The sequence below is a fragment of the Callithrix jacchus genome, chromosome 14 (assembly GCF_049354715.1).
Source record: "Callithrix jacchus isolate 240 chromosome 14, calJac240_pri, whole genome shotgun sequence".
Classification (NCBI taxonomy): Eukaryota; Metazoa; Chordata; class Mammalia; order Primates; family Cebidae; genus Callithrix; species Callithrix jacchus.
Genome location: NC_133515.1, coordinates 6,446,420 through 6,515,841, shown reverse-complemented (window position 1 = coordinate 6,515,841; position 69,422 = coordinate 6,446,420). Strand labels below are relative to the sequence as shown.

The 69,422-nt window shown below is 51.5% G+C and overlaps 3 protein-coding genes across 9 annotated transcripts; 1 reads left to right on the top strand and 2 right to left on the bottom strand.

Annotated features, from left to right (window-relative positions):
• Window positions 1-12,807: 12,807 nt before the first annotated feature.
• ARID5A (AT-rich interaction domain 5A) lies at window positions 12,808-28,916 on the bottom strand. Of its 6 annotated transcripts, none has more exons than XM_078348678.1 (8): window positions 28,835-28,916; window positions 17,920-18,035; window positions 16,923-17,135; window positions 15,955-16,099; window positions 15,602-15,663; window positions 15,147-15,244; window positions 14,709-14,868; window positions 12,808-14,332 (listed from the first exon to the last, which is right to left on the bottom strand). In XM_078348678.1, the coding sequence occupies exons 4-8, from the start codon at window positions 16,007-16,009 to the stop codon at window positions 13,124-13,126; spliced, it is 1,584 nt and encodes a 527-aa protein (XP_078204804.1). In that variant the 5' UTR covers window positions 16,010-16,099; window positions 16,923-17,135; window positions 17,920-18,035; window positions 28,835-28,916; the 3' UTR covers window positions 12,808-13,123. The 6 variants fall into 6 exon arrangements, with proteins under 6 accessions (XP_078204804.1, XP_078204805.1, XP_008978318.1 ...); XM_078348679.1 differs by having other exon boundaries at window positions 15,611-15,663; XM_008980070.5 differs by lacking the exon at window positions 16,923-17,135 and having other exon boundaries at window positions 15,611-15,663.
• Window positions 18,042-28,916, bottom strand: LOC100415411 (uncharacterized). The gene is given in 4 exon segments (XM_017964063.4): window positions 18,042-27,779; window positions 27,781-28,108; window positions 28,111-28,232; window positions 28,234-28,916. Coding segments are annotated over 4 exon segments (600 nt in total). The 5' UTR covers window positions 28,314-28,916; the 3' UTR covers window positions 18,042-27,709.
• A 32,919-nt stretch (window positions 28,917-61,835) lies between these two features.
• Window positions 61,836-69,033, top strand: NEURL3 (neuralized E3 ubiquitin protein ligase 3). Of its 2 annotated transcripts, XM_054244505.2 has the most exons (5): window positions 61,836-61,936; window positions 65,882-66,367; window positions 66,961-67,005; window positions 67,357-67,428; window positions 68,248-69,033. In XM_054244505.2, the coding sequence occupies exons 1-5, from the start codon at window positions 61,909-61,911 to the stop codon at window positions 68,448-68,450; spliced, it is 834 nt and encodes a 277-aa protein (XP_054100480.1). In that variant the 5' UTR covers window positions 61,836-61,908; the 3' UTR covers window positions 68,451-69,033. The 2 variants fall into 2 exon arrangements, with proteins under 2 accessions (XP_054100480.1, XP_002757428.1); XM_002757382.7 differs by lacking the exon at window positions 66,961-67,005.
• The last annotated feature ends 389 nt before the right edge of the window (window positions 69,034-69,422 follow it).

The following is a 69,422-nucleotide window of genomic DNA, read 5'->3' as shown; positions in this document are numbered from 1 at the left end:
GGCTGAGGCAGGAGAATTTCTTGAACCCAGGAGGTGGAGGTTTCAGTGAGCCGAGATTGCATCACTGCACTCCAGCCTGGGTGACAGAGTGAGACTCCGTCTCAAAAAACAAAACAAAACCCAAAAGAATATTAGTTATAGAAAATATAATAGCCAAAACAAGGTAGTGACAGGATAAAGAATAGAAGGGAGGTGGCTAAAGAATTAGTGAGTTGGAAGATTAGAATTAGGAATTCTCTCAGAAGGCATCAGAAAAGCCAAGAAATATAGAGGATAGAAGTAACACTAGAACACAATGAAGAATCATGAAGGGAAAGTTGGCTACTCAGGAAGATTGCTTAAGGCCAGGCGTTCATGCCTGTAGTGTGCATTGATCAGGCCTGTGAATAGCTACTGCACTCCAGCCTGGGCAACATAGTGAGATCCTGTCTCTAAAATTTTTTTTTCAATTTTTAAAAGTTATGAAAATGAAATAAGTAATTTTTTATGTAATGGAGGATAAATTTCTAAGAATTAAGAGAAAATTGAAAGGCCTCAGTTTGAGAGCATTCACATGGAGTCTCAACTGGGAGCAATAAGGAAAACCCACATCCAGACACATTATAATCAAAGAAAATCTTTTTTATTTTTAAATTTTATTTCAGTAGTTGTTGGGGAAGAGGTGGCTTTGGGTTACATGGATAAGTTCTTTAGCAGTGATTTTGGAAATTTTTTGGTGTACCTGCCACCTGAGCAGTATACACTGTACCCAATGTGTAGTATTTTAATCACCCCTCTCCCACACTTACCCCAAAGTCCTCAAAGTTGATTATATCATTTTTTTTTTTATATTGCCCAGGCTGGAGTGCAGTGGTACAGTTTCAGCTTACTGCAACCTCCACCTCCAAGGTTCAAGCCATTCTCGTGCCTCAGCCTCCCAAGTGGCTGGGATTACAGGTGCCCGCCACCATGCCTGGCTAATTTTTGTATTTTTGGTAGACATGATTTCACCATGTTGGCCATGCTGGTCATGGACTCCTGACCTCATGTGATCCACCACCTCGGCCTCCCAAAGTGCTGGGATTACAGGCATGAGTCACTGCACCCAGCCTGATTATATCATTCTTGCCTTTGTGTCCTCATAGCTTAGCTTATTAAGTGAGAACATAGGATATTTGGTTTTCCATTCCTAAATTACTTCACTTAAAATAATGGCCTTCAATTCCATCCAGGTTGGTGCAAATGCAATTATTTTGTTCCTTTTTATGGCTGAGTAGTATTTCATGGTATGTACACACATATGTGTGTGTGTGTTTGTGTGTGTGTGTATACACACACACACACACCCCACTTTATCTACTCATTGGTTGATGGACATTTAGGCTGGTTCCATATTTTTGCAGTTGTAAATTGTGTTGCTGTAAACATGTATACCCAAGTGACTTTTTCATATAATGACTCTTTTCCTTTGGATAGATAACCAGTAGTGGGATTGCTGGATCGAATGGTAGTTCTACTTCTAGTTCTTAAAGGAATCTCCATTCTGTTCTCCATGGTGGTTGTACTAGTTTACACCAGCAGTGTAAAAGTGTTCGCTTTTCACCACATCCATGCCAGCATCTATTATTTTTTAATTTTTAATTATGGCCATTCTTGCAGGAATAAGGTGGTTTTACACTATAGTTTTGATTTGCATTTCTCTGATAATTAGTGGTGTTGAATATTTTTTCATATTTTTTTTTTTGAGACAGAGTTTCGCTCTTGTTACCCAGGCTGGAGTGCAATGGCGCAATCTCGGCTAACCACAACCTCCGCCTACTGCGTTCAGGCAATTCTCCTGCCTCAGCCTCCTGAGTAGATGGGATTACAGGCACGCTCCATCATGCCCAGCTAATTTTTTGTATTTTTAGTAGAGGCAGGGTTTCACCATGTTGACCAGGATGGTCTTGATCTCTTGACCTCGTGATCCACCTGCCTCGGCCTCCCAAAGTGCTGGAATTACAGGCGTGAGCCACCACGCCCTGCTTTTTCATATGTTTATTATCCATTTGCATACCTTTTGAGAATCGGTTGGTCATGTCCTTTGCCCCTTTTGTGGTGGGATTACTTACTTTTTTCTTGCTGATTTAAGTTTCTTATAGATTCTGTTTATTAGTCCTTTGTCAGATGCATAATTTGCGAATATTTTTCCCATTCTGTGGGTTGTCTATTTACTCTGATTATTTCATTAGCTGTGCAGAGGCTTTTTCATTTGATTAGGTCCCATCTATTTATTTTTGTTCTTGTTGCATTTGCTTTTGGGTTCTTGGTCATGAACCCTTTACCTAAGCCAACAAAAGACAAAATCTTAAAGGCTCCCATAGAGAAAATGCAGATCCACCACAGCGTTTGAGCCAGAGTCAGTCTAATGTGAGACATCACAACATGAATCTTTGCTTCAAGAAGTCATTAATGTTTTTAATGCATTGGAGGACAGAACATAGAATTTAAATGTTAGGACATGATAAGAATGTCCTCAGGCATACACAGCTTCAGAAGATCTGTCCTACAAAGACTCATTGGTGCACTCCCATGTTTATTACAGCTCTATTCACAGCAGTCAAGATATGGAATCAATCTAAGTGATTGGAATAATATGGAATCATCAGCAGATGAATTGATAAATAAAATGGGATATATATACACAATGAAATACTACTTAGTGAAAAACCAAAATTCTGTAGTTTGCAGTGACATGGATGAACATGGAGGACATGTTAAGTGAAGTAGGTCTGGACAGAAAAATACTGTGTGCTCTCACCCATGTATAGGAGCTAAAAATGCTGATCTTATAGAAGTAGGGAGTATAAATGGGAGGAATAACTTCTAGTGTTCTATAACTATAGGGTGACTGTAATGAACAGTTTATTATAGATTTTCAGATTCTTGGAAAAACATTTTGAATGTTACCAACATAAAGAATAGGAAGTGTTTGAGGTAATGGATATGCTAATTAAACTGATTTGATCATACACATTGTATACACGTCTTGAAATATTGTACTGTACTGCATAAATACATATGTATTTATATGCCAGTTAAAAATAATAAAAGCAAGCAGAGTGCAGTGGCTCATGCCTGTAATCCAAGCAGTTTGGGATACTGAGGTGGGAGGATCTCTTGAGTCCAGGAATTCAAGGCTGCTGGGCACCATGAGTGCACTCCAGCCTGTGCAAGACCCCATCTCTAAAAATAAAAGTGAAAAAAGAATAGACACATCATGCTGGGCAAGGTGGCTCATGCCTGTAATCCCAGCACCTTGGGCGGTTGAGGCAGTCGGATCACGAGGTCAAGAGATCGAGACCATCCTGGCCAACATGGTGAAACCCCGTCTCTACTAAAAATACAAAAAAATTAGCCGGGCGTGGTGGCACATGCCTATGGCCCCAGCTACTCGGGAGGCTGAGGCAGAAGAATCGCGTGAACCCAGGAGGCGGAGGTTGCAGTGAGTTGAGATTGCGCCACTGCGCTCCAGCCTGGTGACAGAGCAAGACTCTGTCTCAAAAAAAAAAAAAAAAAAAAAGAAAGAAAAGAAAGAAGAATTTCTGTCAAACCATGTCCCCAAGTTTTCTGGTTTGGGAATTATGGGGATGTGGTAAGAAGGGGAATGGGGGAAACAACAATTTTTCTTTTTTGAGATGGAGTCTCACTGTGTCACCCAGGCTGCAGTGCAGTGGCGCAATCTTGGCTCACTGCAACCTCCACCTCCTGGGTTCAGGCAATTCTCCTGCCTCAGCCTCCTGAGTAGCTGGGATTACAGGCATGCCCCACCACTCCCAGCTAATTTTTGTAGTTTAAACAGAGATGGGGTTTCACTGTGTTGGCCAGACTGGCCTCGAACTTCTGACCTCAGGTGATCTGCCTGTCTCTGCCCCGCAAAGTGCTGGGATTACAGGCATGAGCCACAGTGCCCTGCTGAAACAATCTTTTATTTGATGCTACAGCTACATTCTGACACAGGTGCGGGCCACATGCATGCACACGAAAACACAGCACACACACACTTGCACGCACCAGCAGTTCACTCCTCAACTCCTCAGAGAAGCAGAATAGAGAAACTGAAAACAAACTGAAAAGGGCAAATCCTGCCAACAAACTGAAACTGGAGGAAAGTGAAGGCTCTAGCCATGCATGGCTGGACCATCCAAAGTCCCTCTCTGATTTCTCCTTCTGTCCCACTGTCCTCGACCCATCGTCCCTGCAACTTAGCGTCATGAAGCGTTGGGCTCTTGGGGTTCAGATCTTGCCTCTGTTCTTGCCAGTGACCTTGGACAGCTCAATTTTTCTTAGCCTCATCCTGTGGAACCCAGGGATGAGAACAGAAAGTTCTCATAGAGGGTTGTGAGAAGAAATAACTCCTGGGACTTGCACAGCACCAAGCCTGGAACAAAGTTAGTACCGAATAAATATTAAGCTGCCAACATTATTGTCCTGCCTGCCTGTGTTCTTGTTGCGTCCTGGAAAGCGGTGTTGATTGTGATGCACGTTCACCCTGAACAGGTATGTCATCCCTTGAATAGCACTGCGCTTGTTTCCCAGGTGCTGTAACAAAGTCCCTCAAACCAGGGCTTTAAAACAATAGAGGCAGGAGCATAGCTCATGCCTGGAATCCCAGCATTTGGGGAGGGCAAGGTGGGTGGATTGCTTAAGCTCAGAAGTTTGAGACCTGCCTGGGCAACGTAGTAAGACCTCCATCTCTAAAAAAAAATACACAACATTAGCCAGGTATAGTGGCACGTGCCTGTGGTCCCAGCTACTTGGGAGGCTGAGGTGGGAGGATCACCTGAGCCCATGAGGTTGAGGCTGCAGTGAGCCAAGATCACATCACTGCACTCCAGCCTGGGCAGCAGAGCGAGACCCTGTCTCAAAATTAAATAAACAAAACAGCAGATATTTCTTCCTTCCCAGTTCTGGGGGCCAGGGTGTTGACAGAGCTATGCTCCTGTGAGGGAATCCTTCCTTGCCTCTTCCTGGCTGCGGCTGGTTTGCTGGCAATCTCAGGCATTCCTTGCAGCTGCATTGCTCCGGTCCTGTCTTCACGTGGCACTCTCCCTGTGTCCATGTCTTCACATGGCTGTCTCCTTACAAGGATGCTGGTCATGGTGGATGAGGATACATCCTACTCCACCGTGACCTCATTTTAACTACACCCATAACAAACCTATTCCAAAATAAGGTCACATTCTGAAGTGCTGGGGGTTAGGACTTCAGCTTACTTCGGGGAGCACTGGGAGGGAGTGGCAAATGTCAACCCAAACTCAACATTTTGATTGGATGGCTGCTTCTCAGCAGAGGAGATATTCAAGCATTTTCACCATTGGTCTGGTGCTGCCAACCGACAGCTAGGAAGGAGGTGGATCCTGGAAATGAGGATTTAGAGAAAAGCCCCCCAATGAGGGTGGAGGAAAACGAGCCTTTGTCCTTGCTCTGAGTAGTGAGTTCCAAGGTGTGGAGCCTCCTGGAGCTGCAAGTGGTGTCTGGAGGTCTAGACCCTGATGTGGACCCACGTCAGGAACTGGGCGTGGCATGTGCTGTGTGGGTGGGGTTGAGGCAGCTTCAAGAAGCAGTTGTAGGTTGTGTCCTTATTGTGAGTCCCTTCCACCGCTTTCCACAAACTTTAATAAAACCTTATTAAATATCCCTGCTTGGTCTCGTGTGTGTGCAGGGTGGGGAAGGGGAGGGATGGGGTGTGGCAGTATTTCTGAAAGAATAATCAGGGGCAGGTTCTCTTCCTTCTCCAAAGTCAGATGGGAATGTGGCCAAGGTTATTGGTGGGAAGAGCTGCTCCTTCCCAGGACCACAGACATCTGGGCAGATGGAGTAGGAAAGAGCCTGGGGCTGTCTCCTGAGCACACAGGAACCCTATGGGAACCACTGGGATGTGCAGGAATACCAGGGTGTTTCTGAATGTCTCTAGTGGGCACATGTACCAAAATAAATTTATGTAAAAAGAAAAAAAAGGAAGGGACCCCTGTTGTATGGGACTAAGTATAACTTGGGGTTGATGGGGAACGGGGATCGCAAATTGCCCTCAGGGAGTTGACAGGGGAGGCAGGGATGCAGGAAGTCATGGGTCCACAGTGGCGGGTGGAAAAGCACTGGGTGCTGTGGGGGCACACGGGATGGGTACCTAAGCCAGGAAGGCTTCCTGGGGGAAGAAACTTCTGAGAGGCTGGAATGAAAAGTGGGAGCAGTGACATGTTTTTCAGGTGGAAGGAGTGGCATGTCTTTCTAGAGCTGAGGGACAGCCAGGCAGGCCAAGGAGCTGGAGTGGGGCCTCATTGATCAGCCCAGACAGAAACTGCAGGGCTTTGGGTCCTGTGGGTGGCACGGGGTGGGATGGACGTGAGCCAGGATCCTGGGGAAGGAAGGAGATTCCATGAGGAGCCTTCCTGACTGAGGCATTGGGTTTTAACTTGAGGGCAGTGGAAGGTCATGGACCAGGTTTATGCAGAGAGATGAGCTGATCCGAGCTGGATTTTAAAATGATTTTATTTTTTTGTGATGGAGCCTCACCTTGTTGCCCAGGCTGGAGTGCAGTGGCGTGATCTGGGCTCATGCAACCTCTGTCTCCTGGGTTCAAGCCATTTTCCTGCCTCAGCCTCCCGAGTAGCTGGAATTACAGGCGCCTGCCACGACGCCTGGCTAATTTTTGTATTTTTAGTAGAGACAGAGTTTTACCATGTTGGCCAGGCTAGTCTCGAACTCCTGACCTCAGGCAATCTGCTCATCTCAGCCTCCCAAAGTGCTGGGATTACAGGCATAAGTAACCGTGCCTGGCCTTGAAATGATTTGAAAATTTTATATCTACTGATTTATCCCATACCCAAGGCCAAAGGGCCCAGCTAAAAGCAGTGCAGTTACTCCACAAGTGACACCAGAAATGTTCCACTTTTACTCTATCCTGTTGATGTGGATCCTAGATCATCCCTCTCCAGCTGCTGTGGAAAGACCTTTCTGGTTTTTGGACAGCCTACTTGGATTTCTCCCAAGGGGCAGCCTCCCTGAATGACTACCTAGGCATCAAACTCTGTAGCTCAAGGGCAAGGGGTCTCCAACCCAGACTTTCAGGATTTGACTGCCCAGCCCAAGACCTGCTCCTCCACAACCCTCTCTCATGTGGGAGAGAAACTAGGCAGCTCAGCACAGGAGCTGTGGCTAAGATGCGGCAGTGAGGTCGGACTTAACATCAGACAGCCCATCATTAGGCACGGTTAGATCATCATGCATGTAGACAGAGATGGCAGCTAAGTGGCAGGTGAGCCTCCACACCACTGCCTGTGGCCTTGGCAGACATTACTAATCAATTGCATCACTGTCACACTGAGTCAACCCCAAAGACAGACAGCCACCATCAGTCAAAGTTGATACCTGGGGGGAACTGACTTGCCATTCCTGACCCAGACACAGACAGGATCCAAAGTTTAGTGTGACTGTGAGTCAGAAGCCAGGCAGGAGGTCAGGAATGTTAAAAAGCGGTGAGGTAAAGGGCAGGGTGCAGGCCGTCAGGCTGGCAGAGCAGAACTGCTGGTGGGGAAGGAGGTGATGATTCACATTCATCAGAACTTTAGTTTACAGAGCACTTTCACTAAATGCCCACCACTTTTGAGGTAGGAGTGATCACAGATGAGGGAATGGAAGCCCAGAGAAAGATATGCACCTGGCATCACCCAGCATGGCAGCTTCTGTCTTCGTCTACCTGGAAGAACGCTTCCTCTGAGGTAACAGCCTCAGAGGTTACTGGGTAAGCAGAGGCCTCAGATCAGATTCTCCCCTCACAGTGTATCCTGGAGCAGGACCCCAGGGAGGGAAGGCAGTTGGAGATGAATCTGTAGTGCCTGCTGTTAGGTGATTGACCCCTGGCTGGGGGCAGGGGGAGCCTTGATGTGTATGACATGCTGATTTCTTTTCGAGACGGAGTAACGTTCTGAGGCCCAGGCTGGAGTGCAGTGGTGCAGCCTCGGCTCACTGCAACCTCCACCTCCTGGGTTCAAGCGATTCTCCTCCCTTAGCCTCCTGAGTAGCTGGAATTACAGGTTTGTGCCACCACACCCAGCTACTTTTTGTATTCTTAGTAGAGATGGGATTTCACCATGTTGGCCAGGCTGGTCTTGAACTCTTGACCTCAGGTGATCCACCCACCTCAGCCTGCCAAAGTGCTGGGATTACAGGTGTGAGCCACCACCACGCCTGGCCAACATGTGCTAATATCTGGGGGTCGTAGATACTTCTGCCTCGGCTAGTTCAAACTCCCAGCAGGTGTCAATAGAGAGCTGGGAAATGATGCCTGCAGCATGCTCTCTGGGACAGGAGGAGTGGGCTCCAGCTCACCCATGGCAGTGCCAGTTAGAAGGGGTGCAGGGCTGCTGCCCCCACCCCCTGTGGTCTGGGGGTTCTGCTCTTCTTGCAGTTCTCACTCAGGCTCCCTCCTGCCTGGATTGGGGTTTGTTTCTGTTGCTTGCCAGTACGGGGCCTGAGAACTGTTAGAGACACACTGAACCCATGGAGAAGTCAGGCCTCAGGGCCTGTGTTCTGGCTTCAGCTTTTTGAGCTTCCCTCTGTATTCACTGACCCTTTGAGGGCTGAGTGACAAGGCCCACCAGGTGGTGGGAATCCTGGGTGTGAAGCCAAGAAACTCCAAGGTGGGAAGGAGCCTCAAAAGCTGCCACCTGGGCCGGGCACAGTGGCTCACGCCTGTAATCCCAGCACTTTGGGAGGCCGAGGCGGGTGGATCACGAGGTCAAGAGATCGAGACCATTCTGGTCAACATAGTGAAACCCCGTCTCTACTAAAAATACAAAAAATTAGCTGGGCATGGTGGCGCGTGCCTGTAGTCCTAGCTCCTCAGGAGGCTGAGGCAGGAGAATTGCCTGAACCCAGGAGGCGGAGGTTGCGGTGAGCTGAGATCGCGCCATTGCACTCCAGCCTGGGTAACAAGAGCGAAACTCCGTCTCAAAAAAAAAAAAAAAAAAAAAGCTGCCACCTATTGTCTGAGCAGCAACAGGACTCTGGCTCCAACAGGGGTGCTCAAGCAAGTGGCAAAGGGCTGGGTCTCTTAGGTTTGTGGATATAGGGGCTGGGGCAACTGTGGTGAACAGGCAGGTCACCCTGTCCAAAGGGCAGCAGCAACTACTCAGATCCAGGAAGTGCTCCCATGTGGCTAGAAATTCCGGTTTTTAAAGAGAAGCCTGATATCCACATTTTTTATGTGAAATCTAATTTTTAAATTCTGGCAATTATTTAAAAACATTTAGCTGGCTGCTATGGCGTGCATCTGTAGTTCCAACTGTTCGGGAGGCTGAGGCGGGAGGACTGCTTGAGTCCAGGAGTTTGGGTGCTGTAATGCATGCTGGTCTTGCCTGTGAATAGCCACAGCACCACTCCAGCCTGGGTAACAATGCAAGACCTGCATCTCTTAAAAAACAAAAAAACAAAAATCCATCAACATTTAAAGACGTCTCAGGCCACTGTCAGCAGCCTCCGGTCTTTTTTTTTTTGAGACGGAGTTTCACTCTTGTTACCCAGGCTGGAGTGCCATGGCGCGATCTCGGCTCACCGCAACCTCCGCCTCCTGGGTTCAGGCAATTCTCCTGCCTCAGCCTTCCGAGTAGCTGGGATCACAGGCCCGCACCACCATGCCCAGCTGATTTTTTTTTTTTGTATTTTTAGTAGAGACGGGGTTTCACCATATTGACCAGGAGGACGGTCTCGATCTCTTGACCTCGTGATCCACCCGCCTCGGCCTCCCAAAGTGCTGGGATTACAGGCTTGAGCCACCGCGCCTGGCCTTTTTTTAAAACTTGAGACAGAGTTTCACTCTTGTGGCCCAGGCTGGAGTGCAGTGGTACGATCTCAGCTCACTGCAACCTCCACCTCCCTGCAACCTTCACCTCCCGGGTTCAAGTGATTCTTCTGCCTCAGCCTCCCAGGTAGCTGGAACTACAGGGCACCTGCCACCACGCCCGGCTAATTTTTGTATTTTTAGTAGAGATGGGTTTTTGCCATGTTAGCCAGGCTGGCCTCGAACTCCTGACCTCAGGTGATCCACCAGCCTTGGTTTCCCAAAGTCCTGGGATTACAGGCATGAGACATCGCACAGTGCCCATGCGCTAGTCTTGAGCATAAACCTTTGCTGAGCAGTGGAGGTCTCCCACTTCCATGCCTGGGTACTCCCTCTACTCCCTCCCCTGTCAGCCCATGTGCCCACCCTGAGTCCACTCCCTCAGCTCCCTCCAGTGCAGGCCGCTTTTCCACTCTGCACCGAGGTAGGGGATGCTGTCAGCCCCTGTTCCTGCCCCTGTATTGTGGCCTTGCTGTGGACTCCAGCCCCTCCTCCCCACTCCTTGCCTAACCCTGGCCCAAAGGAGGTGACTCCAAGGCTTCTCATGCCCCAGCCTCTTTGTTCCTTGGCCTCTTCTCTTTCAAGGAGTGCACCCAGGTACAGCAGGGATGTCAGCCAGCCCTCTTATCCCCAGACTACCTCCTTGACTCCTGCAGTTCTTGGAGTCCCTCTGCAGTCTGTCAGTCCCACCACCATACCCAGCTTCGACTCCAGGTCACCTCTCCACTGCCCTCACTCCCTGCCCTCGCCTCAGCTGCCTGTCCCACTCTGCTGCGCCAGACTCTCCTGGCTGAGCACCTCCTCGGTGGAACCCAGCTCTCCCTTACTCCGAATCTGCACCCATCTCGCGGCCTGGTTCTGCCGAAACCCAAAACCCGTTCCACCAACCTCGGGTGGACCCGGTGCTTCCCAGAGGCCCCCGGGCACTGCGCTGGCGTGGCCGTGCTTGTCTGAGATCACTCATTCTCAACCCCTCCCCGCCTCCCTACCTCAGATCTCCAGCCCTGGTCCCTGTCCTCAGTCTCTGCTCACTAGCCGGACCCCACCATTCAGGCCAGTTGTGAGCGGGGACGCTACCCTCTGGAACCGTGAGGGGAGAGTGAGAGTCGGGTAAAGCTAGTACCGGGCTGTGGGACACTGTGCCCAGAGGGTCTCCTGGAAGCATGACTACATCCTGCTCTAGCATCTGTGCCAAAGCAGGGCCCCCTGCGTCCTGCCCAGGGCGCCCACCGGCCCAAGACAGACGTCTCACGCGAGGTGCATTCTCCAGATCGGCCTCCAGAGGGCGCTGTGATCACGGCTCTGAGCCATCTGCACCCAAGTTCCTGCCTCCCGGCCGCCTGCCCATCTTTGTGCCTGGGCCAGGCCAATGTTGCTTTGCAGATGAAGGCGACCCTGTCCCATCCTGGGCAGGACCCTGCACACAACAGGGTCACCTCCCCTTGATCCAGGGGATCTAACCTCAATAACCTGTGGCCCAACACCCAGGGCCTGGAGGGTGGGCAGAATCAGCCCCCTCCCCATTCTTTTTTTTGAGACAGAGTTTCGCTCTTGTTGCCCACGGTAGAGTGCAACGGTGTTATCTTGGCTCACTGCAACCTCTGCCTCCTGGGTTCAAGCAATTCTCCTGCCTCAGCCTCCCAAATAGCTGGGATTACAGGCAGTCACCACTATGCCTGGCTAATTTTTATATATTTAGTAGAGATGGGTTTCACCATGTTGTCCAGGCTGGTCTCGAACTCCTAACCTCAGGTGATCTGCCCATCTTGGCCTCCCAAAGTGTAGAATTACAGGCATGAGCCAGCGCAGCCAGTCCCTCCCCATTCTTTATCAGCCACTGAGCCTCTGCAAATTGGAGAGTGAGCTACACATGAGTATATGTGGTGGTCAGGAGCTCAGGGCTGGTCACTGCAGGTGCTCAGGCTGGCATCTTGGCATCTCTCAGAAGGAAGGTGGCAGAAGGCTGACAGATGTCCCTGCAGAGCCTGAGTGCTCTCAGCAGGGACCACCACCCTCTGCCCTCCACCCATCACAGGCCTCGCTTGGAGGGCAACTGAACTCCCCTCCACAGGCTGCTCCTGAAAGAGGCAGCTGGGGGCAGGGGCTGGATAGGGTGCCCTTTTGGCCTGACCGACTACGCCCTCCTGTTGGGCATGCTGCATGTTCCCTGGCTGGGTTCTATCATCATGGAGGTGGCCTTGGAAAAGGAAGACCCTTCCCATTCCTGGCCTCAGCCTCCCTACCTGCAAACTATGTGGGCCCCTCCCATGGCCTGAGATCAAGAGAATTCCAGCAGCCCCAGTCCCAGAGGGCGGGGCAAGTTCCAGCAGTGAGGGTTGGAGCCGCCTGCTGACCTCCTCACACCTGCAGCCTGACATCGGTCCTCTGCTTGGCCAGCAACAACCCCAGCTTTTCCAGGCCGCACCAGGGCACTGCCCTGGGGCCTCTGGGAAGCACAGGTTTTTCCAGGACTACACGTGAAGCTGTTTGGCACAGGCTGCTTGTGGAGGGAAGGGAACAGTGCCTCTGAAAGGAGCCTGCCCTCCCTCCTCCTGAGCACCACCAAAGCAGACCGATTCGGGCTTCCTGCTCAAACCCAAAGACCTCCAGGAGCAATGGTAACAGCCTGAGGTCCTGCTCGGAGCACAGGACTCCCTGTGCAGACTTGCCAGGGGAATCTGGGCAAGTCACCAACCCTCCCAGGGCCTCCAATCCCTATCTCCACAATGAGGAAGGCAACAAGCATTCCCTGAGGTTCAGCTAGGAAAGCAGACTGAAGGCACAGGATGGGTGTCAGAGGCTGACTAAATGTGGGCAGAGGCTGGGGTTTGCTTTGGGCCTGCTCTTGTCCAGGTCCACCTCCTTGGCCCCAATGGCAGCCCCACCCACAAGCTCACCCCTGCACCTGCCGTTGCAAAGGTCCACACCACACACACCTCAGGACTATGTCAATTCACATTGGTGTCTTTTATTGGACTTTCTGTGGGCAACCTGGGTGCTTTGAGCTCCACTCTGGGGCAATGGGAGCTGCCCACCCTCTCCCAGAGCCTTACAACAACTGGGTCTGCTCCTGGGCTCAGGCTGTTGCCTTGAGACAAACCCAGTTTTCCCACTGCCTCCTTCTTTGCTTGTGCCAGGCTGCCCAGCCACAGTCATGGACTAGGTGTCCTGGGTAGTGGGCACCAGTCCAGAGCGCCCTTGCAGCAGCACCTACCCATCACAGGCCCTAGCCAACTCCACAGCACATGCGACACATGGGCTGGCCTACAGCTTGGTGTGGAAGAAATGGGGTGCTGCATAGGTTGTGACTGGTGGTGCGTGCCAGGCAGATGAGGCTGGGCAAAGTCTGTGGCGGAGGGCACTGTCGAAGGACGTGGGCGGGAAGTGCATTAGGCCAGTGGCCATGGGTGAAGGGCCTGCAGTGGCCAGGAATTGGGCTGGGAAGGCTGGGATGACCAGGGGGCTAAAGGGGAGTGCAGCCTGGCCCTTCAAGGGGTCCAGGGTGCCAGCGAAGTTCAGCGGGCAGTGCAGCATAGTACCCTTGTAGGCCTCTGGGGGCATAGGCCCCAGGGCTGGGCCCAGCAGGCAGGAGACCAGGCCAGATCCTGCAAGTTTGGCTCCACACTTCTTGGCATCCGCCTCCTTAAGAAAGGGAGACACAGCCCGCAGTCTCTTCCCACTGTGGGCAGCACCCTCTTCCTCCAGGCTGCGCTTGCTGCCAAGGCCTGGGCTACCGAGGAAGGTGGATGGGGGCGCGGGGCTCTTGGCCGGGACCTTGGCCATGGGAGATACCCAGCAGGCTTTTGGCTTGGGGTAGAGGCTGCCTTTTCTGGAGCCACCTTTGTGGAATGCAGAAGGGTGGTTGGCGTCCCCACCCCACACCAGCTGGGGCTCTTTCACTGACAGCCCCTCTTTGCCAGAAGGCCCCAATAGCACCCCATCTTTAAGTCTGGAGAAGAAGTCCCTGGGGTGCTGGCTGACAGGCTTCAGCACTTCAGTGGGGTGGGTGTGGAAGCAGCCTGTGAAGATGGGGGCTGCCGGGCAAGGTCTCGCCTGTACCTCCTCCCCGAGGCTACCACCTGGGGCCTGCAGTCCCTCCTGAGGGGTCAGCTGGTGCCTGGAGTTCTCAGCCAGCCCTTTGGGGCTCTGAGGACTCTCTGGGGGGTGAACAGCTGGGGATGCCTGGGGGTCTGCCCCATGGCGACAGCCCTCCTCCTGGCACTGCAAGGCCTCCACCTTGCTCACCTGGGCCAGGAGCTTCTTTTTGGCCAGTGGTGACATGATGCCATGTGTCCCCTTGCAGTAGAAGCTGGATAGGAGCCGTTTGTAGGCCTCAGGGCAGCCGCTGGCACCCACAAAGGACATAGAAGATGCAGAGGCCGGGCTCTGCTGTTCTGTGCTGTTTCTGGGGGACTCCTGGCTAGGAAGAGGTGCTGGGTTATCGACATCTGCTTTGGTGTTTCCTGGCATCATCTGCAATGAGAGAAAGCCATGCCTCAGGGCTGCATGACCTGTGCATCCCGACCTGGGGAGCAGGAGGAGGCACTTTCAGTCCTGCCTATATCCCCTGCTAGCCTCTACAGTGCCTCTGTGCAGAATTTTCCAAAGGTGCCCTGTCCTGTGAGTGGACACAGCCTCGAGTCAGGACACAGGGCCTGGTGGGTGGGCGGAGGCTGGAGTTCAGAGGCCACTTGCACAACCGTCTGTGGAGAACCTGGAACCCTGCAAGTCCTGACCTGGGTGCAGTTTCTGTGTGTTCTGAGCAGACAGCCCTGTGGCTGCAGGGAGTTGTGGGGTGGGGACTGCAAGAGGCAGGGGACAGGGTGGCTCCAGCCAGCTGTAGGCCTACCTGGTCCACGTGCCGCTCCTCCTTGGCCTTCTTCAGCCTCTCAGTGGCCCCATCATCCCCCCTGTTCTCCTTGGCCATCTTGTATTGTTTCCTGGGCTTGGAGGTGGGCAGCGGCTTGTCATCCTCCCCCTTCAGGTGCCGCACGTATGGCAGGACCAGCCTGGGGAGGAGCCAAGCATGTCCCCCAGGAGGCCGGCTCCCATTCCCTCCACGGGCCTCTGCGACTTCCTCTAAGCGACAAGGAAGGCCCTCTCCTGGCCCCAAAGCTTCAGCTCCCTAGGTGATTGCGCCCAGCCAGCTTGGCCTCCTGCAGTGCTAAAAGCTAAGGACGGCGCACACACCTCCTGTTCCGGGCAGAGTCCACCTGGCACTCCCAGCACGCTCGGCCAAGGCCCCGGAGGGCAGGTGGCCTCTAGCACCCGGCCCACCCCACTATACCTCTCGTAGTGGCGGCGTGTGCACGTGGCTGCGCTGGTGCTACCCGGGCTGCCCCCCAGCTCGTCATACACGTTCTTCCAGAGGCGGCGCCCGGTCACCTGCAAGGGCACCTAGTGAGGGTGCAGCTGGTGGGCGCCCCCTGGCAGCGGGATCCTTGCCGCTCTGGCCCCCTTCGCAGGGACCCGGCAAGGACTGCAGTTTGGCAGCTGCCCTGCAGCTCCAGCAGCGGCTGGCCCATTCTCCCTCCCAGGGCCAAAGACTGCTGGCCCAAGCAGTTTTCCCAACACAGGTTAGGCAGGACAGATGGGGAAGGCTGGAAAAGCTGCTTTGAGCAGCAGAGTACCAGCGGGGGAGGTGGGGAGGCAGGGGCAGGACAGGGGATCCTGGCTCTTCCTCTGTCCAGAGGCTGCAGGCTCACCCCAAGAAGATGGAGTTTGGTAAGGATTGGGAGGTACCTGCCTTACCAGCTCATAGGCCCCCAGTTTCTCCACTGCCTTGTAGATCTTCCACAGGTTAACTGGGGGAGAGAGGGGCAGGCCAGCAGTCAGTCTCTCTGGGAAGTGGGGGCAGCCTGCCACCCCTTCCTAGCACCCTGTCAGACGGGCACAGACCAGCACACACCAGCCAGGGCCACTGCAACGAACAGGCAGGCTATGCCCTGTGCACTGCTGGCCCAGTGGCAGCCTGGAGGGAAGCCTCCTTTCTATCTGCAACCTGGGTCACCCAGAATGGGAGTGCCTGCCCGATGCCCTGCCTGGGTGGGGTCCCCTGCTGGGCCCCCCTCCCTGCCTGCACCCCAGGAACGCACTCTGCTTGAAGCCAAGATGGGGCACCCTCTCGATGGGTGTGTGTCGCTCCTTCATGAACTTGTAGAGGCTGACCAGGAAGGCCTGCTCCTCCTCCCGCTCCTGCTCCTGCTCCTCCTCCCGCTCCCCGCCTGCCTCGGGGGAGTCCTGGGGAGAGAACAGGAGGCATTGGGATGGGCCCCAGTTGGTGGCTGGCTGCTGAGGATGTGCAGAAACCACTGGTTGCAGGAGGAATAAAGTACCTGCCCCAACCCCAGTTTCCCAGAGAGCACCCAGCCACTATTCTGGGACAGAGTGACTGTTCCTGGGTTCGGCAGGCACAGGTGTCAGTTTTCAGTGCCCCAGGACAGGGGCTGGAGTCCAGGACCTCCCCAGAGCAGCTGGCTCCAGAGGCCAAGGGAGCAGTCCCCAGCCTTCTCCATGCCAGGGTCACTTCTCTGTCTTGCTCTTGATTTATCATATATGTGTCAGCTCCTCTGTCAGACTAGGAGCTCCTGGAGGGCAGGGCTCAGTGTCCCTGGGGCCCTCCTGAGGGAAAAGCTGAAGGAACAGAGGTGCTTGGTGCTTTCTGGCACTGTGGGGTCACTCTGTCAGGCCCACATTCCCAGAGCCTCTACATGGCCCCAGCCTGCCATGCTGAGCACAGGGAGGTGAAGCTCTGGGCCTCTACTGCACACTGTCAGGGACACAGGACTTTTGTTGTGGGTCCCAGAGGGGCAATCTCTGCTGATGCCATTCATCCAGCAAGTGGCTCAGAATAGAGGGGTACAGTGGGTTGGGGCTGAAAGCCCAGGACCCATACCCTGGCACAAGGTAGTCTCCTACTTAGAGAACAGACAGCTTCCAGAACACAAACCATCTGGACTAGAACAGTGCAGAGAGCCATGTGTTCTAAAAATATTTTATCCAGCTGGGCACGTGGCTCACATCTGTAATCCCAGAACTTTGGGAGGCTAGATGGGCACATCACCTGAGGTCAGGAGTTCGAGACAAGCTTGGCCAACATGGAGAAACCCCATCTGTACTAAAAATATAAAAATTAGCCAGGCCTGGTGGTGCCTGCCTATAATCCCAGCTACTCGGGAGGCTGAGGCAGAAGAATCGCTTGAATCCAGAAGGCAGAGGTTGCAGTGAGCCAAGATCGTGCCACTGCACTCCAGCCTGGGTAACAGCGAGACTCTGTCTAAAAAAAAAAAAAAAAAAAAATTAAATAAATAGATTCAAGTTTATTTCAGTGTTATTACTATTTTTTTAGTTGTAAATAGCTTCTATAATAGTTCAGTGTTTTTAAGGTATTAAAGACCTCTAAGAAGAAACAACATACAAACTCATGTCACCTATGAAATCGTAGCATGCTGGGGCCCGGGGATGATCTGTGCAGACCTCAGAAGGAAGGCTCACTCTCAACTGCTCAAGTGAATCTGCTCCTCCAGGCCTCTATTCTGAATTCCAGGCAAGCTGCTAAAGACGACTACCATTTGCAACCACTTTTCTGCATGAATCGGGATACTTTTCCAGACTGTGCCACCAAAGTAAATGGTGGCATGAAATGAACGGAAGCTGAGCTCGACTGTGCGCCGAAAAAGCCACCTGCAACACCCCCTTCAGATTCTGTACTCATTGAAACAGCCTTGGTTGTTGGTCTCGTGGAGTGACTTTATATGCCCACGTTATGCATCGAGATGAACAGATGTGAATGTGGTTTTACAATATGGGCTGGAACTTTTGTCTGTTTTATGGATGGATCAGGGTGGTGGGTCATCTTCATTTGAAAAAAGGGTTCTGCTACAAAAACCAAGATTGAAACTCTCTGCCACAGATGACAAGTGAGTCCCCTGGCTGCCAGGCAGGGCTGGGACAGGAACATGTCTCAATTCCTGAGAGCTTGGGGAGTGTCCAGGTTTACCCGGAGGCTAAGCACAGGTGAAGGTGGCAGGGAAGAGTGCTCAGGGAGTCAGCCAACTCACCTCCAGCAGGATGGGGTTCTGGCTCCTGTTCTGCTCACCAGCAGGTTTGGGAGATGCAGGTGGGTCTAGGGCATCACCCTCTGTGGACTGCTTCCTGTTCCCTTTGACAGGGGCTGCTGCAAGGAGAGAGGGAAGAGGGAAGGAAGGAGGAAGAGGTGGGGAGAGAGCACATGAGATGCAGGCAGGGAGGAACAGCAATCTCCCCAAGTCCAATCAGAGTTGCCAGAGGGTGCTGGTGGTGCAGGGGCTAACACCTGTGATCCCAGCACTCTGGGGGGCCCAAGCAGGCCATTGCCTGAGGTCAGGAGTTCGAGACCTGCCTGGCTAACATAGAGACCCTGTCTCTATTTAAAAAAAAAAAAAAAAAAAGAATTGGCCGGGGGTGGGAAGGGGCATGTCCCTAGCTGCACACAGGCTATCCTGCACACATGGGCACGCACACGCACACACACACACACACACACACACACACACACCCCTCGCCACTCCCCAACCCACTGCATCCGCTCCACACCCCTTTTCTTTCCTCTGCTCCAGCTATCTCCCCACATCTTTGAAGGAAACGCAAAACCACCTTGAGGTCAAGTCAGAGGAGGCTGGGGTTGGGCTGTGGTGCTTGGGGAAATCCTGTCTCCAAAAACCATGCTCAGACACAGAGTTCCGAAGCAACTCAGCCTCACTGGAGAGCTAAAGGATCCCATGGATGTGGCCTCAAGGCACCACAGGGGGTCCCTGGGTAGTAGTTCCTCCAGGCATACTAGGGAACATCTGACCTTTCCCTGAGAATCTGCAGAGTTCTAACTGCTCTAATTAGGCCACATGTTCCCCTCACCTGCAGGAGTCCTGGTGGCCCCTCAGGTCTCTGCTGACAAGTGTCTTTCTCTAGGTGGCCTCCTCCGGCCCCTGGCCACAGACATCTCCTCCATTGCCCTCGGCTACTCACAGTTATCCTGGCATCCTGGCTTAACTGCCTGTGGCTCCCAGGGCTCCTTGATAGCTCAGTGAGGCTTCCCATGCCCCACACGGCAGGTGCCAAGCTGGAATGAGCAAGGCTCACACCAACCCTGAGTAGTGGGCAGGAGAAGCCATGGCCTCTATTTTACTAAGAGCCACCATGTGCTGATGGTTTCAAAAATGCAACACCTCCACCACTGCAAAAAACACAAGCATTGGAAACTGCCTCAGGCCACATGGCAGGCTGGCAGCAGATACCAGACCAGGAACCCATGTCTGACAACCTTTTCTTTCTGTCCTTTTGTTAATTGAGTATGAACTGTCCTGTACTCTTGGTTCACTTCAGCCCAGAAAATCCTTATTGTTGGGAATCTGTGAGATTTCCCTTCCATCCCAGAGAGAAAAAGAATCTCCTTGGGAACAAGAAACCCATACTAGCATGAACCAGGGGCCAGTAGTACTCAGAGGCACGGGGTAGAAGACTTGGCCACTGAGTGGTCCCACTTCGATAGGTGTTCATGTCTTGCCTCCATGTTGATGGTTGCTGACTGATCAGGGTGATGGTGTCTGGGGCTGGGGTGACTGTGGCAATTTCTTAAAAATAAGATGACAGTGAAATCTGCCATATTCATTAACTCTTCCCCCCTTCACCATTTTTTTTTTTTTTGAGACTGAGTCTCGGTCTTTTGCCCAGACTGGAGTGCAGTGTTGTGACCTTGGCTCAGGGCAACCTCTGCCTCCCTGGTTCAAGCGATTCTTCTGCCTCAGCTTCCAAAATAGGTGGGACTACAGGCATATGCCACCACACAGGTAATTTTTGTATTTTTAGTTGAGACGGGGTTTCACCATATTGGCCAGGCTGGTCTCGAACTCCTGACCTCATGATCCACCCAACTCGGCCTCCCAAAGTGCTGGGATTACAGGCATGAGCCACTGCACCCGGCAACTCTTCCTTTCATGAAGGATTTCTCTGTGGCATGTGATGCTGCTTGACAGCATTTTATCCATAGCAAAACTTCTTTCAAAACTGACGTCCATCCTCTAAAACCCTGCTGCTGCTTTATCAATTAAGTTTATGTAACATTCTAAACCCTTTGTTGTCATTTTGACAATGTTCACAGCATCTTTGCCAGGAGTAGATTCCACCTCAAGAAGCCACTTTAGGATGAGCACGGTGGCTCATGCCTGTAATCCCAGCCAGCACTTTGGGAGGCCAAGGTGGGTAGATAACCTGAGGTTAGGAGTTTGAGACCAGACAGGCCAACATGGCAAAACCCTGTCTCTACTAAAAACACAATAATTGGCCGGGTATGGTGGCAGGTGCCAGTAGTCCCAGCTACTTGGGAGGCTGAGGCAGGAGAATCCCTTGAACCCAGGAGGTGGAGGCTGTAGTGAGCTGAGATTGCACCACTGCACTCTAGCCTGGGTGATGAAGCAAGACTCTGTATAAAAAAAAAAAAAAAAGCCACTTTCTTTGCCCATCCATAAAAGCAACTCTTCATCCATACAAGTTTGATCATGAGATTGCGGAAATTCAGTCTCATCCTCAAGCTGTACTTCTAACTCTAGTTCTCTTGCTTGTTCTACCACATCTGCAGTGAGTTCTCCACTCAAGTCTTGAACCCCCTGAAGTCATCCATGAAGACTGGAATCACCTTCTTCCAAATGCTTGGATATTTTGACCTCCCACAAATCACAAATGTTCCTTAAATGCTCTCCAGAGGTTTTCAATGTACTTTGCCCAGATCCATCAGAGGAATCACTATTTATGGCAGCTATAGCCTTACAAAATGTATTTCTTCAATAGTAAGACTTGAAACTTGAAATTACTTCTTGATCCTTGGCTGCAGAATGGATGCTGTGCTTGCAGGCATGAAAACATGTATCTCCTTGCACATTTCATCACAGCTCTTGGGTGACCAGTCGCCTTGTCAATGAGCAGCAATATTTTGAAAGGAATGTTTTTTCTGAGTGGTAGGTTTCAACAGTAAGCTTAAAATACTTAGTAAACCATGCCATAAACAAATGTGCTATCATCTGGGCTTTGTTATTACATCTTTATCACAGGCTGAGTAGATTTAGCATAATTCTTCAAGGCTCTAGGGTTTTTGGAATGATAAATGAGTAACTTAAAGCCACCAGCTGCATTAGCCCCTAACAAGAGAGTCAGCCAATCTTTTGAAGCCAAGCGTTGACTTCTCCTTAGCTATGAAAGTCCTAGATGACATCTTCTGATACAAAGCTATTTCATCTACATGGAAAATCTGTGGTTAGCATGGCCACCTTCATCAACGATCTTAGCTGGATCTTCTGGATAAATTGCTGCAGCTTCTACATCAGCACTGGTTGCTTCACCTTGCACTTTTATGTGATGGGAGATAGCATCTTTCCTTAAATCTCATGAATCAATCTCTGCTAGCTTCCAACTTTTCTTCTGCACCTCTCTCAGCCTTCACAGAATTGGAGATTTGGAGCCTTGGTCAGGATTAGGCTTTGGCTTTAGAGAATGTTACGGCTTATATCCAGACCTCTCAAACTTTCTCCATTATCAGCAATAAGGCTGTTTCACTTTCTTACCGTGTGTGTTCACTGGAATAGCACTTCTGATTTCCTTCAATAACTTTTCCTTGGCATTCACAACTTGGCAAACTGGTGTAAGAGGCCTAGCTTTCAGCTTATCTGGGCTTTTGACCCGCCTTCCTCACTAAGCTTAATCGTTTCCAGTTTTTTATTTAAAGATAAAGACCTGTAACTCTTCCTTTCATTTTAACACCTAGAGGCCATTGTAGGATTGTTAATTGACCCAGTTTCAATACTGTTGTGCCTTAGGCAATGGGGAGGCCACAGAAGAGAAAGAGGAATAGAGATGGGGAATGGCTGGTCGCTGAAGCAGGTGGAACAAACTACATTTAGCAATTTCGTTCACTTTATGGGTGGAGTTCATGGTACCCCAAAACAATGACAACAGTCATGAAAGATCACTGATCACCATAACAGATATAATAATAATGAAAAAGTGGCCGGGCGCAGTGGCTCAAGCCTGTAATCCCAGCACTTTGGGAGGCCGAGGCGGGAGGATCACGAGGTCAAAAGATCGAGACCATCTTGGTCAACCTGGTGAAACCCCGTCTCTACTAAAAATACAAAAAATTAGCTGGTCATGGTGGCACGTGCCTGTAATCCCAGATACTCAGGAGGCTGAGGCAGGAGAATTGCCTGAACCCAGGAGGCAGAGGTTGCGGTGAGCTGAGATTGCGCCATTGCACTCCAGCCTGGGTAACAAGAGTGAAACTCCGTCTCAAAAAAAAAAAAAAAAAAAAATAATAATAATAATAATGAAAAAGTGTGAAATGTTGTAAGAGTCACCAAAATGTGACATTGAGACACAAAGTGAGCACATGCTGTTGAAAAAAATGGCATCGATAGACTCGTTTGATGCAGGGTTGCCACAAATCTTCAATGAGTAAAAAAAGGAGTATCTGTGAAGTACAATAAAGCAAAGCACAAAAGAGCAAGGTGTGCTTGTACATTTTCTCCCTCAGTCCTAGAGGAATTCCATTTTAAAGAGGGGATATCTGAAGCCATAATGGTTTTGGTTAAGTCACTTGCCTCTCTGGGGCACCAGGATTCAAATCAAGGTCTGATTCTGGCCCAGTGGCCGCTGTGGTTACCAACATTGGCAAAGCCGGACTCAGGAAGAGTCCAAGTAAGCCTGGAGAGAAACCAATCCTAAGGCTTGGCAAAGAGAAGGAGACCAGGCCCTCCCTCTTGGGCTGGCTTCTGACACACCGGTCTCCAGAAATCCTAGCTACTAACAAGTGACCCATCAGACTGATGCCTTTCCAAGTCCTCTGTGACTCTGTGACTCAGTCTTCCCTGCTGGGAAATGGGAGAGGAAGATCCTCGAGTTTTTTGCTAGCTATCGTGAATTCCTGAAGTATTCCAGGTCTAGGAGCACCTCCTCCACTGGCTCTTCTCCCCCTGCCTACCACTCTCAGCTCACACATCCCTCCCCTCATTCCTGCCACCCCAGATCCTCAGCACTGAAGGACTCTCTCCATATCTTCCTTGGTGTGACAGGGGCTTCTCAGTTACAGACTTCCTATGTGACCCTGGCAAGTTGCTGCCCCTTGGGAGAAATATACGGTGGTTAGACAGGGCCCATCAGAATCACTTGGAGGAACACTTTTATTACTATTTTTTTTCCCCCCTGAGACGGAGTCTTGCTCTGTCACTCAGGCCGGAGTGCAGTTGTGCCATCTCGGCTCACTGCAACCTCCACCTCCCGGGTTCAAGCGATTCTCCTGCCTCAGCCTCTCAAGTAGCTGGGACTACAGGCACGAACCACCAAGCCCAGCTAATTTTTGTATTTTTAGCAGAGGCGGGGTTTCACTGTGTTGGCCAAGCTGGTCTCGAACTCTTGACCTCATGATCCACCTGACTCGGAGTCCCAAAGTGCTGGGATTATAGGCATGAACCACCACGGTGGAGGATCATTTTTAAAGATCTTTATGCATGGGCCCCATTCCCAAAGTCTGATTTAAGGTCCAAGGTGGGGCAGCACGGTTTAAAGCTCCCTAGGGCATCCCAGTTGCAAGCCACGGGGCCAGAGGGGCCCTAGTCCCTTCTATGTGGTTCGTGAGCTCTGCCTGGACCACACTTGAGGAAAATCTCCTGGAGTCGGCTGCTCGTGTTACCTGGAAAGGAGGTCACCAACTCAAGCTGTTTAACCCCAGATGGGAAAGGGATTATAGCTGCCGCCTTTAGCCACAAAGGGAAACATTCTATCTCTGTGTCCAGCCAGGTCCCCAGATGAACTCAGTCTCCATTCTCAGGGTTAGTGCTCTGTCCTGCCAGGGCCCTCTGGGTTGCAGGCGTTTGGGCCCCAACTTCTGCAGCATTAGATGAGTGAGAACGTAGAGTCCTCTCCCTGCTTGGTCTCCAGGGTGCCCTCTGTCTTGTCCCTAATCCCTCCCCTTTCCTGATCATTCACAGATCAGGGCTGCATTTGTAAAAGGGGTTCTGCTATTAAAAAAAAAAAAAAGCTTGAAACCCACTGCCATAGATATTGGGCCAAGCAGGTCCTGCCTTGGGAGGTAGAGAGCTGGGAGCCAGGCAGGTAGGACCTGTGCGGTGGGGTGGGCCCTCTCCTGGCTCTGCAGAGGAGGTAAAAGACTTACGGAGCTGAAGGCCCTATCTCCCAGCCCCACTCAGCCAGCAGAGGTAGGAGAAACCACTGCCCCAATCACTGCTGCTGCTGCTGCCATGACCCACCACACTATTGTCTTGCTCCAAGCCTGTGTGTGCAGATCCCTTCCTGGCACAATGCCTTGCATGTTTTATGTGTAACAGAGTGGGGATCAAACGCAAAAAAGAAAACTGCTCCCCATAAGAATGTCATCTTCAACTTTCTCCATCCAGCAAGCAATGATGATGATGATGATGATGATGGTGATTATTGTCTCATTACTTACTTGTAACACATCTGGAATCTATTCTGGTTTAGAGGAGATAGGGATCCTAGCCATATTCCCCCCCCCACTGGCTTGATGGCCTTCTCCCCCAATGGTGTGAAACGCTACTTTCCTCACAACATCAATGTTTATAAGAACACATCTGGGACTACTTCTGGACTTTCTATTCTGTTTCATCCACTGTGGAATGCTAGGACCTGTGCACACTGTTTTAATTTATGTAGCTTTATAAAACAACTTACTATCTAGAGGGCAAGTTGCCCAATATTATTACTTGTCCTTTAAAAATATTCCATCTAAACTTTGGAATAATTCTGTTACATTCTCTCTTTTTTTTTTTAAAGCGGGGGCTGGGCAGGTGTGGTGGCTCACTCCTGTAATCCTGGCACTTTGGGAGGCCGAGGCAGGCAGATCACTTGAGATCAGGAGTTTGAGACCAGGTTGGCCAATGCGGTGAAACCCCATCTCCACTAAAAATACAAAAATTAGATGGGCATGTGGCACAAGCCTGTAATCCCAGGTACTCAAGAGGCTGAGGCAGGAGAATTGCTTGAACCCAGGAGGTGGCGGTTGCGGTGAGCTGAGATCAGGCCACTGCACTCCAGCCCGGGCAACAGAGTGAGACTCCATCTCCAAAACAAAAACACAAACAAACCCCACTACTGGGGCTTTGATTGCATTTAAATTTAGAAACTACTCTGAGGAGAAATAATCCCTTTACAATATTGCATATTTATTTTCAGGAGCATATGTCTCCATAATTCAGGTTTCCCTCTGCAGTCCTCAGAAGCTCCTTCTTAAAGAGCCCCTGTGCTTTCCTGGTGAGGTTATTCCTAGTTTGTTCCTTGACTTTTGTGCAGCTAGAAAATGGTGTTAGAAAAGCCCTGATAATGGTAGGAGTTCACTCCACAAGCCCCTGTGATTTCCTCATTTCACTGCTGGGAAGAGAGTGTAGGCAGGCGAGGTGGCTGTACCAGAAGATGTGCCTGGGCTCTTAGTGACCCAGTCCCTCACTTCGCAGAGAGAGGGTGTGGCAGGGTGCTGGGCAGGAGGATTGCCTGAGGCTCTTACTGTGTTATGAGTCTGATTTCTTTCCAATTCCATGACTCCAGTCTGCGTTAAGCTCAACTCCCAGTCCCTAAAACTACAGGAGTGAAGAGGTTAGTCTGTCACTCTCTCCAGTAGAGGATGCTCCCATAGATCTACTTGTTCTCAAGTTACATGCTCCACCGACTCAAATCAGTGCCCTGGCTGGCATAGGCTAGGCATCTCATACAACACTGCTTTGTTGAATCTTCCAGCCATCCACATATAATAGATATAATGCCTGAAGCTCAGAGAGGTTCAGTAACTTGCCTGAAGCCACACAGCTTATCCATGGCAGAGCTGGGATTCAGAACTAGGGTAGTGTGACTCCTGAGAGATGCTGATCCCTGAGTTTCAAAGCTTTTTTTCTTTCTAATGGGAGCAGGGAGACCTCAAGTTCCTTATCTAGGTTCAGAGGATACAAACTTACCCCCTTTCCCCAAGTAGATGCCCAGTTTCCCAGCACACCATCCCTGTCACTCTGCTAACAAAAGCAGGTCTGTGTTGACTGCTAAGTCATCCAGGCTCAGGGATGGGAGGGGGCTGGTCAGAGCTGGGCACTGGGAGGCACAGCCCCCTTGCCCTGTGAATCAACTTCCCTGGCCTGGGTGCAGGGGGCCCCAGAGGACCCACCATCTTTGAATAAGGGGTGTTATCTCCGTAATCTTGAGGAAGAAAGACCTGTTGATACCTACTGAGATTCATTTTAAAAAACTACCTGTTACCTGAGAGAGTAGGGGGCCAGCTCTAGCCAGGGCTCAGCCAACCTGGCAAAGGGGAAATATGCAAAGGCAGGAAGGTGAAGGCAGTGGGGGTGGGGGGCAGTGGGCAAAAGTCACTGAAGACAAACTTAAATGTCTCAGGAGGCTTAGCCAGGACTAGAAGGTAGCTATGGGACTGGGCAGTGGGTGGATGTGGGGAAGTCAGCTGGTCCCCTGCCCTGGCCGACATCAGGCTGGAAGCAGATGAGAGTAGACCAAGAGGACAGATAGGCCAAGGGGCTCTAGCAACTCATGGCTGCACTTCTCATCAAGTTGGTCACTGCTCTGTATCTCAGTTTCCCCATCTACAAGATGGGCATGCTAGACTCAAAGCACCCAATGTTCTCAGCAGAAGAAACCGAGAAGAGAAAGGAGGCTTCCCCCACAAACCACAGTCTGCCTGTCCTGCTCCCTCCCCAAGGCGCCTCACTGCCGAGCCGGTGCTCCGGAAACATCAGCCTCCTGGGTGCAGCAGGATGAGCGCACTGGACTTACAGACTCCTGTTGCCCAGAGAGGGGCAGTGACTAAGTAGTCCACGGTGACACAGCTCTCAAGCTTAAGGGTCTGCTGGAGGCACACACCTCTTTCCTTCTATCTTTCCCTCCCCACTTTCTGCTGCCCGCCCCACTCACCCAGGGTGTGATGGGAAGGAAGTGACACTTCCTTTCATGAAAAGTCACGGACTGGGAACACTGCGTCAATTACCACAATAATGGTAACAGCAGCCTCAATAACAACCGGCAGACTCCGCCCCACCCCCTCGGCTGAGGTTGTTGGCTTAAGTTTCTCCGAGCTTGAGCTGGAGCGAAACAAAGACAGCCTTTGAAGCCGAGAAGCGGCGGGTCCACTCGGCGGCTGGGGAGGGGCGGCAGGCCAAGTCTCCGCGGAGCTTGCTCTGGCAGTTTGGGGAGGGGAGGCCTGCCAAGGGCTGAGCTGAAGCCAGCAATGAGGAGAAACGCGATGGACCTGGGCCCACCCCCATCCCCACCAGGGCACAGGTGCAGCTCAAGCCACAGCCCAGCCTCAGTACCTCAGCTTGAGGGAGGGAGAGAGAGACAGGGTCTGGGGGCAGCTGAGGTCACAGGAGCCACCAGAGGGTAAAGAAAGGGAAGAGGGTGCGCGGGACACTGAATGTGAGGCTACCAACTTCCAAGCCCCACTCTCCCTGTCCCTCTTACCGGGCTCTGGGATGTCCTAAAAGCCCCTATTCCAGGATGGGGCTCAACCCTCACTGTCCCGCCCCACCGAGTCTCGGCCACGTTTGGTGGTGACTGACAGTGAGAACTCCGCAGGTTTCGTGTGTTCCCATTGCACCTACGGGGGGCAGAAGCTCAGAGGTGCCAGGTGACTTCTCCAAGATGTCTCCCAACTGTAGAGGCAGATTCTCGGAGGCCCTTTCCGTCTCTGCCGCGTCAAGTTCTAGGCCCCAGGCGGGTCCCTACGGCCTAGGTTGGGCTCTGAGCTCTGCTGTGGGGTGAAGCCCTCGAGCCCCCATTTCCCACTCCTCCTGTGCTCTAGCGTTGCCTGTAGTCACAAAGACGCCACCATGCGTGTGGGCTTCCACCAACGAGGCCTGGGTGGGGCGAGGCACCTGTTGTCCTCCCTTGGTGCCCGCAGAGCCCTCCTTGCTGGCCCAAGACTCTGCAAACAAAGGGGCACTGGCCCCGCAGTGCCTCGGGACCCCCTGGGTCCTCGGGAGTCCTTCATCCCGAAAGCCCTACCACGCCGGCGCGGAGTGGAGGGTGACGCGACCCTGGCCCAGGCGACTCCTGGACACCGCTGAGTGACTGTGTGCGGTCCCGGGTTGCCCCGCAGCTCGGGCCGAGCGCGAAGCCAGGAATCTCCCGCACGCTCGAAGCCTGCGCTCCTGCCCTCTTCTCCCTGAGCTCCCCGGCCGCCAGCCCGTCCCTTCTCAGACCAAGGGAAGGGAAGGGGACACACTCGGGACAGGAGAGGAGAGCAACCAGGGAAGCGACCCCTCTCCTGCGGGGCTGCGATGGGTGCGCGGAGAGACCCGAGAGGAAAAGAGAGAAAGGACAGGGGGCGAGAAGCCGGGCGCCCCGGACCATCGGCGCAGCCCGCGGCCGAAAGAGGAACAGTCGAGCCTTCAAAGCGCATTGAGCAAGTTCTTCACACCCGCTCAGCCCCTTTCAGGAAACGGCGGCCGCAGAGGAAAGCGCCGCGCGCCCTAGACCCGGCTCCTGTGCCCCGCGGCGCCGCGGTTCTAAAACCCGCGGGATGTCACGGGGCGGAGGGGTGGCTGCCGACAGCTGTCACAACAAATTAGCTGAGCCCAGCTCGAGGTGGAAACCGCAGCAGGAAGTGGGACTACAGAGACGTACCGGGCTAGGCACATTTCAGGCAGGAGTCGGCGAAAAGAGTTTCGAGATAAACGCCCGGGAAGCCCCTGGCCGCCGAAACTTTTTGTCTTTCCTTTTCTCGAAGCGCGAGCGGACGCCCAGACTCACCCTTTCCCCGCCGGCCGGGGGGCGTTGAAACTATGGGCCAGGCTTGCTCCCCGGGACCCGCGCCCCTCTCCGCCCCCCACGGCGCCACCGACGGCGACGAGGATTGGGGGGACCCGGCGCCACCGCCTTGGCCCTCCCTGCAGATCCTGGGCCGTCCGCAGAGCCACTTACCCATGGCCCGGCGAGGTCCGGCGGCGCCCGCCCAGAGACCCTCAGCGCGTAGCCGTACGGACTCGACGCTCCTGTAGCTACTGGCTCACGGTGCCGCCGGCCGGTCGCCTCCCCGCAGCCCCGCCCCGCCCCGCCCCACTGTGGGCTCCCATTGGTGGGCCCGGCTCCTTCGTACCGGGACCGCCCCCGGAGCCCAGGGACCTCTGGGAGTTGTGGTGCGCGCCCTCCCTTCCGAGTAGGGCCCCTAGAATAGGCTCCTTTCCTAGAGGGGCAGAGGCAGGACTCCCAGGAATCATTGCTGCCTTGTGCCTCAGTTTTCCCGGAGGCAAAACTAGAGTTTGGATAAATCCTCCTTGCTTTCAGTAGAGCACTGAGGTCTACACAGTAAGTTTTGCTTACTGTGGAGTAAGCAAAGTGCTTTTGACTTTGATTTGAAAGTGACCCTGTGCATTTCCCACTTCCCACCCAGCCCAACATAGAGGGCCAGGTGAGGCCCGGAGCAGCGGCTCACGCCTGGAATCCCTTCGCTTTGGGAGGCGGAGGCAGAGGCGGGCGGCTCACTTGAGCCCAGAAGGTAGAGGCTGCAGTGAGTTTTGATCACACCACTGCACTCTATCCTGAGCAACAGATGGAGACCCTGCCTCAAAAACAAACAAACTCAAAACAACAACAAACAGGAGAGGTGGTTAGTGTGAGTTAGACAAGGACCAAACTAGTAAATCCTTGGCCTAGGCTCTGTGGCTAGGCCCGCCAGTAATAGTCAATGTCCACATACCTAATGCAGAGTGGAAGCTACAAGCTGAGCAGTCCAAAGAGAGGGCATGAGTTCAGGCTGTGGGAGGTGGGAATGAGGCCTAGGGTGAATGGAGGCAGGAGGAGGTGCCCAGCCAGACATAGCAGTAACTTGGACCTGTGGGGGCCAAAGTGGAGGAAACAGTGGGTCAGGGTTTCAGTCTTAGCAGGTGGCTAGTTAGGACATGAACCCTGTTCCTAGCAGGGACAGGGTTCCCTGTGTAGATTTTGTGTAGAAGCTACACAAAAATCTTTGTTGATGAATTTTAATACGCTCTATGCACTTGACACCATCACTGTCCTCATTTTATAGGGTAAAACTGAGGTCTGCTAGATTAGCTCAAGTAACACAGCTGGTAGGTCCTCATTTTATAGGGTAGAACTGAGGTCTGATAGATTAACTTAAGTAACTCAGCAGGCAGGTGTTGGAGCCAGAGCTAGACCCAGGCATCCCCCCGACTCCCTTTGCACCCATTACTGACCACTCGTCATGCTGGTGCTCCTCCTTACACTAAAGGAGCGGACCAGGGATGTAGTTTGGTGAACCTGAAATTCTGACCCTTATCCTTTGGCCCTGGGCTGGAAGATGTCTGCAGGCTCAGTCCACAGCGGACGACACTGTGAGCTCTTCAGGATAAATCCCCTGTCTACCTCGTAATGGGTTGGCTTGTAAGAGCCAGCACCTGTACAGTTGGTAACAGATGCCTAGAACAATTATAATGGTAATTATAACAATGCATACCACTTCCAAGTTTACAAGCCACTCTCTCCTCCAGGAGAGCTAAGGCTGTGTTGGAAGACACTACGATGGGATGCCATCAGGAAGCACCTTTGTCCATTCTAGAAGCATTGATTGACAGGCACTATGCGCAAGGGTGGAGAGGGAGGTCTGGATGTGGCCCCTGGGGTCACAATCTAGGTCAATCCCTCACTCGTGGGATGGGTACCCCTACTGACAAGGAACTCACTATCTTATAAGACACCAGCTCATCCCACCATGAGATAGGGTTATTCTGCTGTCTGGGCAGCTGGGCACATTCTGACAGACAGGGGCTGTTGTGCAAAGCCTCAGCAAGTCAACACCTGCCTGTGCCAGCCTGGGAATGATAGGATCTAAATTTAATTGCTTCCTGAGGCAACTGTTTGCAATAGAAAGTAATTTACAACGGCCAGTAAATCCTTCGGAAAACAGACATCTCCATTCATCTGGCTAAAAGCATAAACACTTGCATTGCTCAAGCTTCCATGTCACACACCTCCACTCCGGCCCACAGCCACCCTCCTCCCGCACCCTCCAACCACAGGATCCCAGACCAGGATGCCCCAGTGCCTACAGAGAGGGTCACCTAGCACCTCAATGTCCTGGTGTCTCTTTGTGTGTCACAATAAGAAAAACAAACCACTTATTGATAAACACATTCTTCCTGTAAAAGCATGCAAGTAAATTGGCCCCCTCTGATGCTACCCCAAATCCAGTTTCCTCCCTGCCCCAGTGGTAAGGACTCATCAGATTGAGTGAAGTCTTCCAGATATTTCCCTATGTATTTTCTTAAATATATATGTATCCATGGTATAGAAAAACATATAGCTTTGTTTTTTATGTGTGTTTGAAGAAACAATACAATTCTCATTGCTCCATTATGAAACTTGCTTTTTTGATCACCACTAGATCTTAGAGACATTCCTTGCTAGAACACAGATCTGCTTCTTTGGGAACTGCTGGGCTTTGTGCCCAAGACAGTGTATTTAATCTCCTCTTGATAGCATTTAATCTTTTTTTGATTACATGAATCCTGCTGAGAACATTATAGACCTCCTTAGAACAGTTTCAGGGTTAAGGAGCTCACAAAGTGTTCCCAGAGACTGAGCTAAAAGCTGCCATCTAACTCCCGCCTCTATGCTCAGCACCTCTTGTTGGCTCATTTCTAGGAAGAAAATCTGGCCCTGGGGGTGGTTCTCATCCTGGAGCTCCCAGAGCTGTAGGGACCATTGAAGATCATCTGTCCACTTGGCCTCATTTTAAAAAGGAGGACACTAGGCCCAGAGAGCTTAAGTGAACTGCCCAAAGTCACACAGCAAAATCAGTGCTGTTGTTTCTTCTGGGATCCGCAAACTCATCCAGTGCCCTCAGGAAACACAATGCTCAGCCAGTCTTCCACCCTGGGAAGCTCAGTTCCCAGGCTTAGCAGTTGCCAAAGGCCCTTAGGGCTTTGTTTTCAAAGGAGAAATGAAGCAGGGAAGTATTTTTAACGTGGCCCCGCCCTGCTTGCCTGACTCCTCGTTCCCTGTGTTAGCTGTCCAGGAAAGGCTGGCTTCACAGCGGCATTCGCAACTCATGGAAAACAACAAATGCCCAAAATAGATGATACCCAAGCTCAGGAATGGAAAAATTGGCTCATGGTTTCAAATGTCTCTTTTAGAAAAAGACAAGAATAGCTTTTGGCCTTTGGGGAACTGCTGGGGGTGAGGGACTGAGGAGGTGGTGGTGAGTCCCAGATCATCAAGGGCCAACTTATGGCCTGAAAGAGCTTTGGCCACTCTACCCCAGGGCGCGTGTAAACCAGCTTCCCGAGCTCTGTCCACACTGGAAGCTGCATCTGCACCTGGCTCTAGGTTCCTTCCAACCTCCAGCCAATCTGGAATGACTTCCTATGTTGGGCCAGGGCTGGGCTGGGTTCCCCTCTCTGCCTCACTTCTCCCTGCCACGTCCCAGCAGGGTAGAAACCCTGTGCTTTAAGGGTGGAAGCTGAATTCCCCTAGGGGAGGGGAGCGAAGCACAAGGAGAGAAAATCGGGGTTTTCAGCTCTACTCAGACACAGCCCAGTTGTGTGGCTTTGGACAAGTCACTTAACCTCTCAGGGCCTCAGGCCCCTATTCTGGAAAGAGGGATTAACACTCCATTTTTTTCAGTCATCTACTCATCCAACATGCATCGTGTGGTCCTACTATGTGCTAGCACTGAGTTGGACATGGGATGTAGCCACAACCAGAACAAAGTCCCAATCCTTGTGGAGCAGAAGATGTAGTCCTTGCCAACTTCACAGGCTACTAAGAATCAGTCCCTGCTCCAGCGACTCAACCAAGGCCTGGTGCTGAAAGGGGTGAAATGCCTTGGACCAGGGCTGACCCTAATACACACTGCACCAAGCATCTTGCGTGGAGTATTTCGTTCAATGTCACTCTAGCCCTCTGAAATGGACACTGTAATTGTATCTATCCACTTATTACTATTGAGAACCAGAGATTCTGGACAAGCCTGCAGGCTTGTCCACAGACAGGAAGGAGTAAGTTTGGACTGGGCGAGGGCCAGGCACTGGTAAGTCCCAGGGTCAGGGTAACTAAGCTCCATGTGAGCCTCAACTGGAGCTCAGCACAAAATGCACCAGACAAGGAATCTTTTAAAACTGTTGGGTCTGGCTGGGTGCGGTGGCTCACGCCTGTAATCCTGGCACTTTGGGAGTCCGAGGTGGGTGGATCATGAGGTCAAGAGATCGAGACCATTCTGGCCAACATGGTGAAATCCCATCTCTACTTAAAAAAAAAATTAGCTGAGTGTGGTGGTGCGTGCCTGTAGTCCTGGCTACTCAGGAAGCTGAGGCAGGAGCATTGCTTGAACCCAGAAGGCAGAGGTTGCAGTGAGCTGAGCTTGTGCCACTGCCCTCCAGCCTGGCGCCTGGTGACAGAGCGAGACTCTGTCTCAAAACAAACAAACAAAACAACAACAACAAAAACCGTTGGGTCTGTGTGGCACTATTACTTAAAATAAGGTCTCAAGCTGAACCTTCCACTCTCTGTTGTATGTCAGATGACCCTCCCACTTGACAGAAGAGTAAACCGAGGCATGTAGAGGTGAAATGACTTCTGCCAACCAGACCCTACCCAACTCCCTCACTGGGCCAAGATGAGGCAGGAGAGGGGCGAGGGGTTGGGCTGGGGGTCCCTAGGTGACGGGGGCGTGCCTGGGGCCAAGAGAGAACTCCATCTCCCAGGATGCCATGCAAGGGGGGCGTGTAGGGGCTGGGCATCCGCGTAGGCTGGGCTGTAATTTCTTGGTATTAAAAAAAAAAAAAAAAAAAAAGGAGCAAAAGGAAAGAGAGAAAGAATCAAAGCCTCAAGCGTCAAGTCTAGGAATAGCGCCTGAGTTGGGCCAAGTCATTAGAGACGATGAGTAATCCGGTTAAGTCATTTCTCTAAACACCATTCCTTGTAAGAGAATTAAAATATCAGCTTACATCAGAGCGGGAGAGGCAGGCTCCAGGGCCCCGGGCGGGAGCGTGGCCAGGAAGGGGCGTGGTTGGCATGCTCTGCCACTGGGCCCTGCCCCGGGTGGGGGCTGCACATGGGGCCCTGCCAGCTGAGCCCTGGGCTGAAGGTGGGGGCTGGCATCACCCTAATGAGGGCAGGGGGCGCGGCCCGCAACGCCTCAGTTTACCTCATTGTTCAGGGTGCTGTGAGAAGTTCGGTGCTGCCTGCTCTTGGGAGAATCGTTGTTCCTACTGGGGCAGCTGTGTTTTTTTTCTTCAGGGTCTCTCCTCCCTCCTAAGATGTCGAGTTGATATCTTGACAGCTTCAGGTCTACTGTCAGAGTGAAAGGCTGGGGACTGGCTTGGGGACACTGGGAGGGGAAAGAGGGGTCCCCAAACCTCTGGAGAGGTGCCAATTTCCCTCTAGAGTAACTGGAACGTTGTAAGGGGTGATGCATTAATTTCCACTTCCCCCTTTTCCCTTTAGTTGCCCTGTATTTGGAGAACACAGGGCTGGGAATCTGCCAGGCTTATAGGGGCAGTGGTGACTGCCACTTTCCTTGTCCTGTGGGCAGGATTGTGATGACCTGTGGAGAGCTGGCTGATCATGAAGCTGACCCTTGTGGGAGGCAGTGGCATAGCCCTGTGGTCTCAGGGACTCAGGAACTGAGGTGGGAGGGGGATCTCTTGAGCCAGGAGTTCGAGGCTGCAGTGAGCTGTGATCGTACCAGGGTACTCTAGCCTGGGTGACAGATCGAGACCGTGACTTCAAATAAAAGCTGCCCTTAGCCTCATTATAATGCCTACCCTCTGAGCCAGGACTCACAGCGTAAATTGGGTCTCAGCTATGAGGAGGACACAGACATCATCTCACCCTCTGTAGCCCTAAAGAGGCCTGGAGACTCCTCAATGGCCTCCCAGCCATCTCTAGGCAGTGTAGAATCAGTCAGGTTTCTGGTGGCAGGCACTGAACACTTGAGACAGGCTCCTTCCACATGCTGACTCCTGCAGACAGGTTAGGAGGGGTCCATGCCTCCCCAGGAATTTCTCAGTCAGTCCAGAGAACAGAAACCTCCTGGCTCTGGAGCCAGGTGGACTGCTTTGCAATCCGGGTACCCACCCTTGCAGGTGGTGTGACCTGGGACGGGTTATTCACTGTCTCCAACCCTCAGTTTTCCCGTGTGAAATGGCGTTAGCAATACTTGCAAGATTACTGTGAGGGTGAGAAATAACATAAGCCTTCAACAAGTGCCCATTCTGTTGTGGAGGCTGCATGAGGAAAACAGCCTCTACTAGCGACATGGGAACTTCCGAGGTAGAGTCTGTGTTCCTCAGGCACTGCCCTGATGGCCCAGGGCTGGGCCCTGAGACCCCCCTTCTGGTTTTCCAGGTCTTGAGGTAGCAGCTGCAAAGTCCCTCCAGGTCCCTGGTGGGATCCTAGGCTCTGGTCAGGATTCGAGCATGAAGAGGGGAATTGTGGGGGAGGTCAGTGACTCATCTCCAATCTGAGTGGGCCCCATTAACCCCTTTGATACTGGAAGTCCAGGGTTTTGGGGAGGGACTGCTCTAATTCCTCCTTCCCAGATGAACTCATGGGACTTGGTGAATATGAAAACTAAAGCTTTCAGCCTTGCAATAGTCTGGGGTCTGCTGGTTCCAGGAACTCAGATCCTCAGAGGTTTCATACTCTCACTGCGGCTTCCCAACACCACAGCCTGGACCTGAAGCCCAGGTCCCTGCTTCCATCATAATGGTGTCATCCACCCTGCACCTGCCACAGGCAGGGCTGCTCTCCCTGCCTGACATCCCAACTACATTTGTTGGAAACAGCAACTGACAGGGAAAACCCAAGGTGAACCCAGGTTTAAGTGGTCCTGTCTATACCCCAAGAGCTCTCATTCTCTCCGCACCTGCTGTGCATCCTTTCTGTTGCTGCAGGTGGGAATGTGCAAACCTGTGTATACATGCCTGTCCATCTATGCATGGGTCTTGCATGCCAGGAGCCCACAGCTCACACACTGGATTGCACAAACATATGTATACACTGTGACTCAACAGGGAGCCTGCAAGAAGCCCCTGAGGCTTTCTTCCCCACATCGGGGGCACCCTGGCCTGCCTTGGACTCCTAGACGAGGACACATGGTTATCCAGCCCCCCTCCCTCACCCCAGCTGCCCACCTGTGCCATGGTGTCTTCAGCCATGGGGCCGGCTTGAGGGACTTTGCTCTATTAAAACAACCTTCCTTCTCTGCCTTGTCCTCAGCAAGCTCTTCTAGATCTGCCTGAGGGGTACTGGCCATGGCTGAAGGCAGAGGACAGCTCTGGACATGGAGATAGCTTGGCATCCCCCCTCTCTGGCAATATAGCCGTACTGGGAGGGCTGTGCCCCAGTGCCCGTGCTGTTCCTAGTGCTGCGTGTGTGCATGGGCTGTACCCTCCAGGCCTGGAGGAGCCTTCCTGGGCTTGACAGTTCCCACTGCATCTACCTAGTGAGCTTCTGCTCATCCTTCAAGGGCCCACCTGAGACTATAGATACCCAGGTGTCTCAGCACACACCTCTGCCATGGCACGTGTGCTCCTGTGGTCAGCCCCATGCCAATGTGTGACTGGCCAGCAGTTCCCAAGCCTCTCTTCTCCAGCTAGAAGTGGTTCTTACTGTCTGTCCACAGCACGCTGCTGACAGGGCCACAGAGCCCTGGCCAATGCCCCTCCAGAAGAGGAAACTGAGGGTCTAAGTCGGAAGGGGCTTGTCCAAGGTCTCACAGTTGCTTCAAAAGGCTTCACAGTTGGTAAAGGAATTGAGAAGGAAGAGGAGGAAGTGAGAGGCCACTGAGGGCAGGTGCACAGTAGGTGCTCAGTGAAGATCCACAGAAGGAGAATGAAGGGCACAGAGAAGTGAGGGAGGAGGAAGAAGCCAGGCACCCACCTCCTCCACCTCCATCCCACGTCTCCCTCCATCACCAGGCACCACCTGCCTTTCCTTCCCCAGACGTTAGCGTTTCCTAGTTGTCAAGGGCAGCACGTTCTAGATACTCGGGCTTTGACCTCACACGTGCCCCTCTTGCTGGAGTCTTGCTGGAATCATGCCCTCCCTCAGGCTGCAGGCTGGCCGCTCAGGCCACAGCCCCTTTCCTGGGTATTCCTGTTGCTGCTGGATCCTGCCTGGGGGCAGTGAGCACAGTGTGGGTCTCAGACTCCAGGACAGCACCCCCTCAGCTCCCCAGGGAGCTCAGAGGCCCCAAGCCCCTAGCCAGCTTGTCTCAGCTGGAGGGAGGTTCTGGGCACCCCATAGCTGGGCTCTGGGGACTTCGAGGCCTGCCTTGGCTGAACAGAATCTGCCTTGGTACAGATTCTGTGCCAAAGTGATGGACAAATTTTCCTCTACAGGAAAACCAAGTACCCCAGCGCTCTTGAGCTCTCTGTATTGTCTTCTGTCTATGAAATGGGCACAGGCACAGTAACAGCCCTCAAGCCTCCCAGTGCAATTACGGGCATTTGATGAGCTGTTTCTCATAAAGAGCTCAGAACTGTGCCTGCTGGTGGGAGGAAGTGCTCCATAAACATTAGCTGGTTTCTACAGCCTTGGATGAAACAGAAGGCATGGGGTGGGCCTGGGCTGGGGGAGTGAGTGAAGACAGGAAATCTGACTTCCAGCTCCAGCCCCAGCTCACTGCCTTCCCTCCTTCTGTACATGTGTGTCATATTTTGTTGGCCTTGGGTCTTCCTTTTTTTCTTTTTTAAATAAACAAGGGCTGCCTGAAACCCCTAATATTCTGGTTAAGTGTTGAAACAGCTCAGAAATCCCCTCCTCCCCTTGTGACTCAGTGGCAGGAGCCATAAGCAGAACTACTGGTGACACTGTGGGAGAGAAATTTTGCAAAATAACAGCTGGGCAGCCCGGGACCCCAGGGAGTTGAAATGGGGCCTAGGAGACATCAGGGTGTCCTGGGGAGGCACCAAGGCTGGAGGCCCCCCAGGGACCGTGGAGGGGGCTTTAAGCCCTGAAAAAGATCATTATGCCCATCCCCCAACATAATGAGAAATAAAAACAACCCGGGACAATTAGATTAGTGTAAGGAAGTCCCTCAAGAGCTTGACTTTTCCCGTAAGGGCGATTTTCGGGGCTCGTTGGGAAACCAAATTCTTTCCAAGCATTCTTTTTCTATTTTGGTGCCCTAAGCACGAGCGTACTCGACCAAGCCCCTGCCCCAGCCCTGAGGGACCCCTGCGGGCTGTCTGGCCCTTCTGGGCAAAGGCTCCAGCTTCTGGGCTGCGGCTGGGGGCGGGGGAAGTAGAGCGAGGAGGTCGCCCAGAGCATCGGACGCGCCCCCCCACCCCACCCCCACCCCCACCCAGGACGGCGCTAGGGTTTCAGAAAGCGCTCTTCTGGCCCCGGCGCCGGATCTGACTCAAAAAGGGGAGCTGGCTCAAAACGAAAGAATAATTCGGTTAGCCAAAGCGCCTATATTTCTCTGGGGCCCGAATGGCTGCCAGGCAGGGGGCTCCAGGGCTGCAGCCTCCCCGGCCCCTCGGGCCCTGCCGAAAGCCCCAGGCCCCACTCAGCCTCGCCTTCAGGAGCAGGAAGAGCAGCTGAGAGAAGGGCGCCTCCTCCAGTCCCCAGGCTCTGTGAGCCCGACCGTCGCGTTCCCCGCAGGCCTTCCCCTACCTGTCCCTGCGGGCCCTGCTCTCTCGGGTTCTCAGGACGCTGGGCAGACCCCTCAAGCCTCTGCTTCAGCAGCACGCACAGTCCTGCACACATCCGCGTGTGAAGTTTCTCTGGACGTATCATATGGACACTGCTGGGGGCTCCACCCACGCTTAGAGGGGCCTGCCGATATATTGCAGGGGTGTCCAGTCTTTTGAAGTTGAACAATTGTCTTGGATCATATATAAAATACACTAACACTACCGATAGCCAGGTGAGCTAAAAAAAAAATCGCAGAAATACCTCAGTGTTTTAAGAAAGCCTATGAATTTGTGTTGGGCCGCAGGCTGCTCTTGGGCCACGCATTGGACAAGCTTGCATTCTAGAGACCAACTTGAAACTAACTTCAAAAGAAAGAACCACTGCAGCAGATTCAACACCGCTGTCACCTGCCCCCATCTGTGCCTGCCCTTTGGCCAGCATCCTAGAGGTCACAGTGAGGCTCAAATGGACAGGGTTTTATTGAACTGACATGCCCCAGAGAGAACATTGGTCTATACAAAGAGGCTAATCATTTGTTGCAGGCTGAATTACCAGGGTGGCATGGGTGGGGCAGGCCCAGGGGCCCCCGTCTGTCCCCCCAATCCCTGAGTCCAGTCTTAGGTGCCCATATGCATTCTCTTCAGGTCCCCACTCCCCTCAGTCTGAAGCAGGGACCTGGGCTTTGCAGGCTCAGAAGCTGCCTGGCTCTGGGATCCTGCTGGACTCAAGTTCGTTCTGACTGCAGGACAGGTGTGGGCAGGAGATGCTGACAGCTGGGCTGGTTTCCTGGGCTGCCCAGAACACCTGGCCTCTCAGCCCAGTGCACTGTCTCAGCACAAAATTTGCCCTGTAAGCAGGACCCTCCTGAGCTCCCAGGCAAGGCCAGGCACACAGCTGCTGTCATGGGCAACAGTCCTGCAGATAGTGAGATGTGGTGACACAGCCCTGCACACACAGCCTGGCTGCTGCCTACCACACACAAGGACAGGCACCGAACACAGCTAAGCTCCGGGACCTGCGGAGTCAGCTGAGCGTGTGAGAAGGATGCAGGTGCCTGCAATCCCTGCCTCCCTGGCATAGCGTGATGCTATGGAGTGGGCTGGTAGGGCTGGGTCATCACAGCTCCTCACCTACCAGAAGACCTACTGTCACCCATCCGTCAGTTGTCACATTGCTGTGGAGTCTTAAGAGGAGGAAGGCACCAGGGTGGTCCCAGCCATGCTGGGACTTCGAGCAGTCACTAGTACTTGAAGTATGTCAATATCATAATAAGTGGCTTAGAGGGGGCTGTGTTGACTGTTAATCCCAAGGGGTGAGGGAGCACCTCTCTCCCAGAAGAAAGCTGGGAGCATCTCTCTCTCTCTTTTTTTTTTTTTTTGAGATAGAGTCTTGCCCTGTCACCCAGGCTGGAGTGCAGTGGTGCAATCTCAGCTAACTGCAGCCTTGGACCTCTGGGCTCAAGTGATTCTCCTACCTCAGCCTCCCGAGCAGCCACAGTCATAGGCATGCACCACCATGCCTGTCTAATCTTTTAAAATTGTTCATGGAGATAGGATCTCGCTATGTTGTCCAGGCTGGTCTTTAATGCCTGGGCTCAAGTGATCCGCCCACTTTAGCCTCCTGAAGTGCTGGGATTACAGGTGTGACTCACTGTGTCTGGCTCCATCTCCATTTTAAGATGCCAAGTGGGAACTTGGAGGAAGGACAGGGAACCGAGTGGGTCCTGCCATACTGTGTACATTCTGGGAGTTCTCACTGCCCTGGTACCCTGACACCAGTCTGTCACTGAGGAGTGGCAAGGGCTGCCCTAGATCTGTCCCAGAAGGTCTCTGAGCTCCTGTTTAGAATGCCATGCTGGTGGTGTGGAGGGGTTTGATCACACTTGGGCTTGTGCGCACATGTCCCGTGGACTGTCTTGGCGCGCCTCCATGTGGGAGAGCATTCTGCCTTCTTGCATAGCAGTGAAGCTTTCACAGGAACTCTAATCCTGTTGAAGGGAAGTAGGGAAATAAGGGGTGGCTGAGACATCAGGCTGCCTGCTCAGCCTTGCAGAGGGAGGAGAGAAGCCTGCAGAGGTCTCAGAGATCACTTCTGCTTCCCATGAAGGCCCCCACCTGGGATCCCCAAGGTCCAAGAGCCCTCTGGAGGGAGGAGCCCTTCTAAGGGGTGGGAGCCTGGGATCATCAACTGATCCATCAAATTTCCCTCTGAGCCCTTTATCACTGTGCCCTGATTTTACAGACAGGAAAGCCAAGGCCCAGAGAGGAAAGTGGTGTGCTTGAGGCCACACTGTGGATCAGGGGTGGGGCAGGGTCTGGTGCCTGCACTGCAGTCAGGAGAGGGCAGTGGCCTGGCAACCCTGGATCTGCTGTCCTAGGGCGTTAGGGGTGGGGAGGAGACTTCAATGGATGCTGTGTCCCTAGTAGCGGTGGCTGCTTCACATTCCATCCCTGGCCAGTTCCTTGGAACAAGGTATGTTTTGCTAACCTTTTACCTGGGGATCTCCAAGCACGCGATGAATTCAGAGAATTTGGTTGCTGGTTTCTGTACATTTTTTTCCCCCCTGTAGTCTGGCCTGTTTATCATCAGCTCTGCTAATCAGAATATTCAAGTGCATGCATGTACACAGGCATACACGATGTGCAGGGCGTTCTGGGGAATTTGCTTTTCTGGGTAACTGAGGGTTAACTGGAAACCTGTGTTCTTATGCCTTATTGAAAATTTTTCTACAAATGATGAGCATTTCCCCAACTTAGTATTTTGAAAAGTTCCACCACTTTCTAAATACGTGACCTTGGTTGAGTTACCTAACCTCAGTAACCTCAGTTTCCTTATCTGTGAAATGTGCAGAGCAATGCCTCTCTAGGTAATGAAAGGAACTAGAAATAAAAGCAGTGCATAGCATACTGTGCTTGCTTTAGAAATAGAGCCATTGCTACCGCTGTTAGGACTCCTGTTACCTGGTCAAAGGAACAGGAGAGTCGACCACGAATCTTCGTGGGGATTTGGGACTCTGGTTTGGATGCCATTGCACATCTGGCATCCATCTGCAGTTTCTGTCCCAATTAAGTCCTCCCAAGGAGATAGTTTTCTTATGATTTGCTGCTTTCTCATAAAAGCCATTGCAGCCGTGAGAGCTGCATGCAATGAACCGAGGACCTTTGGTCTGGAGCCCATACATTCTCTTTGAATTTGTTGTGCTTTCTCTGGGAAAGGATTGTCAGATGAATGGCAGGGCCTGGGCTCAGCCTTCCCGGGATTCTGTTTCACCCCACACTGTGTCACGCATGCCCCCTGCACAGCACAGGACACACTCTGTTGCTGGAGGGTCAGCCAGGAAAGAGACAAGGAAGGGGGCACTCTGGCCACTGAGAAGTCAGGAAGGGCACCCCGGTCCAGGGAAGAGCAGGACAGGCTCTGGATCCCCAGCAACTATACGGGGATTGGGAGTGCTGGGGAGGGCTCTAGATCTCAGTCTTGGCCTGGTGCATTCTAGGAAGTTCTGTTCTGTTCTTTTCTTCTCCTTCCTTTTCTTCTTTCAACAGAGTCTTGCTCTGTTGCCCAGGGTGGAGTGCAGTGGTGTGATCTTGGCTCACTGTAACCTCTGCATCTTGGGTTCAAGCAATCCTGGTGCATTCTAGGGAACCCGTTCTCTTCTCTTCTCTTCTCTTCTCTTCTCTTCTCTTCTCTTCTCTTCTCTTCTCTTCTCTTCTCTTCTCTTCTCTTCTCTTCTCTTCTCCTCTCCTCTCCTCTCCTCTCCTCTCCTCTCCTCTCCTCTCCTCTCCTCTCCTCTCCTCTCTCTCTTTCTTTCTTTTTCTCTCTCTCTCTCTCTTTTTTGAGGCAGAGTTTCACTCTTGTTGCCCAGGCTAGAGTGCAATGGCATGATCCTGGCTCACTGCAACCTCCACCTCCCTGGTTCAAGCTATTCTGCCTCAACCTCCCAAGTAGCTGGGATTACAGGCATGCACCACCACTGCCTGCTAATTTTGTATTTTTAGTAAAGACAGGATTTCTCCATGTTGATCAGGCTGGTCTTGAACTCCCGACATGAGGTGATACACCCACCTCGACCTCCCAAAGCGCTGGGATTACAGGTGTGCACCACTGTGCCTGGCCTCCTTTTTTTTTTTTTGACAGAGTCTTGCTCTGTCACTCAGGCTGAAGTACAGTGGTGTGATCTTGGCTCACTGCAACCTCTGCCTCCTGGGTTCAAGTGACCCTCGTGCCTCAACCTCCCAAGTAGCTGGGATTGCAGAGGCGTGCACCACACCCAGTTAATTTTTTTTTTTTTTGGTATTTTTATTAATAGAGACAGGGTTTTACCATATTGGCCAGACTGGTCTCAAACTCCTGACCTCAAGTGATCTGCCCACCTTGGCCTCCCAAAGTGTTGGGATTACAGGTGTGAGCCACTGCCCCCAGCCTGCTAGGCAGCTTTTTCTTGACCTGCCCCCAAATCGATCTAAATTGAAGAGTTGAGGAGCTGCCTGGAAGTGGGGAGCCCACGGGACCCCCAGCTCCATGAAACTGCTCCTGCTGGCTGTGGAGGGGGAGGAGGCAGCCACAGATGGGGAGGGTGGCAACCAGGTATCTCCCCTTGCAGGGCCACTGCCTTGTCCCCACTGATGCAGTGCTATCTGCTCAGAGATGAGGCCTGGGTGCCTACTGGTTCCCTGCATCAGAGGTACAGTCCTGTGAAAGGGCATGGAGTTCAGTCAGATCAACCCACAGCCCTGTCCCTTACTGGGTGGCCTTGGGCAGGCCACTTCAATCTCTGGGCCTTACTCACCTTACCTGTAAAATGGAAATACTTACATTTTGGTGATGATGTGAAGATGCAATGAGACTAGTGTGTGAAAAGTCAGCCTGGTGCAGTTCCTAGGCTTACAATCTACCTCCTGCGCTTTGCTTAGGGCTGCTGAGAAGCAGTCAGTGCAGTGCTGGGCAGAGCCCTGCAGACTGAGGGCAGAGCACTGTAGGCTTTGGCTTCTGGGATGGGGACAAAGGCTATGTCTAGACTTCATCAGTATTCAGTCCCTCTTCTTTCTCCCTCCAGCTCAGTCTGTCTTGACTCTCCACTTCTCTTTCTTCCTCCCCACAGACCACCCCAGGCCCCCACACAGCCTTCATATGGAGGCCTGCCACACTGGCACAGGGCCTGCAGTAATATAAGGTGTCCCACTCCCCTTAGACTCACTTTTGTCCACCTGGAGCCAGCATCCTGGGGCACATAGAGGCCCACCGTGGTGCCTGAGCTCCTGCACACCCAGAAGCTGGAGGGTGGGAGAGGAGGGAGGGGGACGCACAAATGTTGTATTGTTTGATAGAGTAACACACACGCTGAGCACATACTGTGTGCAGAGACAGTGCTACTGGTCACTTAGTTCATTTTTTGCTGCTGTAACAGAATGCCACAGACTGGGTAATTTATAAAGAATGGAAATCTATTCGGCTCACTATTCTGGAGGTTGGGAAATTCATGAGCATAGTGCCAGCATCTGGTGAGGGCCATTCTGTGGTAGAAGGCAGAGGTGAAAGCAAGGGCAGGAGAGACAAAGAGAGGAAATCGGCTGAAGTCATCCTTTTTATCAGGAGCCCACCCTGGTGATAACTCCTCACTCATTCTTGTATAATAGCATTAATCCATTCCGGAGGGCAGAGCCCTCATGACCTAATTACCTCTTAAAGGTTTTACCTCTTAATACAACCACAATGAGGACAAGCTTCCAACACATGAATTTTGGGGGGACACATCCAAACTAGCAGCCAGGGTGGAGGAGATTGTGCAAAAAGCATTCTTGCTATTCATATTGAAAATATCACTTTGTGGCCAGGTGCAGTGGCTCATGCCTGTAATCCTAGCACTTTGGGAGTCTGAGGTGGGCGGATCACGAGGTCAGGAGCTCAAGACCAGCCTGGTCAATATGGTGAAACCCTGTCTCTACTAAAAATGCAAAAATTTAGCTGGGCATGGTGGCACGTGCCTATAGTCCCAGTTGTTCGGGAGGCTGAGGCAGGAGAATTGCTTGAACCTGGTGGGGCGAAGGCGGCAGTGAGCCAAGATTGTGCCACTGCACTTCAGCCTGGGTGACAGAGAAGGGCAGTCACAAAAAAAAAAAAAAAGAAAGAAAGAAATAAAAGAGAAGAAAATATCGCTTTGTATATGTACAGCATAGAAAACTTCACAAGTGCTCTCCTACACTAGCTTATTTTCCTCCTTGCCATAATAGTCCCTGACTTCAAAAAGCTTATTTAGTTACTGGAGAAAGTTGTGAATAACTATGATACAATGCAGCAAGAGTAACATAGGGGGAAATATCCCTAATCTGAAGATATCTAGAGGGAAAGACATGAGCCAGGTCCTTAAAACAGTAGCCAACCAACAAATGTAGGTTAATTTGATGTTAATGCAGTATGTGGCAGAACAGTGATTTTGAAGGGATTGGCAAGCAAATCATACTTCCCATCATCCCTTGCAGTTAGGGGTAGACCTAGGACCTAGTACTGGACAATGAGGTGTAAGCAGAAGTCAGCTTGGGATTTTCGGGAGTTTGAATTTCCTGGTGTAAACCTCACCCCTTCCTTGTTGTCACTTTCTTTTTTTCTTCTGGGGAGGTGGAGTAAGGCTGAGGTAGAATCAGGGGACAGGTGCTGATGCCTCTCAGTCACTACCGGAGCTTTAAGGCTCTGGGAAACTCAGAGAGTACTCTGGATCTGTTTCCTTATCTGTAAACCAGAGGTTGAATGAGACAAAAAATTTTTAAGCATTCACCTTTGCTAATTTATAATATGTGAACATATAATACACATACAAACATCTGTGAATGGGTTGAGAAATATGATTTAATTGAAAAAAACTCAGATTACTGCAACATAGTATCTTAAGGAGCTAAGTGTAAAGTAGGGGCTCCAGTAGATTTAAAGGGAGTCTGTTTAGGACAGCTGCCACTCTTTGAGGCTCATGTATTTGTGGCAGAAAAAAAATGACTATTTTAGTAAAAAACATCTGTCCATGCACATTTCTGCTGCCTAACAGGTATGCAGTTCTTCAGCCAGCATGAGGACAAAGCTCTGTACTGCCTCCTTCAGTTTACACAGACCGGCAGGTGAAGAAATTGTTTCTAGAATTAGATCACGTTAAAGGACCCATTATCATCTTAAAGCATCTGTGATTCTAACGTGAAGGTCTGGAGTTGATAACCCTTTGTTTAAAGTCTCTCAGTATGATGGTGACTTTGACAGTTTTTTTTTTCTTGTAGTTCTGTACCTGTTTGCTTTATATATTTTAGAGTTATTAGTTGTAAGCAGGTTCAACATTGTTTTATCGTATTGCTGACTTATTCCTTTTATAATTATATAATGACACCTTTTTCTTAGTGATGACTTTTGCCTTAAAGTCTATTTTGCCTAATACTAAAATTGCTACACCATCTTTGTTTTGGTTAGCACCTGCTTAGTATATAAATACTCCCAATATTTCTGTGTCATTATGTTTTAGGTGTATCTTTTATAAATAGCATATAGCTAGAATTTAAGAAATATAATCTGAGAAGGTGTTTTTTAAATGAAAAATCTAGTCCATTTGCATGTATTATTATTTATATATTTGTATTTAATTCTGCAGTTTTACTTATTTTTATATTTCCTTTTCTTTTCTTTCTTTCTTTTCTTTTTTTTTTTGAGACAGTCTTACTCTGTTGCCTAGGCTGGAGTGCAGTGCTGCAATCTTGGCTCACTGCAATTTCTGCCTCCTGGGTTCAAGTCCCCTTCCTCAGCCTCCCGAGTAGCTGGGACTACAGGCATGTGTCACCACACCTGGCTAATTTTGTATTTTTGATAGAGGCAGGCTTTTACCATGTTGCCCAGGCTGGTCTCGAACTCCTGGCCTCAAGTAATCCACCCACCTTGGCCTCCCAAAGTGCTGGGATTACAGACATAAGCCACTGTGCCCAGTCTGTATTTGTCATGTTTTTGCTTTGCTTTTTTCCTCTCTTTGTTAGTTGTTGTTGTTGACAGATTCTCGCTCTATCAACCAGTCTGGAGTGGCACAATCTTGGCTCACTGTAGCCTCCTCCTCCCGGGTTCAAGCAATTCTTGTGCCTCAGCCTCTGGAGTAGCTGGCACTACAGTTGCGCACCACTACACCCAGCTAATTTTCATATTTTTAGTAGAGATGGGGTTTCACCATGTTGGCCAGGCTGGTCTTGAACTCCTGACCTCAGATGATCTACCCGCCTCAGCCTCCCAAAGTACTGGGATTATAGGGAGAGCCACCATGCCTGGCCTGCTAGTGTCTATTATATGGATCAAATTTTCTTTATCTCTACCCCCTTTCCTTATACTGCTCTGAAAATTATACATCATATTTTGATTCTTTTAGCAACTAACTTATATTTCTATCATGCATATTTAATTTAACAAGGGATAAATTAACCAATATATTTAATTAATATAATTTTATTTTGTAAGAGATAGGACTTACTCCATCACTCAGGCTGGAGTACAGTGGCATGATCATAACTCACTGTAGCCTCAAACTCTTGGGCTCAAGGGATCCTGCCATTTCAGCCTCCCAAGTAGCTAGGACTATCGGTGCATACCTCCATGCCTGGCTAAGTTTAGAAACAATTTTTTTGTGGAAACAGAGTCTTGCTACGTTGGTCTGGAACTCTTAATCTCAAGAGATTCTCCTGTCTCAGCCTCCCAAGTGCTGGATTACAAGCATGAGCCACTCTACCTGGCCTATTTAGTTATGGCCCTCCCAAGCAAGGATCTTAAAAGCTTCAACTCCAATCACACACCTCCCATTTTCCATGTATTATCATCTAATGTTTTATTTTCATCTTATTTTTAACATTCCAAATTATTCATTATTGTGGTTATTGGTATAAATCGATGACTTTTTTTTCTTTTTAGAGATGGGGTTCTCTGTCTGTTGCTCAGGCTGGAGTGCAGTGGCACGATGATAGTTCACTGCAGCCGAAAGGGGATCCAAGATGGCCGATCACTAACAGCTCGGGATTGTAGCTCCCAGTGAAAGCTCAGAGAATGAGAGGATGCCACACTTTCAGATGAATTTTCGTCACTCACGGATCAGCTGATTCTCAGCGGAGGAGCCCCACGGGTTGCCAGCGTGACTCTTGTGGCCGCCGCAGCGGTTTTGTCAGCGTCTCGGCGCAGCAGCTCTTCATGCAGAGCCAACAGGACCGCTTCCCCTACTGACCGGAGTTCGGAGCTCCGGGAAGTCAGAGCCGCTTGTTGCGGACTCAAGAGGGAAGCCAGACCAGAGATTCCCGGGCAGAAGAGCACCATCAGTCTTATCGCTGCTATTTAGGCCGCCACAGTGGGTTGCTCGGATCCCAGCACTGGGAATCAATAAATCGGACGTCGACTCAGAAACCTAATTAGAAAGGCGGTTCATCTACAATGAAGGGGAAAAAACAGCCTAAGAAGGCCGAGTATACTCAAAATCAGAACCCATCAGCAACGGAACAAGCCCTGATGGAAAAGGACTCATCAGCAACCGAACAAGCCCTGATGGAAAAGGACTGTGTTCCATTATCTGAAGTAGGCTTTAAAAGGTGGATGATAAGAAACTTCTGGGAGTTAAAGGAACTTGTTCTAACCCAATGTAAAGAAACTAAGAACTTTGAAAAAAGGTTCGATGAAATGATGAAAAGAATAGACAATATAGAGAGGAATATAAATGAACTTATGGAGTTGAAAAATACAACACGAGAACTTAGTGAAATATGTACAAGCTTAAATAGCCGAATGGATCAAGCAGAAGAAAGGATATCAGAGGTCAAAGACCAACTTTATGAAATAAAACGACAAGACAAGAATACAGAAAAAAGGATAAAAAGGAATGAGCAAAGTCTCCAAGCAATATGGGACTATGTGAAAAGACCTAATATACGTTTGATCGGTGTACCTGAATGTGATGGAGAGAATGAATTCAAGCTGGAAAATACTTTTCAGGACATTATCCAGGAAAATTTTCCCAACTTAGCAAAGCAGGACACTATTCAACCCCAGGCAATACAGAGAACACCACAAAGATATTCCTCAAGAAGACCAACCCCAAGGCACATAATCGTTAGATTCACCAAGATCGAAACGAAGGAGAAAATATTAAGGGCAGCCGGAGAGAAAGATCAGGTTACCCATAAAGGGAAGCCTATTAGGCTTACAGCAGATCTCTCAGTGGAAACCCTACAAGCTAGAAGAGAGTGGGGTCCAATATTCAATATACTTAAAGAACAGAACTTTCAGCCCAGAATTTCATATCCTGCCAATTTAAGCTTTACAATTGAAGGAAAAATAAAATCTTTCAGGAACAAGCAAGTACTTAGAGATTTTACTACCACCAGGCCTGCTTTACAAGAACTTCTAAAAGAAGTATTATATATAGAAAGGAACAACCAGTATGAGCCTTTCTAAATATATACCAAAAAGTAAAGAGCATTAACATAAAGAAGAATTTACATTAATGAAAGGATAAAATAGCCAGTTAATATCAAATGGCAGTAACCCTAAATTTAAATCAACTAAATCCCCCAATCAAAAGATACAGACAAAATCTAATGGTATATCTAAAGATATACAAAGACTCAAAATAAAGGGTTGGAAAAAACTTACCAACCAAATGGAGAGCAAAAACAAATAAATAAAAAGTAGGAGTTGCAATTCTCACAATTAATAAAATAGATTTCAAAGGTACAAGGATACAAGGGTAAAAGGATTAATGTAATAATAAGAGATCTTAACACCCAGATACATAAGACCCATAATGAGATTTAGATTCAACGAGACAGAAAATTGATAACGATATCCAAGACTTGAACTCAGAACCAGAACAAATAAACTCAATAGAGCTCTCCATTTTAAACACACAAAATATACATTATCCACTTTAAACACACAAAATATTGATCGGCCATTATTGATACCCATTTTAGGAATGAAGTAATATTTCTTTTTCCCTCTTTTTCTCTTTTTCCCTCTTTTTTTCCTCTTTTCCCCTCTTTTTCTTTCTCTTTCTCCCTAAAAAAAAAAAAAAAAAAAAAAGACAGTTCACTGCAGCCTTCAGCTCCTGGGCTCAAAGGATCCTCCCACCTCAGCTTCCTGGGACTGCAGGCACATGCCACCACGCCCAGCTTACTTTTTTTTTTTAATGTTTTTGTAGGATCTAGGGTCTTGCTATGTTGCCCAGGTTGGTCTCAAACTCCTGCCCTCAAGTAATCCACAGCATCAGCCTCCTGAGTAGTTGAGATTACAGGTTCAAGTCACCAGGCCCAGCTCAACGACTACTTAAGTTTATAATGGATAAATTTGTTTTGTTTACTGTGGCAGTTTGTTTGTTTTTTTGTGACAGAGTTTTGCTCTTGTTACCCAGGCTGGAGTGCAGTGGCATGATCTTGGCTCACTGCAACCCTTGCCTTCCCGTTTCAAGCGATTCTCTTGCCTCAGTCACCAACTAGCTGGGATTACAGGCATCTGCCACCACGCCCAGCTAATTTTTATATTTTCAGTAGAGACAGGGTTTCACCATGTTGGCTGGGCTAGTCTCAAACTGCTGACCTTGTGATCTCCCCAGCCTTGGCCTCCCAAAGTGCTGGGATTACAGGTGTGAGCAACCGCACCCGGCTGGCAATTTGTATTTTTTAAAGATAGAAGCAACCATAGCTTCTATTTCACATGCTCTTCTGCAGTATGACCTTGACAACTCCCATCAAGAGATGGAATCTAATTCTTCTTCTTTTGAATTTAGGATGACCTTAGTACTTGTTTTAGTCACTAGAATGTAGGTGTGACTTCTGAGGCTAGGTTAGAAAAGGTCACACATCTTCTCCCTGGTTCTTTGGAGCACTTGCTCTCTGGACAGTCCCATCGAGAGGCCATTTTGAAGATGTTACAGTCAACAGTCTCCACTCAGCATAGTCTTTGAGTAATGTTAGCACAGATGCTAGAAATGTGAGTGAAGTGGCCTCCAGATGCTTCCAGCCCTCAGTCACATGATCCATCCTCAGCCATTCAAGATGTTCCAGCTGGAGCCCCAGACATCATTTAAAAAGTCAAGCTGGCCAGGCTTGGTGGCTCACACCTGTAATCTCAGCACTCTGGGAGGCCAAGGTGGGTGGATCACTGGAGGCCGGGAGTTTGAGACCAGCCTGACCAAACTCCTGACGGTGAAACCCCATCTCTACTAAAAATACAAAAATTAGCTGGGTGTGGTGGCGCATGCCTGTAATCTCAGCTACTTGGGAGGCTGAGGCAGGAGAATCGCTTGAACCTGGGAGGTAGAGGTTGCAGTGAACCATGACACTGTTGCCATCCAGCCTGGGCAACAAGAGTGAAATACCACCTCAAAAAAGAAAAGGGTGAGCCATCCTTGCTGTATCTGAGTTCCTAACCCACAAAATCTGTGAGCATAATGAAATGGCTGTTATTTTACTTCACTAAATTTGGGGTGGTTTGTTACACCCCCAAAAGATAACTGGGACACTTTGATTGCATATATTTCCCATGGGTTCCATTTCCTTCTTACAATATACATCCTGCAGCAATTCTTTCAGTGAGGATCTTGAGTTATACATCTTGTTTTTGTCTGCAAATATCTTTTCCCCCTTACTCTTGAATAATAATTTTCATGAGTCTGGAACTTGAAGTTCATGGTTATTTTCCCTTAGCACATTGAATATATTTATGCTTATTGTTTTATGGCCTATACTATTGAGAAAAGTTGTCTCCAATCTAATTATTGATCCTTTTAAAGTAAGCTGTATTTTCTCCCTAATTGCTTTTAAGATCTATCTTTGGTGTTCTGCAATATCTCTTTGTGTATTTATTTTTATTTATCATGCCCAGGAATCAATGTGCCTCTTCAATCTGAAGATTCATGTTTATTTCCTGTTCTAGAAAAACTTTATAAATTATTTTCTTGAATGTGGCAAATATTGTCATTTTCTGATGCATTTTGATTTTTTCTTCTGGAATTCTTATTAGTTGTATATTGAACTTTTTCATTTTATTATCCAGGTCTCTTAGCTTTTCTTTCAACTATTTCAAATATGCAAAGTTCTGGCAAATTTCTGCAGATCTGCCTTCCAGTCTACCTATTCTCAATTCAGCTGTGTCTAATCTGCTGGCTTGCCTGTATATTGTGTTCACAAATTCAATAACTATATTCTTTCATTTCCATGGTTCTTTTCCAGATCTGTCATTTTTCACAGTATCCTGTTCATTATCATTTTTATTCCTTCCTTTGTATTTTTAATCATTTTAATATGCTAACTTTATATCTCTTTCAGCTTGTCCTATTATTTCAAGTTCTTGGAGATAATGACATTCCTGTGTGTTGTTCCTACTGGCTCTCCTTCATGGCAGAGCTGCTTCATATAATTTGTAGCTGCTGTTTGTGAACTCATCTGCAGTGGAGTTGTCTTGTTCTATGGGAGTCCTATGTGTTCTGGATTGTGAAAATGGCCTCAGAGATGTTTTGTATTTGTTTCTGCCAACTGTTCCCAAGGGTTCATTGGGGAAATATTTTTGTGCAATTTTTCAGCTTGGGAATTCTTTGCCATATGGATATAATAAGTTTGGCTGCCACCTTCATGAATAGTTTTGGTTTCCAGTTTTGATTTTTCCCAGGAAACTTTTCTCCCACCCAGAGGCCTGGGCAAAGACAAAATTCATGTGTCACCTTCTAGTTTTGCAGGTAGTTCTTTTCTGAGGGCCATCCTTCCAGGGTTCTTGCTTTATACAGGGGTCTCAGTTGCAGTTCTCTGTAAGGCCACACCTCTGGATCCTAGATGGGTGTTGAACCCTCAGCTTTTGTTGGTGGGGCCCAGATCTATATCAAGTTTCTCACTGGGCCACCTGGGTCAAAGCCCAGCTCTGGCTCTAAGTTCTCTTTGTACACCCAGCACCTCGGTGCTTCTCCACTCCTTTTTCAAGTTCTACTCTGGTTCTAATATCTTTCAGTTATATTTGGTTCTGAGTTTCTCAGTGTTGGCAGGGGATGTGGCATCAATATTAGCTGAGTCCATGATGTTGCCAGAATCTGAAAGCAGTGGTCTTGATATTTAGCAGAAGACCTCAGGGAGATTTGGGGGCATGCAAAATTGGACCTGGGGATAATATTAGTTCAGAGGGGAAGCTGTGCTGCTCTGCATGAGAAACAGATTTGGAGAAGGAAGAAATGGGGCAAGGAGGAGCCAGGGGACCTGTCAAGGGAGTGATATGGTTTGGCTCTGTGTCCCCACCCAAATCTCATCTTGTAGCTCCCATAATTTCCACGTGTTGTGTGGGACTGGGTGGGAGATGATTGAATCATGGGGGTCCTTTTCCCGTGCTCTTCTTGTGATAGTCAATGGGTCTCACAAGATGTAATAGTTTTAAAAACTGGAGTTTCTCTGCACAAACTCCCTCCTTTGCCTGATACCATCCATGTAAGGTGTGACTTGCTCCTCCTTCCCTCTCACCGTGATTGTGAGGCCTCCCCAGCCACGTGGAACTGTAAGTCCAAAAAACCTCTTTCTTTTGTAAATTGCCCAGTCTTGGATATGTCTTTATCAGCAGCATGAAAACGAACTAATACCGGGAGCCTTACTGACCCCACCCACCCTGGAGTCCCTGGAGCCCTTGAAGAGGAGGCAGTGGGCTTCTCTCCGAATTAAGAGAGGATCCAGAGGATCCAGGAAGTCTCCTTACTTCAGCTCAAAAATAGCACACTCCACTCAGTTAATGCACTCACCTGCAGGCTCCACTTGGAGTGACTCCTGCAAACACATGCATGCTGCATCTACAATTCTGTCCAAAGCCTGCAGCCCCATACCCACCCAGTAGCCTTTGACTTAACCACCTGGATGATCCAGAACCAACCTGAGAACAAGGAAGTGTGGATTAAAAATGATACATGTTGTCCAGTATGTGTGCCGCACTTTTGCACATTTTCAAAGGACTTGCGAGATTTCACTCAGGAGCCTGATCTTTATTTTATTTTTATTTTTATTTTTTTTAAGATGAAGTCTCTGTCACCCAGGCTGGAGTGCAGTGGCCTGATCTTGGCTCACTGCAACCTCCGCCTCCTGGGTTCAAGTGATTCTGTAGTGATATCAAGTGATTCATTCCTTCCATTGTGACTGGACAAGCACTTACCTCCTGGTTTGTGCCTTGACAGGGGACTTCAGTACCTCATCGATCCTTTCAGCCAGACAGTCAGCACACGCTGGGAGCTCATGATATGCCAGGCCTTTGCAAGTACCAAGAAGTAGCCAGGCACAGTCAGCAGCACAGAGGGGTCTCTGCCACCCACTGGCTGGGGGACTTGGGAGCATTGCAGATGGGGAACTTGGGCTCAGAAAGACTTAGTGACTTGTATAGGTCACTTGAACCCTAGAGGCAGAGGTTGCAGGTTGCAGTGAACCGAGATTGTGCCACCACACTCCAGCCTGGGTGATAGAGAAAAACCCCGTCTCAAAAAAAAAAAAAAAAATCAAGTAGGGAGAAGAGAGGCTTCTCAGGAGACAGAATGGGTTGGAGTCCACTCTGGCAGGGGACATTTGGCCCTAGCTCTGCCAGGGTGGAGGGGTGTCAGGAGACCTAGGGAATGGTCACTCGCTGCCTGTGGAGAATAGACTGTGCCTAAGGCCTGGGCAGTAGAGATAATGACAATGGCTGCAATGAGCTTTGACAATAGGCAAAACTCAGAGGAATGGAAGGAAGATATTTTCTACCTCTCTGCGTTATTTTGGCTCTGGTGAGGAACCAGAAGGACCTCCAGGGATCTGGAAAAATTCTACTGGAGAAGTTGCCAACTTGTCCTTCTGGCCAGCAGAGCTGGTTCTCAGCTACAACAGCTTCCCTGCCAACCCTCCAGTGCCTCCATAACGGAGTTCCTGCAGGCTGGGTGCCAGGTGATGTGTACGTGGCACATGTGAGTCTGAAGAGCATGGGGTCTTCCAGTCTTCCAGTGCTCAGAGCCTCCCTCCACCCTGCACATGGGATGCTATGCTCTCTCTCTTTCCCTGCACCCTACAGCTGCTTTTTCCCTCAACATCCATTCTCTCCTTCTCTATTGTAATATTGGAACACTCTAATTTCTATCTAGCTGGGCACATGATCGCCCAGAATAAAGCCTACACTTCCCAGTTCCTTGCAGCTGGGTGTGGCCACACAACTAAGTTTTGGCCAATGGGATTTGAGCTGAAGTTTGAACCATGTGTGCTCTTCCCGACTGTGCCCTTTAAGGGAAAGTGCATGCCATGGCCCGCTGCGGCCCCTTTTCCTTGCTGGCAGGAGACATAACACTCCTCTTGACCCACGTGTCTGGGACTGCAGGTGCCCCTGTGCAGGAGGCTGAGCCAGGGGCTGCCTTAGCCATGCTGGGTTGGAGGGCTCAGGGCCCTGGCATAGTGCTTGTGATCTCGCCTGAGCAGTGAGAGGACTGTCAGGAACAGTGATGGCCCCAAGAGAGGCACTGATGTCCTCTTCAGTAGGGGGAGTTTTACTGGTAGGAGCGGGTATTTACTGGTTAGTGGAAGTTTACTGTGTGGAAATGTACTACTTATTACTCATTCAGCCCTCCTGTCAGCACGCACAGCAAGCCTCTTCATTCTTATTTTGCACATGAGAAAATTAAGGCCTAGAAAGTGCTGTCAGCCAGCCCATGGGCTTATGGCTATTAAGTGGTGAAGTCTGGATTTGAACAGAGCTCTGGCTGCAAAAACGTATGAACTCAGTCACTCCATTGTTCTCCTTCCCTAGTAAGTCCGAAAGGTCCATTAGAGTCCTCTGGCTCAACAACTGGATCCCGGCCTGGCTGATCCCATTCACCACTGCACAGTCTATGTCCCCGCGCTGTTCTCTTGCCTGAGCTTCCACTTGGATTCTCAGTTGCCTTTGAGCCACCTGACTTGATGACTAGCAATGGTCTCAGGCACAACTATCTGGTGCTTACTGTGTTCCTCCCAAACTACCCTCAGCAGACCTGTGTCCCTCCCCATGGCCCTGGCATCCTCCCACTGTCGCCAGGCTTAGCCTTGGCTCTCTCGGGGTGCCTTTCTCTCTCTGCCTCATGCCTTATCACCTCCTCACAGTTCCCTTCCCCTCTATGCATCCTTCCATTTTTGCCTGATGGTTCTTTCCCCCAAGCAGACAGCTCCAGGTTCCTCGAGCTGGAGATTTTTGGCTCCTGCTCAGAATCTTTCAGCAATCCCCTATTTGCTACAGAAGAGTTCAGCCCCTCTTCAGCACAGCCCCTGTGATTGGGCTGCCTTGCTGCCCCCTCCCTACACGCTGAAGGACCACTGCTTCACCCTACCCTGGACTAGGCAATGCTGGCTGCCCACCAGCATCCAGTTCCTTCTTCTTCCTTAATGACAGAATCCCAAGTTTTAGCTGCTCTTTCCAGTAAAGACTGCATTTCTCAGTTTCCATTGCAGCTAGCTGTGGCCATGTGACAACGTTCTGGCCAATAAGCTATAAATGAAAGCGTTCCATAGGCCCTCCAGTAAATCAGCTTAATTGCAAGCTGACTTAGCCTAGAGGAGTGCCCATTTGGGTCTTTCTCTTCCCTGATGCTTGGGGCTCTGATGTACTGGCTGGAGCTCCAGCAGCCCTTTTGGTCCATGAAGTGACCTAGAGGCCAGTGCTAGAATGCTGGAACTGAAGGGTGGAGAAAGCCTGGGTCCCCTTTGGCTGCAGAGGCGTCATGACTAGCTGGACTGCCTATCTTCAGCTTATTTTATGTGAAAAAGAAATGAACACATCTTGCTCAAGACACTGTTCTTTTCACATTCTCTTACATGCAAGTGATCATAATCCTACCTGATACAACCATACAGCACGGTGCATGTCTCCATTCCTGTGCTTTTGCATGTACATTCCTTCTCCCTAAAATGCCTTTCACACCTTTCTTGGCTGTTGAAATCCTATTTACTTTTCAGGGCTCAATTTTAATATAGCTTCTTCCACAAAACCTTCTCCCATTCCCTGGGCATAACAACCCCATGACACCCCTGGTTTTCCCAGCCCTCAGTTAGACCCTCTTGTAGCACTCACATCAATTCCAGGGCATGCACAAAGTGGCTGAGGGATGAGGGTGGAGTGTCCTTCATTCTCTGGTTACCCAGGACCAGGAGAGTGTTTGGCATGTAGCAGGCACCAAACCAATTCCTGTTGAACATGCACACACACCCTGCACAGGGCAGCCACCACCAGGGCAGGTGGCAGGTGTCTTCCCAGGGCAGACACTCTGACAATTGTATGTGGGGTGAGGGGGCACAGGGAAAAAGAAAACAGGAAACCAAAAGAAGAGAGGGCACGCCTTTCCCTTGACCCCTCCCTCACACACAGGTGGGAGCAGCCACGCCAGGCCTGGGAGTTGTGCCTCCCTTCCCCAGCTCACCTCTCTGGCAGGCTCCCCATTCATGCCCAGTGGGCACTCCCGTGCTGGTGGGGCAGGACCCGGAGGGACGAAGGCCATGGAGGTGCCCGGCAGAATCAGGACCCAGGAGGACCGGAACAGGGCTGAAGTTATAGCCCAGACCTATTAATAACCCTGGGCTGGTACTGTGCTACAGGCTGGCCTCCCTCTCCTCCCTCCCACCTCCAAGGCTCCGTGGGGGCTGCAGCTATTGACCCAGAGGGCTTGGTGGACCACCAGAGTTGTTGGGTGCTAGTGGGCAGGCCGACTTGGTGGCTGAAAGCGGCGCCCAGGACACAGGTGCAGCCCTGGCATAGACTTGGTGGCCCATTCCCTCCAGGGCATCAGGCCCACGGTCAGTTCCGCTGCTGGCCACTGGGCGGCAGTGCTGGCCAAGCCCTCCGGCCTCCAGAGCCGGTCTTTCCAGGCGGAGTGGATGTTCCCTGACTCACCAGCTCCGCCGGAATGACATTGTTAGGGCTGGAAGGGCCTAGCTAACATGCCACGAAGATGAGATTTACATATGATTTGAGGGTCCGACTGGAAGGATGTTTTTGTACGTCTACATACCTGTGTAACCACCACCCGATCAAGGTGCAGGACATTTCCACCTCCCCTGCCGGTTACTAACTCCCAAAGGGAGGCTTGTCCTGCTTCGAACCACGGATGGGTTTTGCATGAACTTCTATGGATGGTAGCACGCGGTATGCTTTGCGTTTTTCCTTACGTCAGCCTCACGGCTGTGAAATTTATCCACGTCGTTGCAGGTAGCAGTAATTTGTTTTCGTTGCCACAGTATTCCATGGCGTGCATTTGTGGCAGTTTAGGATCTGCTGATGCGTATGGGAAGTTGGGCCGGGAGCAGCCTCTGAGACAGAGATCAGGGACGGCTGCTTAGGCGGCAGCCCCGGGGAGGCGCAGGCCTGGACTGGGTGTGGCTGGCACAGTGGCCTCTGCCTCTGGGGAATGGGCCCTGCATTATCAGGGATCTGAGCGGTGCAGGTCCCCCCACGGCAGACATTCGCTTGTTTCCAGGCTGGGGCTGTTGCGCAGAGCGCTGCTCTGGGCCAGCACACCTGGTTCACGCACGTGGCGTGGCTGGGCCATGAGGCTGGCGGAGTGGTGCCTTGTGCAAAACTCCCAAAACACCGCCCCGTGTGGCCCCTCCACGCCCTGGCCTACGGCCCACAGCGCCCGCGGCCCTGATGTTCTGGGGCTGCTTTCTAGGCAGGGCAGCCCCTGCCCTCTGAGATTTCCGCCCGGCGGGGAGCCGATGAGGGCAGGCAAGTGTCATAGGTAAGCGTCCCAGGGCCTTAATGGCAGGGCCCACGAGGGGCCGGGCTGCCTGACAGTGCCCCAGGTTGGGCTGGGCTCCGGTGCCGCTGGGCCGCAGGCTGGCGTGGGCGCGGGGCAGCCGTGACTTCTTGTCTGCCCCGCTCTTCCCGGAGAGCGGCCGGCGTCTTGAGAGATGACCTGCTTGAAGGGGTGTGTAGTGATGGGGCTCTGCGCAAGCGAGGCCGACGGCCACGGAAGGGTCCCAGTGAGGCGACCGCTCACCCTGGGAGGCGGGTGTGTGGGACTTGCGGTGCTGTGAGCCTCGGCGCCGCTGACCTCTCTTTGGGGCGCTCCTCCAGGCTTTGGGGCGCTCCTCCAGGCTTTGGGGCGCTCCTCCAGGCTTTGGGGCGCTCCTCCAGGCTTTGGGGCCTCCCAGGCCCTCGACGCCTCCTGCAGTACTGAACACCGCCAGTAGGGGCCGCCACAGTCCCGGCCCGGCCGAGGCCGCCCCGCGCTCCAGGGCCCAGGCCCGCCCCTCTCCGAGCAATGGTTTGCAGCTGCCAGCCGCCAGGGCTGGCGGCACTGGAGGGTAAGGGAAGGGAGGAGAGCGGAGGGGAAGGGGGGTAAAGGAGTAGTAGGGGAGGAGAGGGTGGTGGCTGGGGGAGGGGGTGGTAGGGGCCCAGAACACCCAGTAGGTGCTGCGGGAGCTCTGGGTGGTTGGCCAGGCCGCCAAGGGGCCACACAGGGAAGGGGGGAGGGGGTGGCAAGGGGAGGGGGTAGTAGGGGGGAGACGGTGGTGGGGGGAGGGGTGGTAGGGTAGGGTAGGGTAGGATAGGCAGCCTCCACCTCGCACTCAGCAGGCAGTTAGGCCTATCTACAAAGCTCCTGCTCTGCGCCCGCGCAGTCCAGTGGGGGAGGCATTCCTAATGGGGGGCTGCTCCTAAGGGACCGAGTTACTGTGGCGAGGGCCTTGGAAGCAGGCAAGGCACACGGTCACCATCCACAATGCCTGGGCCAAGTCCGGGCTTGTCATGTCCTGCCTAGTGAGCTGACCAAGCCACTTAACTATCGTGTGCCTCAGTTTCCCCACGTATATAATGGAAATGATTACAATAAACAGAACCTTTTTGAGAAGCTACCATGAGGACTACCAGGTAAGTTCTGGACTTAGAATGGTGGCATTTGGGCCGGGCCCAGCGGTTCACGCCTGTAATCCCAGCACTTTGTGAGGTCGAGGCAGGTGGATCACAAGGTCAAGATATCAAGATTATCCTGGCCAACATGGTGTGTATCTACTAAAAATACAAAAATTATCAGGGTGTGGTGGCTTGTTGCTTGTAGTCCCAGCTCCTCGGGAGACTGAGGCAGGAGAATCTCTTGAACACAGGAGGAGGAGGTTGCAGTGAGCTGAGGTCTCGCCACTGCACTCCAGCTTGGGCAACTCCAGCCTGGGCGACAAAGCGAGACAACAAAAAAAGAATGGTAGCATTCTGCAGGGGAGGAAAAGTAGAATCTTTCCTCACCTGTGGCTGGGTTCATAGCTGGGACCCCCATAAGAAAAGACAGATCAACAAGAGAAAAGCACACAAATTTATTTCGTGCAAATTTTACATGGAACGGGAACTTCAGAAATGAAGACCCAAAGAAATGGGAACATTTGTATTTTTATGTGTTGGTTTCATGAAGAGTGGGCATTGTGGAGAAGTGATTGGCTAAATGGGGAAGGGGTAATAAACCGAGGAGAGTTGACCAGCCCTGTTCAGATTCTTTTCTGTCCCTGAATCCTCAGAGGTAAGGATAGGTCTCATGACCTCATGGCCTACTTCAGGGAATTTGGGCGAAGAGAAGGTGAGAGAGGCTTTCCTGCTTCTGCTGTTTTCTTAAGTGCCAAAGTGCCATATTTTGGGGTGGCATGTCCTGAACCCTGGCAGTTTGTTCAATAAACAAACATGGAATGTGTGGCAGGCATATCTGTCCCTTGGATGTGAGGACTTAGGCAGGCTTTAGCTCCTCAGAATGACCCCCTTTCCCCCCAGCTGCCTCATGGCCCAAGGTCCCCCTGATGGGATTACGCCACCCCAGCCTTCGTGCTTTGGGTGGCCTGAGGGCCACAGCTTGCTGGGTAACTTTCTAGACAGGCCGAGGCTCAGACTTGACTTCTCTGATAAGATGCCAAACATACCTCTCTTAAGAGAATGTGGTTTATCAACAAGGTGCGCTGCTCCAGCGCTCTGGGGAAACACCCAAGGCAGCCCACACTAACATGGAGCACACACATGGCACTAGCCATCCCTTAGCCGAGTCCAGAGCAGTCACTGACTGTGGCCTTGATCTGGGCTCTTGGGAAGGGCTTAGCCCACAGGTTGAGAGTCAGGGCACTCACAAGGCTCCAAACCCACCAGGCGCTTGCCACCTAAAGTGGGGTCTACTTGGCCAGGTGCAGTGGCTCATACCTGGAGTCCCAGCACTTGGGGATGCTGAGATGGGAGGATTGCTTGAGGCCAGGACATTGAAACCAGCCTGGGCCACATAGCTAGACCCTGTCTTTACAAAATAAAAAATATTAGGCAGGCATGTTGGGGTGCACCTGTGGTCCCAGCTACTCAGGAGGCTGAGGTGGAAGGATTGCTTGAGCCTGGGAGTTTGAGGTTGTACTGAGTCATGACATACAACTGCACTCTAGCCTGTGTGACAGCAAGACCCTGTCTCAAAAAAAAAAAAAAAAAAAAAAAAGTTGAGTCCACATATCCCAGGTAGGACCCAGGCTTTCTGAGTCAATGTGTTTTAATATGATCCTCAGGAGATTTGAAAGCACATTTCGATGTGAGTGAGAAGCACTAGGGCAGCCACCTTCCCTCCATGAGCCTCGGTTTCCCCAACAAAAATAAAAACGGAGGGGCCAGAATACCTTTGCCTTCTTTCCAGTGCTAACACATTGGGAGCTAGACATTGGGTGTGACTGTCTGTGGGACTATTTGCATTTTGTAGTGGTTCTGGGAAAGTGGAATTTCAGCTCTAGTAAGGCTGGAGGGACCATCAGTTCCTCTCCTCTTCTGTCTGGTTTACCCCTCCTCTCTGTCGGAGGGACACAACTTCGCAGGCCCTGGAATGCAGCAAATGCAATTCAGTTGCTTCAGCAACATAGATTACTCAATCTTCTGTGTGCCAGGGTCTCTGCAGCAGTGAATCTCCACCCTGGCTGCACATCAGAATCATCTGGGTTGCTTTGTAAACTCCACATACCTGGGTTCCACCCCAGGCCAGTGCAACCAGAGTCTTTGGGGGCGGGACTGGGCTTAGGTATTTATTAACATCCTTGGACCATTACAATGCACAGACAGCTTGACATTGGTCAGGAGTGAGAGAGAAGGCTACCGTAAAAAAAAACCCAGGCATGTCCCCAGTCCCTGTTTCCTTCTCTTAGGCTGGCCAGCGATAGCAGGTCTGGCTGCAAGTCAGGAGAAATCATCGGGAAATCCCCTGGATATAGTAACTCATGACAGCACCATCGAATTAATCATCAACCTTGTAACGTGATCTCTGGCCATAAAAAGCAGACCTGCTGAATCTTTGGAAACCTGTCCACTGGCCTTCTCCAGACAGTTCCTTCTAGACTTGGGGACCTGTGCTCGAGGACCTTGGACTGATGGGTGCCCAGCTCTGCTTCGAGGCCAGTAAGTAGACCTCCTGCGAGGCCAGAGCTTGGTCTCTGGACCAGGGGTACAGATAGTGCAGGGCGCTCTGTGTCACTGCTGAAGTAGAGATGTGGTCAGTGTAAAGTTTAGGGGGCTGGTGGGGTCCTAGTTCTGCCAAGTTGAGCTGTGGGCTTTAGTTTCCACATCTGCAGTCTGGGACAATGCCTACTGGCTTATAGTGATCGTTATCAAATCAAATGTACAAATCAAAAGAGTGATAGGCACAAACGTTCTCTGTGAGCTTCACCTGAAGCCACAGGTGTCCCTTAGTGGAAGGGCCATGTGCAGGAGGGAGATGGAGGACCTGGTCTTTGAGCACCAGCGATTGGAATTGTGCATCTCTAGACCTGCCCTCCCAGGTAAAAAGCTGGAAGCCTGGGCTCAGGGCCCTCAGTCCCCTGGTGGGCACCACAGGCTCACAGACCAGCAGCTGGCTGTGCCCAGAGCCACCAATGCTATCACAGTAACTGTGTTTGGCAGGGAAATGACGGGCCTTAAAGGAGGCAGCATGGGAGTGCGGATCCGCCACTTTCTGGCTGCAAAAACGTGGATGACTAGCACAGCCTTCCCAAGCTCTGAGGACTTTCCCCAAGGCAGAGTGAGGCGGAAAAGAGGCTGCAAAGTGCTTAGGGATGCATGGCACTCCGAAATGTTTGATGCCTGGAGGAGTGGTGAGGATGGAGATCCCTAAATGCTCTTACTGAGCAAGGGGGTGCCCCATCCCACTCAAATTCCAAGAGCTTAGAGAATCTGGACTGTCCTGGAGTGGAGACATCCCAAAGGCCCTGTTTTGCCGGCAGGCAGCCACCCCTCAGCAATGGGGACCCCAGGGCAGGTGGAGTAATTGGAGAGCTCCCCCATGGGCAGGGCACTCTGCTTCTCTGAGCTCAGGGTCCTGCCTGAAAACGGAACCCATGGAAAGAGCAACTGCCTCTGAGCGTGAGGGTGCTTGGGGTGATCTGAACCCTGTGCTAGCCCAGCTGCTGGGGAGAGGCCTGCTTGGAGAGCCCCACATGGCCCATGGCCACCTCCATCACTTCCCACCCGGGGAGTGGGGTGTCCCCGGCTGCCCGGGTCAAAGGGTGGGAGGACCCCTGCAGGCCTCATGGAAGGAGGCAGGCCGAGTGGAGGTGTCCATCACACCTGTCAGGCCACCGGGATCCTGCTCCAGACCCAGGCATGGAGCCCTGACTGAAGTAGGTAGACATGGTCCTGCAGGCCCTTGACGGGCTGGCAGGGTGAGTGTGGGTTTCAGCCCCACTCAGCCTTGGTGGTGCACATTGAATGGCCAACATGACCATATAGACAGACCAAGAGTCTTCATAGACAAGAGGCTGTGCCCTAAGGGGCCTTTCACTCCCCTGCCAGGTGGGGGTGGAGTGGAGGGGAAGGGGGCTGCTGGTGGTAGGGGGTGGAGCCTGAGTGAGCAGCACAGAGGAGGCTGCTCAGGTGCTCTGGCCTCTAGTGACCTGCTCAGCCACCCCATCCTCTCAGCACCCACCAGCCCTGGTGACATGAGGACTTAGCTCCACACAGGGCTGCTGCGAAGGCTTCTGAGGCAGGGAGTGGGGAAGCTTTGCAAACTGTCAAATTCTCCTCCAAGGCGAGGCCTGCTTCTCATGGGCTCCCAGGGCCTCTTGTACCCTCAAGGCCATTCTGGGGGAATTCCCATCCTCCCTGGACTGCCTCCAGCTAGCCAGTTCCCTCCTCTCTCCAGGAAGTGGATGGAGCAGTGAGATCGCCTCCTGTCCTCCACCCCTCCCTGCCCCCAGAACCAGTCCTGCATGGAGCCAGCCTCTGTCCCAGGCACCTGCCTAGAGAGTGGGGTGGAAACTCCATCCCAACCAGGATGGGCTCATCTCTGCTGGTTCCATCGAGGCCCACAGTACAGACCACAACAGGGCTCCAGCTCCCCTGACCCAATGGGTGCCCCTTTTCCTGTAGGGGCTGAACTGGGTGAGACTGGGAGAACTCATGAACCCTAGTTCTGTTCATGATTGCTGTGGGGTGGGGCTGGCAGCTTGCCCACCGTCTGTGTCTCAGGATGGCAGCAGGATTGGGTGTGGCAGTTTGTGGAGAGGGCTCAGATGCCAGTCTCTGGCACGGCCCCTTGTCCAGGGCCATTGCTCAGGTCTCTTGTCAAGCCTACTCTGGAGCTTCTCTCCAGTTCCTATCTCAGGGATGGGCCATGACTCAGCTGAAGGGCTGGCCTCTGCCCTCCTAGATTGTGGCAGGTTATGCCAAGAGCCCCTGCCTTCCCTGGCACCCCAGCCCCATGCCTGGCCAGGCAGGCAGTGAATAGGACTCTAGACAGGTGTCCCAGGACGCCTGGCCTTGCTGGAAATGCACATCACTGCCGCTTGTGGGTGAGGAGGCTGTGCACTGGAGGGCAGTAGCCTGCCTGGGCCAGCAGCAGGGCAGGTCTGGAATGTGGGTGTCAGCCATGGCCCAGCTGATGCCCCACTGTCCTCCATGGAGCAGCCTCAACCATGGGTACAAGGACAGGTTCACTGATGTCAGGGCCCCCAGCCTGGCTCCGGCTCTCCGTGGGTGCTGCTCCAGGACTTCTCCTTGCCTAGGTGCGGCCTTGAGGCACTGGAGCTAGGCAGCCTGCTGGGATGGGAGGGGGCGGGGGAGGATGAGTGCATCATGGGAAGGCATGGATGGGGCGTGGGCGAGGGGTGGATGTGGATACACAGGGCTTTGTGAGAGTCCCAAGGCCACGTTGAGAGCTGGTCCCTAATGCTGGGGAAAGGTCACTTCAGGTAGGCTTACCTTTGACCTGTGGAAGTCAGGGACAGAGTCACTCGCCACAAAGATGTCCTGGTGCCTGACCAGATGGAGCCACCTGGCCCTGGGCTCCGATAGAGGGTGTAAACCTGTATGTGGTCAGAGTGCCTGCCTTGCCAGGGGAGTGTGCCCTGATCTAGGAGGGGAGTGGCTTTGCTCCTGTAGGCTGGGGTCTAGCTCAAGTTCTAATTGATTTCACCTTTTAATTTTCAACAGCAAGCAGCCAGCCAGCCTCCTTCCCTCCTGGCCCAGAAAGAGCAGGGCCAGGAAGGGAGGGTCAGGGCTGGCTAAGGCAGTTGTGGAGTAGGAGGCCCTGCCAGCTTCCTGCAGGCTGAGTGGAGAGGAAGGGCTGCTCAGTGAGGCGCCTTCCTCATCTGACCACCAGGCAAAATCCTGTGTGTGGGAAGTCCCCTGGTTTCAGAGCCCATGCCAGAGCGGGGCTGGACCCCACCCAGGATTCTGAGGAGCTAGCCTGGGACTCACTCTTGAGCCGGCACCCACATCCTGGGGGGAGCAGCCAGACCCCTTTCTCTCCCAGGACAAGGATGACTCCATTACTGGGGGCCATGGCCTTTATAAGTGATGCAGTTCTCCATGGGAAAACCAGAGAGACAGACAGACAGACAGGGAACAGCGGATGGTCTCCCAGGGCGGACCACAGTCAGCAAGTCAGTCTGTCTCCTCTTCCATTATTTTTAAGTGCATGTAGAATAAATGTATGGGCTGGGCGCAGTGGCTCATACCTGTAATCCCAGCACTGTGGGAGGTGGAGGCAGGAGGATCACTTGAGGCCAAGAATTCAAGAGCAGCCTGGGCAACACAGCAAGAACTCACCTCTGAAACAAAAACAAAAACCCCAAAAATGTGTATAACAAACATATAGATGTGTATGCCTGACTAACCCTCCTCTTTCTGTTGAGCAATGATAACCATTACTAGATTGGTTGCCAGTAGATCACAAATAGGCATCAGTTCCTCAATATCCCTACAGGAATGGAGAGAGGTGGAAATTGTCCCTAGGGGAAGGTCAAGGTGGTTCCAAGGTGTGGGGGACTCTGAGATACTGGGGGCTCCCTGAAGAGCTGGTGGGTCTAGACCCAGTCAGCACTGACACACTCCATCCTCAACCCACAGACGCCAAGGCTCCCCGAGAGGCACTTCGCTTCCACGCCGAGGCCAAAGGTGCACAAGTGCGTCTGGACAAGCGTGGCTGCACAGCACACAGGCTAGCCACATTCCATGATGGCATCGTGTTCAGCCAGCGGCCGGTGCGCCGGGACGAGCGCGTGGCGCTGCGCGTGCTGCGGGAGGAGCACAGCTGGTGCGGCGGCCTCCGCGTGGGCTTCACGCGCCTGGACCCCGCGCTCGTGTCCGCGCCCAGTCTGCCACCCTTCGTGTGCCCCGACCTGGAGGAGCAGAGCCCGACTTGGGCGGCCGTGCTGCCCGAGGGCTGCGCGCTTGTGGGGGACGTGGTCCGCTTCTGGGTGGACCGCCGCGGCCGCCTCTTCGCCAAGGTCAACGCTGGCTGCCGGCTCTTACTGCGCGAGGGTGTGCCAGCGGGCGGCCCGCTCTGGGCGGTGATGGACGTGTACGGGACCACCAAGGCCATCGAGCTGCTGGGTGAGGCGACCGTGGGGACCCTGCAGGGGAGGTGGGGAGATGGGGTCTCCAGTGGCACCCCACACCATCCTAGAGCCACAGGAAGAAGGTTCACATTCAGTTATTCCATCAGCCGCTGTCCAGTGTTAGCTGTGAAGATGGGCACTGGAGACATCAGATAGACAAGTCCCAGTCGTAGGGAGGGCAGTCTTGTCCCTGAGAATGATGAGTAGATAGGACCAGCACTCCTACCATATGTTAACCCAAACATCTGCTAAAGTGCCCACCTCCTTTTACAAAGAAAGAAACATTTGGGCTGGGCTTTGCAGTCTAAATAGGAGTTCACTAGAGACAAAGGTGGCAAACAAAGGGAACACACAGGTGGGGCTAGAGGTGTGCATGGAGAGTGCCTGCAGGGAGAAGGCTGAGTTTCTCAGTCAGTGGGTGGGGAAAGGAGAGCCGTTCCTCTAGCCACCCCACAGGCAAGTGGATTTCAGGGAAGCACAGAGAGGCAATAATAACCATAACGAGAGATATTGGCATTCCTGGGCTGGGTGGTGGTCCACTCCCTCCCTCCTGCAAGCAGATTTATTAAAATCATTTATTTGCCACAGCTGCCAGCACCTCACACCTGGAGCGCCCGATTTGCTGGGTCTGGAGTGAGTCCCCAGAACATGTGTTTGTCCAGGCTCTTGGGGGATGGTGATGCCCATCTGGGTTGGGAATGTGGCTCGGCCAAGGGTGTCCATTCAGGCAGCAGCTGGAGGGCAAAGAAGGGCCTGGAGGAAGGGTAGCTCAGGAGGAAGAATCTGCAGCCCCACGGATTCTCAGATTCTCAGCTGGGTTAAGCTAGGGAAGGGATGACCAGGACAGGGTCTTAAAATTTGGGGATGGGGCTCAGCATTGTAACCCAGGAAAGAAGGGAGACTGGACACTTTGCTGTGGGACCAGGAGCAGGATGGGGCACCCGGGATTGCTGTCCTGGACATAAGTGTCTCTCTCTGCTTCAGATCCCACAGACAGCCAGCTCCCGACAGCCATGCTGTGGGACCTCAGCAACAAGACTGTGCCTGAGCCAGGAGGTGAGTGCCTTCCCAAGCACCAAGGACTCCCCAGGAATCCAGCACCTGGAGTAGGTGGGGAAGCCCCATGCCCTGGTTGTTCATTCAAGTCTCTCATAGACTTTGGGTCAAAAGATTTGGCTCTGCCTACTGGAAAGCTAAAAGCAACCCGGCAGCTGTACCTTCAAGAGCATTGGCCCATTCTATGAGTTATAAGAGCACATTCAAGAACAGACAGTGTTATTTTGTTCTTGCTTTAAAAAGTAATCCACATTCATTGTAAATGCTTTGCCGATGGAAATAAAGATGAAAGGATAGGGGGGGTGCAGTGGCTCCTATACTTTGGGAGGCTGAAGCAGGAGGATGGCTTGAGCCCAGGAGTTTGAGACCAGCCTGGACAACATGGCAAAACTCTGTCTCTACAAAAAGTACAAACATTAGCTGGGTGCAGTCGTGCATGCCTGTGTCTCCAGCTACTTGGGAGGCTAAGGTGGAAGGATCACTTCAGCCCTGCTGGTTGAGACTGCAGCTTGGGTGACAGAGTGAGACTGTCTCTAAAAAATAAAAAAAGATTAAAGACTAAAGAGGAAAGTAAAAAAAAAGAAATCACCCATTACCTCTTGGGTGGATTTCTTCCAGTATTTTTGGTCTTTGATATAGACATGTGTATACATGGGGACTTGTCTATGCTCTTACTTGATTACACTGTAAGCATTATCTCACTAGGTGATAATCTTCAAAATACAGCTGCATGTTTCTCTGTCATTCTCTGGTCACATTGTGAGTAGGTTGCCCACCCCTTCCCCTACGTGCCCTGACCTGTGTTGTCTTCTCTCCCAGCCACACCAGGAGAGGAGTGTGCCATCTGCTTCTGTCACGCTGCCAACACCTGCCTTGTGCCCTGTGGCCACACACACTTCTGCAGCTACTGTGCCTGGCGGGTCTTCAGGGATATGGCCAAGTGCCCTGTGTGCCGCTGGCAGATAGAGGCAGTAGTCCCTGCACGGGGTCCTCCTGCTCTGATGACTGAGGAGGGCTCATGAGAGAAGGCTTCCCGGTGTGAGTGGCTGCCTGGGACTAGATCTGAGTCCAGCTCCTGCAGAGGGAAGAGGTGCAGCCCTGCCTTCTTTCTGGGGAAGTCAGAAGGGCTGATAAGCAACAGGTGTGTCAGAGAGAGGAAGTCAGAGAGAGGGCTGCTCCCTCCACCTGTTTCCCAACAGGAGGGAAAAACCCCTCTTTCTGTCCATGCCAGAACTATCCTTCTGATGGGGTGCTTTGTTTAGAGATGGAGTGGCCCAATCCCGTGTTTTACAGCGGAGGGAGTTCAGGTATCTGTTGTGTCTGGTGAAGCCCTGTACCTCCTGGGGTATTGAAGAACCTGGACTCGAAGCAGGAGGTATCTGCATGGAATGTGTAAAGTTCCACGTGGAAGCTGGGTTGCCTCCTACAAGTCCCCAGTAGGGTGGTTGTGTAGTTGCCTGCCCTGCCTACCTTTCAGGGTTGTCATGAGGTCTCAGTGAGGCCATGCATCTGAAGATGATTTAAAACATGAAAGTGTATTGTTGTCACTGTGGTAATTTCCTTGCCAATTCCTGAGATATCAAAATAAAGTTTGTCTTTCCTAAATCATTTTGTAGTGACTATGTCCCCTTGCTTGCAGTCTGAGAGTGGGATAGGAGCTGTGGGCTGCTCAGGATGATGCAGCATTTGGGGACATGCCGTTCTTTCTTCCCCACACTGGGCTCATAGGTGGCCTAGGTGGGGCTCTGGGCACTCAGGACCATGGACCGAGCACATGAAGGGGGTAGTCTTATAATCCCAATCCTCAAGTCCCAACCACCCTTCCCTTGCCACCATTAATTTTGGGGCACTGTCTGGAGGCTCTGGCCCCTGACTGAAGGCAGGAGTTGACCTGAGAGCCCACCTCAGCAGGTGTCTGGCAGGGGTAAGCTGTGCCTGTAACTTTGCTCTTGTTCCCTGCTCTGTGGCCGGTGGGGAGGCAAATCCCGGAGGAG

What these genes read in the sequence shown, in the direction of transcription:
- ARID5A (XM_008980069.5), bottom strand. An exon ending in AGAACCCCATCCTGCTGGAG is followed by an intron (nt 16,100 to 17,919) that starts GTGAGTTGGCTG and finishes TTCTCTCCCCAG; the next exon opens with GACTCCCCCGAGGCAGGCGG. An exon ending in CCTATGAGCTGGTAAGGCAG is followed by an intron (nt 15,245 to 15,601) that starts GTACCTCCCAAT and finishes GTGCCCTTGCAG; the next exon opens with GTGACCGGGCGCCGCCTCTG.
- NEURL3 (XM_054244505.2), top strand. Translation starts at nt 61,909, where the DNA reads ATGGGTGCCCAGCTCTGCTTCGAGGCCA. An exon ending in CCAGCTCTGCTTCGAGGCCA is followed by an intron (nt 61,937 to 65,881) that starts GTAAGTAGACCT and finishes CTCAACCCACAG; the next exon opens with ACGCCAAGGCTCCCCGAGAG. An exon ending in CCCGATTTGCTGGGTCTGGA is followed by an intron (nt 67,006 to 67,356) that starts GTGAGTCCCCAG and finishes TCTCTGCTTCAG; the next exon opens with ATCCCACAGACAGCCAGCTC.